The sequence below is a fragment of the Rana temporaria genome, chromosome 2, assembly GCF_905171775.1.
Source record: "Rana temporaria chromosome 2, aRanTem1.1, whole genome shotgun sequence".
Classification (NCBI taxonomy): Eukaryota; Metazoa; Chordata; class Amphibia; order Anura; family Ranidae; genus Rana; species Rana temporaria.
Genome location: NC_053490.1, coordinates 383872248 through 383944336, shown reverse-complemented (window position 1 = coordinate 383944336; position 72089 = coordinate 383872248). Strand labels below are relative to the sequence as shown.

At 43.5% G+C, this 72089-nt stretch overlaps 1 protein-coding gene across 1 annotated transcript; it reads right to left on the bottom strand.

The window, feature by feature from the left end:
* Positions 1–40530: 40530 nt before the first annotated feature.
* LOC120928323 (mucin-2-like) lies at positions 40531–55039 on the bottom strand. The gene is made up of 4 exons (XM_040339420.1): positions 54932–55039; positions 51822–51890; positions 45341–46051; positions 40531–42030 (listed from the first exon to the last, which is right to left on the bottom strand). Exons 2-4 carry the CDS (start codon positions 51880–51882, stop codon positions 40976–40978), a joined length of 1827 nt encoding a protein of 608 aa, XP_040195354.1. The 5' UTR covers positions 51883–51890; positions 54932–55039; the 3' UTR covers positions 40531–40975.
* Positions 55040–72089: the final 17050 nt, after the last annotated feature.

Genomic DNA, 72089 nt, shown 5'->3' with positions numbered 1-72089 from the left:
TATGGAGCTCGCCAAACTGCTGTAGGTCAACTGTGACAGGAGCTGTGATGCGGGGGTCTTATATAGCCCCCTTTAGACACATGTATTGTCCCAGAATTCATGCTCACTTTTTCATTGTTGAGACTGTTCCAGACCTCCCTTTAGCCACTAAATCCTGCACTCTGTACGTATCACACCACTGAACTCTGCACTCTGTACATAGCGCACCCCTGAACTCTACATTCTGTATGTAACGCACCCCTGAACTCTGCACGTAGGGCACCCCTGAATTCTGCACTCTGCACTTAGTGCACCTCTGAATTTCGCACATAACGCACTCCTGGTATTTATTAGGCCGATACGTATTCTTCTACATATTTTTGGTAAAATAAATCGCAATAAGCGTTTATTGATCGGTTTGCGCAAAAGTTATAGCGTCTACAAAATAGGGGATAATTTTATAGCATTTTTATTAATATTTTTTATTTTATTTTACTAGTAATGGCGGTGATCTGCGATTTCTATATCGTGACTGCAACAGTATGGCGGACACATCGGACACTTTTGAGACATTTTTGGGGCCATTGTCATTTTTAGAGCGATCAGTGCTATAAAAAATGCACTTCTTACTGTCAAAATGACACTGGCAGTGAAGGAGTTAACCACTAGGTGGCGATGTAGGGGTTAAGTGTTCCCTAAGGCATGATTCTTACTGTAGGGGGGCGTGGCTTGCCTTGACATGTCACTGATCGCTGTCCCCGATGACAGGGATCACGATCAATGACAGTGTCACTAGGCAGAACGGGGAGATGTTGGCCTGGATTCACGTAACACTTACATGGCGTATCTACATATACGCCGCGTAAGTGTAAATGTGCGCCGGCGTATCTCTGTGCCGTACCCATAGAACTAGATACGCCTGAAATTAGGCTTCATCCGACCGACGTAAGTTTCCTACGCCGTCGTATCTTGGGTGCATATTTACGCTGTCCGCAAGGGGCGCTCCCATTGATTTACGCGTCAAATATGCAAATTACTGAGATACGCCGATTCACGAAAGTACTTGCGCCCGTCGCAGTAATATACGCCGTTTACGTAAGGCGTACATCCGGCGTAAAGTTAATCCACCTAAAGGAGGCGCATCCCATGCAAAGGTATGGACCACGGAACAGCCGTCGAATTTTACGTAGGACTACGTGAATAGGGCTGGGCATAGGTTACGTCACGTCATAGGCAGTGATTCGACGTATCTTATGGAGTATTTTAGACGTGATTCTGAGCATGCGCGCGCATGCGCCGTTCGTTCGGCCATTCATTTGCATGGGGTCACGGTTCATTTAAATGTATCACGCCCACTTCTAACTACTTTGAATTAGGCCGGCTTACGTCAACGATTTTACGTTACACCGGCGCAACGTTGGGGAGCGAGTGCTTTGTGAATACTGTTCTAGCCTCTCTGTTTTACGTCGGTGTAGCGCATATGAGATGCGCTACGCCAGCAGAAATATGCGCCGCTCTACGTGAATACAGCCCGTTGTGTTTACAAGTGAAAAAAAGGGCGCAACCAAATTGAGCAATGAAAATTGCATGTGAAAAAATTCATATACACAGTGAAAAAAATTAGCAAATAAATGCCTTCAAAATGTCCTTATTGCTGTGCAACAAAAGGTGTGTATTTAACTAGCAAAGTGTCCTCATGAAATCACATCAGTGCAATAATTCAAATGGAGTCTGAATCTTCTATCTGATGGCTGAATGCAGTGGCGTTGCTAGGGGGGTGCGGGGGGTGCGGGCCGCACCGGGTGACACCCACTAGAGGGGTGACACCATCCGGATTTAAAAAAAAAAAAAAAAAAAAAAATTTTTTTTTTTTTTTTTTTTTAGCTGACATGACCAGAGGTGCAGGTGGCTGTGTAATGTAAAAGGGGTGCAGTGATGCAGGGTGTTGTGTAATGTAAAAGGGTCCAGAGGTGCAGGGGGCTATGAGATGTAAAGGGGGCCAGTGATGCAGGTGGCTTTGTAATGTAAAAGGGTCCAGAGGTGCAGGGTGCTGTGTAATGTAAAGGGGTGCAGAGGGCTGTGTAGTGTAAAAGGGTCCAGAGGTGCAGGGGGCTATCTGATGTAAAGGGGTGCAGAGGTGCAGGCGGCTGTGTAATGTAAAAGGGGTGCAGTGATGCAGGGTGCTGTGTAATGTAAAGGGGTCCAGTGATGCAGGGTGCTGTGTAATGTAAAGGGGTCCATAGGTGCAGGTGGCTTTGTAATGTAAAAGGGTCCAGAGGTGCAGGGGGCTATGTGATGTAAAGGGGTGCAGAGGTGCAGGCGGCTGTGTAATGTAAAGGGGTCCAGTGATGCAGGGTGCTGTGTAATGTAAAGGGGTCCATAGGTGCAGGTGGCTTTGTAATGTAAAAGGGTCCAGAGGTGCAGGGTGCTGTGTAATGTAAAGGGGTGCAGAGGGCTGTGTAGTGTGAAAGGGTCCAGAGGTGCAGGGGGCTATGTGATGTAAAGGGGTGCAGAGGTGCAGGCGGCTGTGTAATGTAAAAGGGGTGCAGTGATGCAGGGTGCTGTGTAATGTAAAATGGTCCAGAGGTGCAGGGTGCTGTGTAATGTAAAGGGGTGCAGAGGGCTGTGTAGTGTAAAAGGGTCCAGAGGTGCAGGGGGCTATGTGATGTAAAGGGGTGCAGAGGTGCAGGCGGCTGTGTAATGTAAAGGGGTCCAGTGGTGCAGGGGGCTGTGTAATGTAAAAGGGTCCAGAGGTGAAGGGGGCTGTGAGATGTAAAGGGGTCCAGTGATACAGGGTGCTGTGTAATTTTAAAGGGGTCCAGTGATGCAGGGTACTGTGTAATTTTAAAGGGATCCAGTGATGCAGGGGGCTGTGTAATGTAAAGGGGTCCAGTGATGCAGGGGGCTGTGTAATGTAAAGGGGTCCAGTGATGCAGGGGGCTGTGTAATGTAAAGGGGTCCAGTGATGCAGGGGGCTGTGTAATGTAAAGTGGTCCAGAGGTGCAGGGTGCTGTGTAATGTAAAGGGGTCCAGTGATGCAGGGGGCTGTGTAATGTAAAGGGGTCCAGTGATGCAGGGGGCTGTGTAATGTAAAGGGGTCCAGTGATGCAGGGTGCTGTGCAATGTAAAGTGGTCCAGAGGTGCAGTTGTGGAGAGGGGTACACAGTAGTAACAAAAAGATATTGAAGGATGCAGAGGTATGCAGGGGGCACAGTGGGGTGTTTTTACATTTTAACGTAGGGGGGGCGGTGCCAGATATTGGATCCGCCCCGGGTGCCAAATGCTCTAGGTACGCCCCTGGCCTATAGGCTCCTGAGATGTGAATTCCGGTCCTGGAGAAAGAGAGGTGGGGGGAGGGGACAAAGAAAAATGGAGAGAAAGAAGAAGGGATAGAACGAACAAGAAAGATGGATAGGGAGAGAGAGAAAAGGGGAAGAAAGGAGAACAGAGAGCAAACAGTAGGGTAAAAAATATTTGAAATTTTTTATTGGGGGGGGGGGGGGGTGACACCATATTTTACCGCACCAGGTGACACCAACCCTAGTGACGCCACTGGCTGAATGGATGCAGATAACTTCAAACAAAATTCCCAACGACAAAGGAGATAAGTGACCGCTTACCAGAACGTTGGATCCCTATAGGGATCAGACAGGCTCATAGACACAGATGTCCACGGTTGATTCAAAGCGGTTGCTCCTGGTTCACTCCTCTGTTTTAAATCCTGCACAGCCAGAAGCCACATCATGTGAGGGAACCTCTTGGCCAGTGGAAAGGCAAAGGCCCAGATTCACGTAGATCGGCGCATCTTTGTGCCGGCGTAGCGCATCTCATATGCGCTACGCCGACGTAACTCTGAGGCCCCGTACACACCATAGAATCCATCCGCAGATAAATCCCAGCAAATGGGTTTCAGCGGATAGATCCTATGGTGTGTACACGCCAGCAGATCTTTTTCCGCGGATATATCTCCCCTGGGATGGATTCCAGCAGATCGGATATTTGCTGACATGCAGAACATATCCATCTGCTGGAGTCCATCCCAACAGATGGATCCGCTGGTCTGTACAGACTCACCGGATCCATCCATCCGAAGGGATCCCCCGCATGCGTCGTAATGATTCGACGCATTCGTGGAATTCCTTATATGACAGCGTCGCACACGTCGCCGCGTCATAATCGCGGCGACGGCGCAACACGTCATCGCCAGAGGATTTCGGCGCGGATTTCAATGCGATGGTGAGTACACTCCATCGCAGAGAAATCTGCTGAAATCCTCGAGAGGATTTATCTGCGGAAACGGTCCGCTGGACCGTATCCGCGGATAAATCCTCCCGTGTGTATGGGGCCTTAGAGGCAAGAGCAGTATTCACAAAGCACTCGCTCCCAAACTTGCGCCAGCGTAACGTAAATTGACCGGCGTAAGCCCGCCTAATTCAAAGTAGGTTGAAGGAGGGCGTGATACATGTAAATGAACCATGACCCCATGCAAATGAATGGCCGAACGAACGGCGCATGCGCGCGCATGCTCACAATCACGTCGCATATACTCCCTAAGATACGACTGCTCAATGCCTACGACGTGAATGTAACCTACGCCCAGCCCCATTCACATACGACTTACGTAAACGACGTAAAACACGACGGCTGTTCCCTGGTCCATACCCTAACATGACTTACCCCTGCTTTAGGTGGAATAACTTTACGCCGGACATACGCCTTACGTAAACGGCGTAGACTACTGCGACGGGCGTAAGTACGTTCGTGAATCGGCGTATCTAGGTCATTTACATATTCGACGCGTAAATCAATGGAAGCGCCCCTTGCGGGCAGCGTAAATATGCGCCCAAGATACGACGGCGTGGAGACTTACTTTGGTCGTATGAAGCCAAAATTCAGGCGTATCTTGTTTGCTGAATAAGGCGCATAGATACGACGGCGCATCCGTGGACTTACGCGGCGTATCAGAAGATACGTCAGCGTAAGTCATTTCTGATTCCGGGCCAAAGTAACTTACTACTGTGTTTTTTTTTTTACCAGCCTGGAATAAGTTATACAAGATCACGGAATCTTTTCCCCTTGGATTTAAAACAGAGGAGTGAACCAGGAGCAACCGCTTTGAATCAACCATTCTGCATCCATTCAGCCATCAGATAGAAGATTTCAGACTCTTAGGTAGATTCAGGTACGTTGGCGTAACTTTGCGGCGGCGTAGCTTAAGGAATTTAAGCTACGCCGCCGTAAGGTAGCGAGGCAAGTACATGATTCACAATGTACTTGCCTGCTAAGTTACGTTGGCGTAGCCTGAATCGGCGGACGTAAGGGCGCCTAATTCAAATGTGTTGCTGCGTCGGCCGGGCGTACGTTCGTGAATCGGCGTATCTCCTCATTTACATATTCTACGCCAACCGCAATGGAAGCGCCACCTAGCGGCCATCCAAAATATTGCAATCTAAGATAGGACGGCGCAAGCCGTCGTATCTTAGATATGTTTAAGCGTATCTCTGTTTGAGCATACGCTTAAACATAAGTCGGCGTAGATTCTGAGTTAGGTCGGCTTATCTACTGATAAGTCGGCCTAACTCTTACTGAATCTACCTATCTGTTTGAATTATTACACTGATGTGATTTCATGAGGACACATTGCTAGTTAAATACACACCTTTTGTTGCACAGCAATAAGGACATTTTGAAGGCATTTATTTGCTAATTTTTTTCACTGTGTATATGATTTTTTTCACATGCAATTTTCATTGCTCAATTTGGTTGCGCCCTTTTTTTCACTTGTACACATATGTTTCAAGCCTGGTATTAGTTTTTTTTGATCAGGTGCAGCACCTTCATTTATTGTTATTTATTTAATTTCAGAAAGAATGGCTTAAAGTGGAAGTTGACCTAAAAATAAACTTTTAACATTGCATTTATGAGATTAATGACAATTAGAATCGGCTGTTTTTTTTTTAAAAAATACGTCCGTACATACCGTTTCCTATATGTGTTCTCACCGCCGCTTCCAGGTATGATGGTCGGGGCTGGGCGTTCCTATCTGATTGACAGGCATCCGACCGACGCATACATCGCGTCACGAGAAGCCAAAAGAAGCCAAACGTCGGTGCCCAGGCGCCGTATAGAGCCGCACCGACGTTCGGCTTCTTTCGGCATCTCGTGACGCGATGTATGCATCGGTCGGATGCCTGTCAATCAGATAGGAACGCCCAGCCCCGACCATCATACCTGGAAGCGGCGGTGAGAACACATATAGGAAACGGTATGTACGGACGTATTTTTAAAAAAAAAAACAGCCGATTCTAATTGTCATTAATCTCATAAATGCAATGTTAAAAGTTTATTTTTAGGTGAACTTCCACTTTAAGTTTAGGTGTAGCGTACCTCATATATGCTACGCCGCCGTAACTTAGAGAGGCGAGTACCGTATTTACAAATAACTTGCGCCCTAAGTTACGGCGGCGTAGCGTAAATGGGCCGGCGTAAGCCCGCGTAATTCAAAGTAGGCTGGTAGGGGGCGTGTTGTATGGAAATTAATCATGACCCCACGTAAATGACACGCCTAACGAATGGCGCATGCGCGCGCATGCTCAGTATCACGTCGAATTTTCTCCCTAAGTTACGCCGGCTCAATGCTTAGTCGACGTGAACGTAACCTACGCCCATCCCCATTCACGTACGACTTACGCAAACAATGTAAAATACGACGCTGTTCCGACGTTTCCGACGTCCATACCTTAACATGACTTACCCCTGCTTTATGAGGGGTAAAGTTATGCCGGTCGTTCGCCTTACGGAAACAGCGTATTTTAATATGCCGGGCGCAAGTACGTTCGTGAATCGGCGTATCTAGCTCATTTGCATAGTCAACGCGGAAATATACGGAAGCGCCCCTAGCGGCCAGTGTAAATATGCACCTAAGATACGCCGTCGTAAGAGACTTACGTCAGTCATATCTTAGACAAATTCTGGCGTATCTGATTCTTTGAATCAGGCGCCGAGATACGACGCCTCACATTCGGACTTACGACGGCGTATCTGGAGATACACCGTCGTAAATCCTTTGTGAATCTGGCCCGTTGTGTTTACACTAACATCTCCCCGGTCTGTCTCTCCGTGAGACAATCGTGGGTATGCCCGCGGCGATCGAGTTTGCGGGCCCCGCTGGCGCGCTCACGGAGATTGCGTCCTTTTGCCTGCCCGTGCCATGCTGCAGACGTATATCTGCGTGCGGCAGGCAGCAGGTGGTTAAATTCTTGTTTTTTTTAAATAACAAATATGTAAGTTGACATGTCCGCTTACACCCGATCAGCCCTGTTCCGATCCTCTCCGCTAAAATGTGACGGATGCAAACCCTATTTTGCATCGGTCTGGTGGATCGGATCGGATGAAAACAAACAGACGGTTCGTTTTCATCCGATCCCCCATAGAGGAGAGCGGAGATCTGACAGTGTGCAGAGACAGACCTGTCATCTGCCGGCTCAAAGGGGATCAACGGAGCGATGCCCGCTGAGCAAGCGGATGTTTATAAACGGATTCTCACGGGATCCGCATGTGTGAAAGGGGCCTTATACTTACCTCCTCTGTGCAGTTGGTTTTGCACAGAGCAGCCTGGGTCCTCCTCTTCTCAGGTCCCTGCTCCTGGCCCCTCCCCTTCTTTAAATGCCCCTCAGCCAGCAGCTTGCTACAGAGGGCACCCAAGCCGAGTCAGAGCTTCGTATATCCTTTCAGACACAAACCCCTGACTTGGCCCCAACTCCTCTCTCCAATGATTGGCTGACTGACTTTGATTGACAGCTGTGAGAGCCTCCATAGTAGAGGCACATGCATAACAATGGATTTTCAGAGCCCACCCCTCCTTTAAAGCACAGGGGCGCATTGGACACCCAGCATATAGCACAATGGCAGAAAAGGTGTCCAGTGCGTCCCCTCACAAATATTCCAACAGTACAAACAAATGACCACTGCCCCCCTATAACTGGCCTTCGCAGCAAGGAGCACATAGATTGGCAACGTCAGCCATTTCACAGCTGCCCCAAGGTGGGGGCAATGGCCATTTGTTTGCTTTTAAATTTAAATATTGTCCACCTTGTTTTCTTTAAAAAAAAATAGTATTCATAAGAGAATCTATGGTTCTGTTTGTGGAGAATCTTTTGCTCTTCTGTTTCTGTTTCTATGGTTCTGTTCTGTGGAGAAATTGTTCACTTTCAAAAAAAAGAAAATGAAGGTTGTGCTAAATGTTTTCTAACAAGCTGATATCTATTACCATAGTGCACTAGTGCAACCCTAACTATTGCGCAAAGGTCAGACTTTCTGAAGTTCAGTGTTCATCTGCAGGAGATGGAGAAGCAGGAAGACAAGGTCACTTGGTCCTGGCGATCAGGCAACACTAACACCACATGAGGTTTGCCCTGGGCTGAATTGGAAGTAGACAAATGGCATCTCTTTGCCCCATCTCTTCAGTGCCGGCCGATCCACCGATTGCTAATTGACAAACCAGCAGGCACTAAAAGAGGAGCCAAGATCCACTGATCAGTCCGCCTGCTGATGTTAGAGTGCAAACCAGTGTGCAGCATCCTAGACATTCTTATTTTACTTCTGCCACTTATTTTTTTTTTCTTCGCATCCTTTAACTCCTTACTTTATTTTTACGTCCCTCTTCTTTTTTTACATATTTTTCTTTCTGCATTTCCCCTTTCCATCTTCTCTCATCCCCTGATCTTGAACAATTAGCAAAACCCTGATCTCTCTAGACTTTTGGATTGTAATTGGCCAAAATTTCCGTGGAGAGTAGCTCTTGTAAGCACCCTTTCCCAAGATCCCCTAATAGTGAAGGTCAAAATACCATTTGTACATGGTGTCTTTCCAGTATGAAGTAGTGTTCCTATTAATATGGCTACTCAGTCTCCAATTTCACAATAACTTTTATATCTTTATTTTGTAATATTCCCCAACATATAGATTAAGCCAGCCGATATCTTTATTCTACATTAAGAAGTTGAAGACAAAACTAGTTAAAATTACAGTTACGTTATCCAGGGTGTTGTCCTGGCTGTATAATCCAGAAAAATTGCATACGCATTTCGTGGGGTAACCAGCTTCATCAGGGCCTTGGATTCTAGTACAAATTGTATATATACTGTAATGATATACACAAAAATGTATATAGAGATTGAAAACAAAATTCATTGGATAGTCCAACAGTGTTAAAGCGGAGTTCCCCTGACATGTTATTTATTTATTTATTTTTAAACATTTGATAAGTTCAAAACATTAACATATAACACTCACGTCTTTTTAAAATTTCATCCCCCGATGTCCGGTTTATTATTATTTTTTTTTTTATATCATTGCTTCCTGGCCGTTCCCATATTGCTTGTGGGCATGTGAAGCTCACAAGCATAATGTTCTGGGATACGGTGCAGCTGAGTGACCAGCATGCACCGCCCATTCTCACGCATGTGCATTACGATCGTATCAAATAAACGCCTCACGTTGCGGTGGAAGTGCCGGCCTTGTTGCGATGGCAACAAAGCCCTTAGCGCTGCCCACTGACTCCTGGGAAATGATGACACACATCTCCCAGCAGCACTAGCAAGCACGGGCATCGAGGGAAATTACGTTAGGTGCCAGTAAGAGGAAGAGGCAGATTACAAGGCACCCCTTAGCAACAGACAGAAAGGAGTATGTAAAAAAAAGATATGTTTTTTCCAAATGTTTTTGCTTATGTTTATTGCTGATGAATACTGCAAAGTTAATATTATGGGTGGAACTCCGCTTTAACTAACAATGTCACATTTTCATCTTTTTTAATTATAATTTAATATAATAAATTTACCAATTAGATTATGATAAACCTTTGTTATATACATCATGACAAGCAGTAAGGTGGAGCGTTTGCTCAACTCTTGTGATCTGATCGATATCTGGTGGGAGTGTAATCCCTCAGTGAGAGATTTCACTTATTACTCTCAGGTGCATCATTCCTATTCTAGGATTGATCATCTCTTAGTCCATACTCCGCTGCTCCCATATATAACATCTGCTAAAATATTAGTTACCCCTTGGTCAGATCATTCACCAATTAAACTTACTACTAAAGGGTTGTGGACTAAAGCAGCCCCCCCCCCCTGTGGCGACTCAATACAAGCATATAAATGACCCCATGCTCAATGAAGAGATTGAACGGGAGATTCAGGCTTACTTTGAAAACAATAAGTCTACCGACAAGTCCCCTGCTGTTAATTGGGTGGCCCACAAGGCGGCGATATGGGGTAAATTGCTACAAATCGCGAGTAGATTAAAACGGACGCGGGAACATATGATTAAACAATTAGAGAACAATCTGGAGGCTCTGTTGGCGCAGCAGCATAGAAATCCCCGGACGGATTTGAGTTTTAAAATAGACGAGGCGGGCTTAGCACTGAATCTTAGTCTGACTACACAAGCTGAGAAACACATTAGCTGGTCCAAACACAGGTTTTACACAATGGGGGACAAACCAACTACGTTATTGGCAAGGAGGCTGGTGCCCCGGCCTTACACATCCACGCTACCAAAGTTGCGTTTTCTCAAAATCCTAAGCGAATGGTTAGAGAATTTCATAAATTCTATGCGTCGTTATACAGTCAGCATGGTAGATCAAACCCATCCACAGTTGAAGCATTCTTTCGTGGCATTAATTTGCCAAGATTGGCTCAGGACCATGTTGATCTTATGGAAGGGGCAATAACGGATACTGAGGTTAGGGCAGCCATAAAGTCCCTGCACCCTACGAAGGCTCCGGGGCCGGATGGTTTCTCTGGCCACTATTACAGGAAGTATTAAGACATTCTCATTCCTCACCTGTGTGCTTATTTTAATGATTTACGTCGAGGTGGCAGGCTCCCCCCACATGAAAATGCCGCTTTTATTCATGTTATACCGAAACCGGGAAAGGACCATGGGGACTGCGCGAACTATCGTCCAATTTCGTTAATTAAACACAGACTTAAAAAATTCTGACTAAAGTTATCGCTCTTAGGTTAAATACCTTCCTCCCACATTACATTCACCCGGACCAGGCGGGCTTTGTTCCTAATAGGCAGGCGTCGGGCCAGACCCGTAGAATTATAGATTTGATTTCGGCCATTCAATCAGATTGGGATGGTGAGAGACCTAGAAGGTGTATGATACTCTCATTAGATATCCAGAAGGCGTTAAACTCCATTTCTTGGGACTATCTGTTCGATGTGTTGCATTGTTATGGATTCGGCAAATGCTTTCTGGCCCTTCTCCGAACGTTATACGCCGCTCCTACGGCCTCCTTGGTGCTTAGAGCATACTCCTCTCAACCCCTCACTATTAGGAGGGGAACTAGGCAGGGATGCCCGCTTTCTTCGCTATTGTTTGTCCTGGCAATAGAACCGCTGGCTATAAAAATTTGGGAATGCCAGGATGTACGGGGGATAGTTGGTGGCGGATACGAACACAAGTGTTTGCTTTTTGCAGACGACTTGTTGCTGACTTTAACTTCACTGATAACGTCTTTTACTAATCTATATGCAATACTTAATCCATTTTCGGAAATATCGGGATTACGAATTAATCATAGCAAATCTAGGGCACTTAATATCTCACTGCCAAGCTCCACCCAGAAAGTGCTTGAACAAACACATTGTTTCAGTGGGAACCTGAAGCGCTTCCCTACTTGGGTATCAACTTAACTTCATCTCTTCAAACATTGTATAGGAGAAATTACCCAGCTCTTTATAAGACGTTGTAGTAAACAAAAAATGTAGCGCTAAAAACCAAAAACTGTGCATATACATGAACCACTAACATAAAAATATAAGTAGCTCAAACAGTGCTTGATGCAAAGAAAAAAGTCTATATTTCAAAGTAGAAAAAACATCAATTGAGTGATGGGTGCAGGGAAAACAGATGAGCTGCTATCCGTTGATTGGGATACAACAGGTGTACAAGTTGTCTGTAGCACTCTATGAGGATCACAATCACATCAAGGTAGGTAGTAGATGAAATACGCTTACCGGATGGGTTGGACTCTACTACTATACAGCAAAGAGTCAGCCAGACATAGTGGTCTTTGGAAACCGGGACCACTCAAACCGGAATGGGACCATAAGCGAGACTGGAACTCCAAATTGACATGGACGGCAGGAACCAGCAGAGCTTGAATGGTGTGTTGGATTAATACCACGAGCTTTGAATATAATCCTTAGACCATCAGTCAGGAGATGCAGGGCAAGATGTTGCTAAAGCTCTCAGAAAACCATGGAGTGGATGATATAAAATAGAAAAAGGAACTCCAATAGTGCAGGTCAATTAAAACCAATGAGGTTTATTTGTAAAAAGTCATAGGTGAATATGACAAGGATAAAAAGTGATCACGTACAGAAAATGGCAATGTGGGGTGCTCAATAGCAATACCCGACGCGTTTCGGCTAAGTAAGCCTTCAACAGGGGCATAAGGATGCACCCCCACATTGCTCGCTTAAATACACAGAATGGTTATAAGGCCCTCCCCCAACAGGGTGGTGCCCTAAAACAGGATATGATGTAATAGATGTGCATTGTGACAGACATGATATAAAAGGAAATAATTCTTTAAACAAGTATACATCACATACTAACATTACCTCAATCACATAGAAATGCAACAAATACCACCATATTATACATATCATATCAATGAGAGGCAATCATCTGCAACATTCTATGATAAAAAGAAAAATGAAAATATAAAAATATAAATAACAAAGCTGTTGCTGTGTCACCAGATGAGGAACCTCTCATGATTCTATGAGCGGGGACACTGCGCCGTCATGTTGTGTTTTTACAGACATTGCTTTAACAAGTATTCCCACTGAGCATCTACAGACTGCTTCCTTGTAAGGGCGCCCATCCTTAGGGCTAAAAAACCCCACTGTGCTCATAGATTAAACACGATCGCCCCAAATTGTCACCGATCGGTACAGCGCTGCTACCAACAGTCCGCGCGTGTACCAATCAGGTGTGGTGGGGGCGTGGCATAGAGCCAAGGCGGCGAATCAGCGATCACCTATAGCTGACCTCCACACCCATCATGTGTGCGGCGATGCTCACACCAATGGGATATGGAGAGGCGTGGCTTCTGACCGCACCATCCAACCAGCGGCCAGACGTTCCCCAGACCAATCAGGAGGTGGGCACGGATCACATGGACGCGGCTTCCAATAGGCTAGCGCCGTGAACCTGACAGCGCATCTCGCATCGGAGCCCCGTCCCCCGAACGGAGAGGGTACTCGGAGCTACAAGACATGACAGCCCGAGACATGACAGTACCCCTGGCCGGTGGAATGGCCCCAAGCATGGTCACAAATATCAAGTGCTCCAACTACACGAGCACTGCAGTACACGAGCAATTCACTTAGATATGGCAATAACCAACAAGGCATGTGGGGGACTCCTCGGCACCTTTACACATACAGACTGTATGCATTGTGAGAAAGGCCCCAATTGGCCCGCCCAGACTGGGACAACGGGGACCACCCACAATGCAGAACTGTGCTGTGAGAGGAATTTAAATAAATCAAAATTATAATGGAGAGTCAGCATGAATAACAGAGTCACCATATTGAATCTACATCTGCAGCTGATGGAGAGATGAATAGACATAGAACATGAAGGTATAATAATAAGGATAAACGAGCTCAGGATGCTCACCCCTGGTTAATGAAACAGTTGATGTCCCAGTCAACGTTCATACCATAAGGGGTGTAGCACCTGAGCTTGTGTATCCAAAAAGTCTCCAGTCTCGAGACGCCCCTTAATTTGGAGTCTCCTCTCCAGTGAGGGACGAATCTATCGATCACCTGAAACAATGATCCCTTGGGGTCGGAGTTGTGGTGTTCGAGATAGTGTCGTGAGACTGTATGTTTGGGACAACCCTTTCGGATTTTAGCTATATGCTCGTTGACTCTGATGGAAAAGTTTCTTATAGTCCGTCCCACATATTGAGATTTGCATGGACATGTTATAAGATATACGATAAAGCTAGTGAAACATGTGGTGAACTGCTTCATAGTGTATATCCGACCTGTCACTGTAGAGGAAAACGAGTCTATTTTACGTCTGACTATGGTGTTGGTGACACAAACATTACAGGAGCGACATGGATAGAATCCATTAGCCTCTGGGAAGAAGGATATCTTCTTTGGGGGGTCGATAGTATTAGGAGCTATGTCGCTTTGAACAGAGCGGGCACCCCTGAAAATGATGCCGGCTCTATCTGGTAGTGACGGCCCCAAAATCCTATCGTTGAGAAGGATTTTCCAATGTCTATTTAGGATTTTACTAATCTCACTGTGTTGGATGGAGTAACTGGTGAAAAAGGACCACTTGAAGCTATCATGTTTAGCCATCTTGGGTTTAACCTGTAGGAGGGAAGTCCTATCCGTTGCAGACACCAAATTGATAGCATTGTCAACCAGTGCGGGCTCATACCCTTTATCAAGGAATCTAGTTTTTAACATATCACTTTGAAGGTGGAAGTCACTGTCCCTAGTACAGTTCCTCCTAAGACGGAGGAACTGACTCCGAGGGACAGATTCTAACCACCTACGGTGGTGACAGCTATCGACCGGAATGTAACCATTCCGGTCGGTGGGTTTGAAATACGTTTTAAATTCCAATTTGTCATGGGTAGTGGATATCTCCAGATCGAGGAAGTGTATTGAGGTAGGGCTGGCCTCATAAGACAGAACAATCCCCCGATTGTTGTCGTTCAACTGAATCATGAAAGCATCTAGAGATTCCATATCACCCTTCCAGAGGAAGAGGACGTCATCTATGTACCTGGCCCATAAAAGAAGCTCAGGTCTCCTAAGAGCATAGACGACGTCCTCTTCCCACTGGGCCATGAACAAATTTGCTAGGCTGGGGGCATATTTAGCCCCCATTGCCACACCCCTAATTTGGGAATAGAAGACCCCTTGGAACCAGAAATAATTATGCTTGGTGGCAAATACTAGAAGTTCCATTATAAAATTTCTCTGTATAATGGGGAGCAATGAGTTTTTAGTCAGAAAAGTCTCGACAGCAGCCAGCCCAAGATGGTGCGGTATACACGTATAAAGTGCCGCCACATCGCCTGTGACCAGTAGGATGTCTCCCTGGTGTCGAATCTTTTCCAACAATCTAATCGTGTCTCCTGTATCTTTAAGATATGAGGGCACTAACTTGACCAAAGGTTGGAGATAATGGTCTATATATTTCCCTACCCGCGAAGTCACCGAATCGATCCCGCTGACGATGGGTCGTCCAGGGGGATTAGTCAGATTCTTGTGAACTTTCGGCAGGTAGTATATAATGGGGACTCTCGGGGCCAATGGTACCAAAAAGTCTAGTTCTTTTTTATTTAGAATTTGTAAAGAGGAACCCTCCTTCACAATATCTACCAACAATTTCTTATATTTGGTGGTAGGGTCATTAGGTAAGATGGCATATGTGGTCCGATCTTCAAGTAGTCTATTCATTTCTGAAATATATGCAACTTTGTCAAGTATAACGATCCCGCCCCCCTTATCGGCGGGGCGGATAACAAGATCCTTCCTGAGGCATAATGCTTTTAAACCTGCCTCAATGGATGGATCCTGATAGAACTTTTTTGGAGATAATTTGTCTAAGTCCTCTAATACTAAACTCCTGAACACATTAATAGATGAAGATGTACTTGGAGGATTGTATAAAGATGGATTTGACAATCCAGAATGGGTAACATTATCAGTAGAACTGATGGCGCAACTCTCAGTTGATCCAGTGGGCACAGAGCCTATTTGGCCCGAACCAACCGGATCCTGACTAGGTGTCCCCAAAAAATGTCGTTGAATATTCAATTTCCTTACAAATTTTTGTATATCGATAAAGGTGGTGAACTTGTTTAATTTCCTGGGCGGAACAAATTTTAACCCCTTGCCTAATACTTGTTGTTCATGTTCGGAAAGTTTGACTGAGCTTAAATTAAAAATTCCTGCATCTATTTTGTCCTTTTTCTTTTTGCGCTGTAAGCGCCTCCCCCCTCTGCACCCTCGTTTTGTCTTAAATTTCTGGGTGTGTGAGGGGTGGGTCCGTGAAAACCCTGATCATATGACTGGTCAGGGCCATCAGGATGGTAGTTATAAGGTATTCTATGATACTCGTCAGAATCATTCCTATTTGAATGGGAATATGGTTCATACTGTGTATCATAGGTCCTATCAGTATTGGAATAAGTAGGATAGCCTTGTTTCCTTATGGGAGTATGATGGGAGGGGCCTTCCCCATTAGGTCTTCCCCAACCATCATACCACCCATTTTGTGGACCACTAGGATAGGTATGACTCCTATCCCCATAATTTTGACCACCTCCTCGGTGGGAAGGGGCTCTCCCTCTATTGGGGTTTCTACCACGTCCTCCCTCACGATTAGGTGGAACAAAATTCTTTCTGTTGCCATTGGTGTCAGAATGGTGTACAGTAGATGTCTGCAGAGGGGTAGAGGGAGGTGGTTGGTAAAATAATCTCCTGTCGGGAATAGCACCTGCAATAGGCGGTACCTCCATAGCAAGAGAATTCTCTGCAGAATTGCCATTACTGGCCATCTTTTTTTGCCAGTTAAAAACCAATTGGGTAGTATAATCAGATACATCCCGATTGTATTTTTTTTGTTTTTTATTTCTCTGGTCTTTTTCTTCTTTTTCAAGATGTGTTTTTAGGCCAGTAGACAAGGTGGTATATTCAGGATTTGTAATGGACGGTACAAGCTTATCTCTGATCTCTCTAATCTCCTTGTCCAACAGAGAGAGCCTTGCCTGCTTTCTCTCTATCAGAAAGGCGATCAATTTCAAGCCTGCATCATTGAAGTATTTGTACCATAGATCAATGTCAAGTTCACCCTGTTGTGGAAATAAATCCCATCTCAGGCCTCTAGGGACCATCTGTTCCTTAATGTATTGGTCTAGGAAGGCAACATCCCATTGGAGATGCAACTCCGAGACCATCACATTTTTAAGGCGGATGAACAAACCACTTATCTCACTGTCTCCAGTACTGGAGGTAAACACCCCTTGAGGGTTAAAGGACCTTGATGCCCTATATTCAAAAACATCCATTGTAATCACAAAGGAAATGAAAAGCAGCAGTGATAATGTGTCAGAACAAAGAAAAATAAAGAAAAAACTGCGCTAGTTCAGAAACGAAATGTCTAGCTGCTACATACAAACAAACAAAGCCAGCAAGAATAGTAAACAAAAAATGTAGCGCTAAAAAACAAAAACTCCAGAATATGTGATACCATGTAAGGTGACAAGATTCGTATAGAAGTGCATATACATGAACCACTAACATAAAAATATAAGTAGCTCAAACAGTGCTTGATGCAAAGAAAAAAGTCTATATTTCAAAGTAGAAAAAACATCAATTGAGTGATGGGTGCAGGGAAAACAGATGAGCTGCTATCCGTTGATTGGGATACAACAGGTGTACAAGTTGTCTGTAGCACTCTATGAGGATCACAATCACATCAAGGTAGGTAGTAGATGAAATACGCTTACCGGATGGGTTGGACTCTACTACTATACAGCAAAGAGTCAGCCAGACATAGTGGTCTTTGGAAACCGGGACCACTCAAACCGGAATGGGACCATAAGCGAGACTGGAACTCCAAATTGACATGGACGGCAGGAACCAGCAGAGCTTGAATGGTGTGTTGGATTAATACCACGAGCTTTGAATATAATCCTTAGACCATCAGTCAGGAGATGCAGGGCAAGATGTTGCTAAAGCTCTCAGAAAACCATGGAGTGGATGATATAAAATAGAAAAAGGAACTCCAATAGTGCAGGTCAATTAAAACCAATGAGGTTTATTTGTAAAAAGTCATAGGTGAATATGACAAGGATAAAAAGTGATCACGTACAGAAAATGGCAATGTGGGGTGCTCAATAGCAATACCCGACGCGTTTCGGCTAAGTAAGCCTTCAACAGGGGCATAAGGATGCACCCCCACATTGCTCGCTTAAATACACAGAATGGTTATAAAGCCCTCCCCCAACAGGGTGGTGCCCTAAAACAGGATATGATGTAATAGATGTGCATTGTGACAGACATGATATAAAAGGAAATAATTCTTTAAACAAGTATACATCACATACTAACATTACCTCAATCACATAGAAATGCAACAAATACCACCATATTATACATATCATATCAATGAGAGGCAATCATCTGCAACATTCTATGATAAAAATAAAAATGAAAATATAAAAATATAAATAACAAAGCTGTTGCTGTGTCACCAGATGAGGAACCTCTCATGATTCTATGAGCGGGGACACTGCGTCGTCATGTTGTGTTTTTACAGACATTACTTTAACAAGTATTCCCACTGAGCATCTACAGACTGCTTCCTTGTAAGGGCGCCCATCCTTAGGGCTAAAAAAACCCACTGTGCTCATAGATTAAACACGATTGCCCCAAATTGTCACCGATCGGTACAGCGCTGCTACCAACAGTCCGCGCGTGTACCAATCAGGTGTGGTGGGGGCGTGACATAGAGCCAAGGCGGCCAATCAGCGATCACCTATAGCTGACCTCCACACCCATCATGTGTGCGGCGATGCTCACACCAATGGGATATGGAGAGGCGTGGCTTCTGACCGCACCATCCAACCAGCGGCCAGACGTTCCCCAGACCAATCAGGAGGTGGGCACGGATCACATGGACGCGGCTTCCAATAGGCTAGCGCCGTGAACCTGACAGCGCATCTCGCATCGGAGCCCCGCCCCCCGAACGGAGAGGGTACTTGGAGCTACAAGCTACTTCCTCGATCTGGAGATATCCACTACCCATGACAAATTGGAATTTAAAACGTATTTCAAACCCACCGACCGGAATGGCTACTTATATTTTTATGTTAGTGGTTCATGTATATGCACTTCTATACGAATCTTGTCACCTTACATGGTATCACATATTCTGGAGTTTTTGGTTTTTAGCGCTACATTTTTTGTTTACTATTCTTGCTGGCTTTGTTTGTTTGTATGTAGCAGCTAGACATTTCGTTTCTGAACTAGCGCAGTTTTTTCTTTATTTTTCTTTATAAGACGTTAACTGAGGATCTGGTTAAGTGGCAAATTCACCCCCCATCGTGGTTTGGCAGACTTCACTCTATAAAAATGAATGTCCTACCAAGGATATTGTATTTTTTTTGTACGATACCGGTAGCCTTGGTGCACAGTGATTTGAAAATGTTGCAAAAGAAAATTCTTCAGTTTATTTGGGGGGGGGGGGGGTAAAAGGCCTAGGGTGAACAAGTGCACTATGTTTACTCTTAAACGTAAGGGGGGATTGGGCCTACCCGATCTGCGGAAATACTTTTATGCGGCCCAGCTAGCCCATCTTTCCAGATTTCATTCTAAGCGACCACAAGCGATATGGATGATCATGGAATCACACTCCTGTCGTCCACATCAAATATCCCATATTATGTGGCTTCCGTTTAAAGATAGACCCACTATATTATGTCCATATTTGTCTTTCTCTTTGGATATTTGGGATAAAGTCTCTAGAACTCAGAAATTTAAGTCGCCTCATTCTCCATTGGCAGTGCTGAATAGTACTTTCACCCCGGGCCTCGATCCACTTGCTTTCAAATGGTGGACGAATAAGGGCTTACTGCGTATAGCAGACATTTGTGACAGAGGGGGTGTGCTAACTGAGAAATCTATGCGGGAAAAATACCAAATGCCATTAGCGGAATGTTATAGATATGCCCAATTACGTCATTATGTGCAGACTCTGGCTCGTCGGGGTGATCTGGCGGCTTCCACTCCTATGGAGCACCTTTGTACTCACTATGATAGACTCAAAGGCCATATTTCTGAGATATATGCGATGTTGATGAGTTCATCGACTAAATTTAACTATATGCTCCGTTGGGAGGAAGATTTGCAAGAATCCCTCGGCTTGGAGGAGTGGCACAGGATGTCAGACACAGCGTCTAGATCGCTTATCAATACATCTATAATAGAAGCTAATTATAAAGTGTTGCTTAGATGGTATATGGTGCCGGCTAGGCTTGCCACCTTTGTACATGGAGTTACCCCTAAGTGTTTTAGAGGCTGTGGCCAGACTGGAACCACCTACCATATTTGATGGACTTGTCCTAAGGTTAGGAGGTTCTGGATCAGGGTCTATAATTTTATATACTCTTTGACTCAGTTGAATTTGGTTAAATCAGCAAAACAGGCTATTTTGGGTGACAGGGTAGCGGAGGCCACTAAGGCCCAAAGGCGGCCGCCTACTTTTATTTTTATATCAGCTAAGATTACAATCGCTAGAAATTGGCGGTCCGCTGCCCTGCCATTCGATCAGCTTAAGAGGAAAATGTCCTGGCTGATGTTGAATGAACGACTGACAGCACTGGTCCAGGACAAAATGAAGTTATTCCATAAGGTCTGGGATCTATGGCTTGGATATCTTACTAATGACTGGAGAACGCTGGCGTTGTAGTTATGGTCCTACTTTGTGGATTTTAGGGTTCTGGACAGCAGCTCTCTTTTTTTTTTTTTCCTTTTTCTTTCTTCTTTACTACTCTCCTTTCTCTTTCTATTTCTCTTTCGAGAGTTCTCAAACACTGGGCCCTATGTTTAGGTATCTGAACTAGCAGTAAGATGGGCTTACGATTTTGTGCCCAAGGTCCCTTGTCCTGAGGGACTGGAAGTGCCTGAGAGATGTACTGACAGTTTTGTTATTTCTAATGGGTTACACTTTGGGTGGTTCTGGGCTATTTCTATTTTTGTAGATCACTGTATAGCTTCTTTGATTTATGTGTGAGTATGCGTTTGCTAACGCTTGTGGAAGTGTTGAGATGCTTTTGTACAGTTTTTTTTTATCTTTTCAATAAACATAATTGAATAATAATAATAATATACATCATGCCAAAGTGTGAGAGAAAAGGAGAGAGCGAGGCAAAATGCACATGTAACCTATATTGTAAAAAATGCCTAAATTCAAAGCATAAAATAAGCATGAACAATTATACCTGAATATTCTAAACTTTACCTGTAAAATGTAGGTGACTGGTAAAGCCTGGGGCACCCGTGAGGAATACCTCCACATCCGTCTAAAGGTGAGGGGTATTCCTATATATTGATGGCAATTTGGATAGTCATGGTAAGATTAGTAATTATAAAAAATAATGAATAAATTAATTAGGAATCTCCTGTCAAGGAGAAGGAGGGGAAGCATGTAAGTTGATTTACTACGGTTAACATATTGTGTTCTGTTCATCATTTTCAGAAGCAATGATAGTTCAGCAGTTACACACTGGCCCGGATTCACGTAGCACTTACGCCGACATATCTCTATATACGCTGCGTAAGTGTAAATGTGTGCCGTCGTATCTGTGCGCCGTGCCCATAGAACTAGATACGCCTGAAATTAGGTTTCATCCGACCGACGTAAGTTTCCTACGCCGTCGTATCGTGGGCGCATATTTACGCTGGCCGCAAGGGGCGCTTCCATTGATTTACGATTTGAATATGCAAATGAGGGAGATACGCCGATTCACGAACGTACTTGTGCCCGTCGCATTAAGATACGCGGTTTACGTAAGGCTTACGTCCCGCGTATAGTTATTCCCCATCTATGAGGCGCAGCTCATGCAAAGGTATGGACCAGGGAACAGCCGTCGTATTTTACGTCATTTACGTAGTGGTATGTGAATAGGGATGGGCGTAGGTTACGTTCACATCGTAGACAGTGATTCGATGTATCTTAGGGAGTATTTCCGACGGGATTCAGAGCATGCGCACTGGGTTGCGTCCACGGGACGGCGCATGCGCCGTTCGTTCGGCCCTTCATTTGCATGGGGTCACGCTTCATTTAAATGGATCACGCCCACTTCCACCCACTTTGAATTAGCATGGGATGAAAGAAAAATCCTGGATCGTCGCACTCCTCAAAAAAACGATGTCTTTATTCAAAACATGAAAAAACAACAAAAATTCATATGGGAAAAACAGCCAAAATTCATGCAGTCAAACAAGAAGTGGACTAGGAAAAAAGAGCTGACATGTTTCGCATCATGTGATGCTTACTCGTAGCTAGTAAAAAAATGACCAAAATGTGCTTAAATAGAGGAGGGAAAGAGGTGAATGGGGTGTTTCACCAAAACACTCCCAGGTAATCATTAGTCAAAGAAACACTATTTTCCATTAGGCCGGCTTACGCCGACGACTTTACGTTACGCCGGCGCAACATTGGGAGCAAGTGCTTTGTGAATACTATGCTCGCCGCTCTGCGCTACGTTGGCATAGCGTATATTCGATACGCTACACCGGCATAACTATGCGCCGCTCTCTCTGAATCCGGGCCACTGCGTTTGTCAGCCCAAATAATGTTTGGATGGATTTTATGTGTTTTTAATGCACAAAAAAATAAGACACTGCAAGGGATTATTTTCAAGTCTATCAGAGTTGGGCTTTATATCTGTTAAAGTGTTAAAATGTTTTCCTAACAAGCTGGCTATTATAATACTAATAACTAAACTTCAAGATTGCAGTGCTGTTCTGAAGAAAAATATAGGTTTAAAAAGTGTAGAGATACCCGATTCTTTTCTGAACTGGGAAATACTGCCCCCTACTGTAAACCTACATGGTCCTACATCACCTTGCATGCATTCAATAACAAAGAAGCCTTGCAGAGAGAGATTAGTGAAGTGATATTCGTGTGAACTGAGATCTATGCTAAATCAGACCAGTTTTTTTGCAATACAAATACAAAGCTTTGATAGATCCAGACAGGTAAATTTTATGACCTTTGGTGAAAATTCTATTGCTACCTTGCAGGTCTTTCTATCCTTACCTGACTCCTGAAATTTAGGCTAGATTTACATTACTGTATTACTACATGTAGCATGCATTTCTGTGTTTTAGTGCTATTTAAAGAAATGTATGTTGTTGTTTTTTGTAAGAATCATGCTTACCTAGGTGGATGCATCATCTGTTCCCAGGCGCCTCTAACACTGAGAACCGAGTGATCGAACACCGCTGATTGCTTGGTTTTCACAGCTCCCTGAGCAGAGAGCTGCTGACTGTCAGTCACATGCACTCTGCCCCTGCTCGCTCACTGACATCACGGGATAACGGCTGGCTCAGGCTTTTAGAGGCAGTCTAGGCATGTAGTCGAATCACGACTTCATTGTCATGATCTTGCCCGAGCCTGGACTGGGTCTGTGACGTCAGATAACAACAGGCTTCAGCCCACTGTCTGCTGAAAACGGGTCACAGGAAGGCAGAAGGAACTGCACTTCTGTAATCCACAGGAGAAAGACAGCCAAACAAGCCTATAGAGAAAAGTGTAGTGATTGTCACCGGCGCAAACAAATCTATTATAAATTATTTTAACCTGCTGCAATACTGTATAAACCTCCGAAGGGGTTTTAGATATGGAAACAGAAAAGTATTGTTACTGCGCTGGTTTGAATATGCGATGACACAAAATAATTATTTACCCCTTAAACTCAATTAAAAAATACTTATATGTGATACAATAAAGTGCTGAATCCTATACAGTGATGTACGTGATAAACCACTATATATAAAATATAATAACAATATCCCGCTCTCGTGGGCGTATACAATTGCTTAATGCTATGTGCATCTGCTATGCCAACAAACAAAATTCAAATAAATTAATAAGTGACAATGTCAAAATCTCTAAAAAATTGGAATATATAAAGGAAAATTTTTCATATCCAGCTCTCTTGTATGTAAATTGTGCGTGATGCTATAAGCAACTATTTTTCCAGCAAACAAATATACATATAAGTGTAATTATATATATATATATATATATATATATATATATATATATATATATATATATATATATATATATATATATATATATATAAAAAATATAAAAATAAATAAATAAATATATATAAAGTGCAACATAATGACGTATGTGCAAAAAAATTGGTATATCAAAGTTCATGTGCATTCATGTTATAACATATCCCAAATGGCATGGGAAAACACAACTACACAGTTAGAGTCCAATCAGGGAATAGTGTGGTGATTAATCCTGGTGCTCTGTCTCATGCATATAGGGTGCTGCTATTTCTTCCACCCTACAGAAATAAGTGCTACCACCACCAACTGCTGAAATGCACACTCACCAGACCCCAGCTGGTAATAGGCCAAAAACTTAATCCACTTTAATCGATGGGTATGTCCTCCCTTTTCTCACAAGATTTTCCTCAATGCCTCAAAAAACAAGGGGCTCATCATGGTATAGTACATATAAAAGGTTTTATTTATTTAAAAAATATAAAATCAAACTACTCACAAAAGAGGTGCTTTAAGACCAGCACCTGGTGTCTTTGGCAGTTTCGGGCTTAGACAGCCGCTCACCAGCTTGAGGAAAATCTTGTGAGAAAAGGGAGGACATACCCATCGATTAAAGTGGATTACGTTTTTGGCCTATTACCAGCTGGGGTCTTGGTGGTGGTAGCACTTATTTCTGTCGGATGAAAGAAATAGCAGCACCCTATATGCATGAGACAGAGCACCAGGATTAATCACCACACTATTCCCTGATTGGACTCTAACTGTGTAGTTGTGTTTTCCTTGCCATTTGGGATATGTTATAACATGAATGCACATGAACTTTGATATACCAATTTTTTTGCACATACGTCATTATTTTGCACTTTATATATATTTATTTTATATTTTTTTATATATATATATATATAATTACACTTATATGTATATTTGTTTGCTGGAAAAATAGTTGCTTATAGCATCACGCACAATTTACATGCTCAAGAGAGCTGGATATGAAAAATGTTCCTTTATATATTCAAATTTTTGAGAGATTTTGACATTGTCACTTATTTATTTATTTGAATTTTGTTTGTTGGCATAGCAGATGCACATAGCATTACGCAATTGTATACGCCCACGAGAGCGGGATATTGTTATTATATTTTACTTATAGTGGTTTATCACGTACATCACTGTATAGGATTCAGCACTTTATTGTATCACATATAAGTAATTTTTAATTGAGTTTAAGGGGTAAATAATTATTTTGTGTCATCGCATATTCAAACCAGCGCAGTAACAAAAGCCAAACAAGCCTGCATTATAGCATGCCAAAATGCACATCAAAATGCTTTAGTATATTGCCTTAGGCCCCATACACACGATAGAATTTATCCGCGAATACGGTCCAGCGGACCGTTTCCGCGGATAAATCCTCTCGTGGATTTCGGCGGATTTTCATACGATGGTGTGTACTCACCATCGCATTGAAATCCGCGCCGAAATCCTCTTGCGATGACGTGTCGCGCCGTCGCCGCGATTATGACGCAGCGACGTGCGCGACGCTGTCATATAAGGAATTCCACGCATGCGTCAAATCATTACGACGCATGCGGGGGATCCCTTCGGACGGATGGATTCGGTGAGTCTGTACAGACCAGCGGATCCATCCGTTGGGATGGATTCCAGCAGATAGATTTGTTGTGCATGTCAGCGAATATCCGATCTGCTGGAATCCATCCCAGGGGAGATATATCCGCGGATAAAGATCCGCTGGCGTGTACACACCATAGGATCTATCCGCTGAAACCCATTTGCTGGGATTTATCTGCGGATGGATTCTATGGTGTGTATGGGGCCTTAGAAATAAAGACTTATGACAGTACTGCATACCTCCCAACAGTCCCAGATGGTGCTGCCCTTCATTTTCACCCTACTCCTGCTGTGGCACGTACAGGGGCGCTGTCCCTGTATACTATTCCCACAGCTTATTTACATGCAAATTGCCATAGAATTTGCATATAAATGACCCATTTGCAGGATTTGCATATAAATGAGCTTTACCAGCTCGTTCATATGCAAAAAACAAAGAAAACTGTACCAAAGGGCTCTATACTAGAGGGGGGCAGGGCAGGATTAACATAGGGGCTATTGGAGTTGCAGCTCCAGGCCTCTTCCTCAAGATAGGCCCATTTGCCCAAAAAAAGGATTGACTTTGAGGATTGTAGCGCGGTGACCAGGGGTCACTTTTAGACCCTTCACATTCCTCTCCATCAACTGCACATACTTCCCAGTTTTAAAACCGTCCATACTCCTCCCCTACGCCTCTTACCCACAAAAACAGTTCTTTAAAATTATACTGAATATCCTAATTATTACTAGCTTTAGAATGGGCACACTTTTGTTAGTTCAACTAAAGGATGTCTTCTCAGTCCTCATATTTTTTCTGTCCCATTATTAGTACTTATTTCATTTTGTGATTACTACTACTATAGAGGAACATAGGGGATCTCAGCTACTCTAAATATAGCACTTGTAAAAAAAGTGTCCCTTAAAAATATTTTTGAAATGTTGGCAACTTTGCACTTAGGCACTGCCCAAGGGCCACCGGGTCAATAGGGGGCCCAATGAGAGGCTCCGGGGATCCTGTGAAAATAAAGCGGTAGTAAACTTCGCTAACATTACTACTTATTAGAGGCCCTGAGGTAGGTTATGCCATTGTGTACAAATATGCACAGCATATAAGCATATTAGGGTACACTTAAATTGACAGACTGAGCCCTCCAGTGCTGCAATCTGCGATCTGTCCGGGGGGTCCCGGTCTTCCTTCTGGGCTCTGTGCCTTTGGTCACTTGCCTTGGCTGGGCTGCGTTAATGTCATTCCCATGCATGCTCATGCGCATCCTCTCTCATTCTCCCTCCCTTACCCCTCACCCCTCTCTCTCTCTTTAATTTAATTTGTTTTCACAAAAAATTGTTTGTATATTTATTTATTTATTATAAAAGGCCCACCAAAATCCTCAGCACCAGGCCCATGATGTTCTTAATCTGGCCCTGGAGGGGGGAGGGTGTGTGCTGATGAAGAGGGCGGGGGTCTGTACTGGAAAGTCTATACTGAGAAGGGGTTTGAAGAGAGGGGTTGTGCTGGGACGGGTTTAGGGCTGTGGGATGGGTTTAAGGATGTGGGGGAAAATCTGTACCAGGTGGGGAATACATACTTCTGATGGCTGCACTCTGCATTGTGTACTTCTGACCCCTGTACTCTGTTCAGTAACCACTCCTGACCCCTGCTCTCTGTGCATTACGCACCCCTGACCTGACTCCTCCACTCTATATATCATGGGTGCTCAACCTGTGGCTCTCCAGCTGTTGAGGAACTACAATTCCCATGAGGCATTGCAAGCCGCTGACAGGTACAAGCATGTCTCCCAAAGGCTGAGGCATTATGGGAATTGTAGTTTTGCAACAGCTGGAGAGCCACAGGTTGAGCACCCATGCTATATATTATGCTTTCCTGGCCCCTGAACTCTATTTGACACCCACGCCCAATCCTGCTCCTGGTATTTTGTGCATTACAAAAGAAAATTAATAAGCTATAGCGCTGACTGGAACCCAACTGACATATGACAGGCCCATAAGAGGGCCAGGAGAATGGTAGGGACACCAGATGAAGTGGATACAGCTTCTCTCAGATTAAATCTTGAGATCCTAATGCACATATAAAAAATAAACACAATCACTCTTGGTTTGATAAAGAGGCGCTCCCGACTGCCCTGAAACATGTAGCCACATCCCCTCCACTTAGTGTAAAAAAACAATTACACGCTGCCCTTCAAAGTAGCAGCTAACACAACAATTAGATAATAGCAAAACCAATATAGGAACAAATAGTGTAGCGCTTCATGAAATTAAATAAAACTTGAAATAATGTGATACAAGTGAATATAAATGATAAATCCAAACGCTCAGTTGATAAAAAATGGGTAAAAACCATAAACAATAGTGATAATCCGTATATTCAAACAATTAAATGTCCATAATGTGTGTAGCGCCCACCCCAAATCTAGGGGGTGCGATTTTAAATTTATGGAAAGTCTGGGCCAATACTTGGGCCCAGGCCTATTCGATTAACACAAATTTGCCTCTGTTCTGACTATGGTACTGCCTGGTAGTATCCCTTGTTGCCTGCAGGTGATGTTGCCATCCCGGCCTTATGTTGGAACACAGGTGTACCATGAAAAAAACTAAAAACCGCGCTGCTACACAGGTGAACCAAAGGCAGCAGCTAACGTGCGATACACACAATAGGCAATGGAAAACAAAAAAGCCGCGCCAAAATTTAAAACATTAGAACATTGAAAAAAAAAACAATCAGCGAGTGTGGTATTATATAAAGCTGGAATAAACCAGGGAGTCCACATAAACCATATAGTGACACTAAGTGAAGGGTAAAGATGGAAAAAAGTTCAAATAAAGTTCTTTAAACAGCAAGGTAACTCCTTAGAAGTTGGTAAACTGAAATGACACTTCTCCAAATCACCAGGTGACATGTATGCATTCAGTGCGAACCCTCCACCGTAATAATAAGCAGCTTACCAGAAGGCAAGCAATGCGAGCGGTTGGCTAAAACCCAGCCACGGCCTTTAGCTCCCCAGGGATGTTGGATGGGGCAATGTCGTCCTAGATAGCCGATAGGGCCACTCCAAAGATCAGATGGCAAGCAATGCAGGCAGTTGATTAAAGCCCGACCAGGGCTTTGGCTCCCCAGGGATGGTGGATGGAGCAAAATCGTCTCAAAATAACCGATAAAGCCACTCCAGGGATATGTAAGTGAATGGAAAGAAGGACGCAATCGCGTAATTCCACAAGATAACACATTTAAATTAAAAGTAGTGTACTTACACATAATGTAGTTTAAAACAGCATGTTTGGTAAAATCTGTAAATGCCGGCCGGCATGAAGGAGCTCTCCTCCTTAGCGTGGTGACGTCACTGACGTAGCCTCCCAGATGCATTTCGTCACTAGTAGGATGTTCTCAATGGGGGTAGGGTGTACCATGGTGGATTGGGTGTCCTTTCTCAGCAGCAGTACAGAGGGAGTGGTAACCCCGCTGTGCATTCTGGGGAGGAATACCTAAGGGGCAGACGCCATTTTCTGGGGTCCTTCGCTTCGTGGCCCTCCTGGTGTGAGGTGTGCGTGTGTGCCCAACTTGGGGGCAGGGGCGTAACTAGAAATCACAGGGCCCCATAGCAAAATGTTGTATGGGCCCCCCCCAGAAAAAAAAATCACGCCCACCAAAAGGCCCCACATCCTTTATTTGATTGTATTTGATATCATTATAACTAAAGGGGACCTGTCATGGCTCTATACATGTATGTAGGAGTATAAAGAGGACCTGTCATGGCTCTATCCTAGTGATTAGGAACAGAGATCTCTCTCCTCCTCCAGTCAGTCCCACCCCCCCCCCCAGTTAGAAACACCTCCCAGGGAACACATTTAATCCCTTCCCTGACAGTGATATTTACACATTAATCAGTGCATTTTAATAGCACAGATCGCTGTATAAATGTGAATGGTCCCAAAAATGTGTCAAAAGTTTCTGACCTGTCCACCGCAATGTCGCAGTCTCACAAAAAAAAAAAAAAAAAAAAAAAAACAGATCACTGCCATTACTAGTAAAAAAAATAATAATAATAAAAATGCTTGAAGTGCATAATTTCTATTATTACATTGTTATATAAAATAGTTCAACTCACCATATTACAGAATCAGTAGGAGCCCCGAGCGTGTCACTTGCCAACGTCACCTGCCTTCAGATGCGGATTGTCACTTGCCGCATCACCAGATGCGGGTTGTCACCTGCCACACATTGCAGATTGTCACTTGCCACGACGCCACCTGTCACACATTGTCACTTGCCACAACGTCACCTGCCACACGTAGCAGATTGTCACTTGCCACATCACCTGCCACACATTGCGGACGGGGAGGATGGAGATGACAGGGGTGGGCAGTAGGGAGGTGACGGGGAGGATGGAGATGACAGGGGTGGGCAGTAGGGAGGTGACGGGGAGGATGGAGATGACAGGGGTGGGCGGTAGGGAGGTGACCGGGAGGATGGAGATGACAGGGGTGGGTGGTAGGGAGGTGACGGGGAGGATGGAGATGACAGGGGTGGGCGGTAGGGAGGTGACGGGGAGGATGGAGATGACAAGGGTGGGCGGTAGGGAGGTGACGGGGAGGATGGAGATGACAGGGGTGGGTGGTAGGGAGGTGACGGGGAGGATGGAGATGACAGGGGTGGGCAGTAGGGAGGTGACGGGGAGGATGGAGATGACAGGGGTGGGCGGTAGGGAGGTGACGGGGAGGATGGAGATGACAGGGGTGGGTGGTAGGGAGGTGACGGGGAGGATGGAGATGACAGGGGTGGGCGGTAGGGAGGTGACGGGGAGGATGGAGATGACAAGGGTGGGCGGTAGGGAGGTGACGGGGAGGATGGAGATGACAGGGGTGGGCGGTAGGGAGGTGACGGGGAGGATGGAGATGACAGGGGTGGGCGGTAGGGAGGTGACGGGGAGGATGGAGATGACAGGGGTGGGTGGTAGGGAGGTGACGGGGAGGATGGAGATGACAGGGGTGGGCGGTAGGGAGGTGACGGGGAGGATGGAGATGACAGGGGTGGGCGGTAGGGAGGTGACGGGGAGGATGGAGATGACAGGGGTGGGTGGTAGGGAGGTGACGGGGAGGATGGAGATGACAGGGGTGGGTGGTAGGGAGGTGACGGGGAGGATGGAGATGACAGGGGTGGGCGATAGGGAGGTGACGGGGAGGATGGAGATGACAGGGGGTGATAATATGTATGACAGGCCTCAGAAGTAGGATGGTGGGATCATCGTGCTTCTCGTCATCCCCCTTGTCCTGGCATCCCACTGGGTAGTAGGCCCAGCTATGCTGGCTGGGGCCTGCAATCCTAAAAGGGGATCCCAAGCTGTCTGTCCACAAGAAGGAAGCTCCTCCAGGACCTGCCCTGGATGAGAGAGGCAAAGTGCTAGTGTCTCGGGTGAGGCCTGGTGACCGAATTTAGGAGGGATCCACTATATTAAAAGCCCTGCAGTCTGCCGGTATCCGCTTAAAGGCTCTTCTTCTGCACAGCAGGAGGTATGTGACTTTAAAAATCCTGTGGCAGAGGATTCCTGGACATTCACGTACATTCAAAGTTCTGTGGCAGAGACCAAGCACATTCAAAGGTCTGTGGCAGAGACCATCTGGACATTAGTTTGTGCATCATCCCGGCTGCTAGGCCATGTGAGAGGGGACTATCCGGGTGAGCAATTCCCACTCAATATTTTGAACATTCTGTACCATGTGCCTGAACCTTCCCCTGCTCTTCTCATCCCTTCTACTTTCTCTATTTAAAGTTACCCTGCAGTAAAAATAAAGCCTGACTGTTGAAGGTTTTACATCTGTCTGGACATTTTTTTATGGACTTTCCCACCCTGACAACGAAGCTATAAAAGGTAAAATGCAAAGTGCTAAGCCCACTTACTGCAACAAAGTACACCGAATTAATGGGTCCTAACCTGTTAATAGAATGGAAGAACCTAGTTGTGAAGGATGCTTCAGTTTAAATTCTCCCTGCTAAGTAATATTGTGTGTGTGTTAAGTGTAACAGGCTTTTGAAATGTTAATGACCCTTCCTCAGCCAGTCCTATTTCAAAGGGTAAGTGTGTGTGTGAAGGAGCCCTGTGTTTACTGTTTACTGTGATTAGAAGTGACTCATGTTAATTATTCTGATTGCTTCATTGTTGTAATTATCCCTTCTATATGCGGGGCCAAGCTGTCTAGATAATGTATTCTGTACAACTAGTAATTACCTTCACTGATGTCATTATCTAAAGAAAATGTGTTTTCAGGTCGGCTCCGAAATGTCTGCCTATGATCTGTATGAGAGCCCCCACTGTGTGTGAGAAGGGGGTGGAGATTTCATTGTTCCTTGATTGAGGATTTAGCTTGAAAACTGTATATATACCAGCAGCAAGCTGCCATTAAAGTGTCTCTTGTTCCAGCAGTAACCTTGGCTCATGTGTGGATTATTGGGCCATCCCAGGGAGTTCTACTCAGGGAATACTGGGTGATTTGCTTTTATTGGAAGAAGGGAATCTTTGACGGGGATATCATTCTAATACCGTCACAAATGGTTGGCAGCAGCGGGATTTTCCCTTCTACTCTCCTTTGCACCCGGATTCCAAGCAGACACTGGGAACAGTGAATGGAAGCCTGGTACACCCTGCTTAAAAGAAATACACTGAAAGAACTACTGGAAGTTCGTGGAAGGATTGCTAGCAACAAAACCAAGCGGGTCATCATAGCAGTATTAATGGAGCTAGACCAGGAGAACGTGATTGCAGCAACGCCAGCAGTACAAGAGATGGAGACACCAGTGATTCAGGAGGAGGAATCACCAGCCAACAAAGTAATGAGAGAGAAGCTAGCATGGTTCGGTCCGAACCCAACGGCAGATGTAGTGCTGAGAGTGATGGAGCTACAGGAGGCTAAAGAAATAAGAGACGCAGAACTACAGTTAAAACTGGCAGCAGTCCAACAAGCAGCCGCACATTCTCCAAACAGTGAGTACAGCACAGCAGACACAAGGAAGATTCCGTTTAGCGCTTTTAAAGCTTTTGATGAAAAAGTGTCTCTTGTTCCAGCAGTAACCTTGGCTCATGTGTGGATTATTGGGCCATCCCAGGGAGTTCTACTCAGGGAATACTGGGTGATTTGCTTTTATTGGAAGAAGGGAATCTTTGACGGGGATATCATTCTAATACCGTCACAAATGGTTGGCAGCAGCGGGATTTTCCCTTCTACTCTCTTTTGCACCCGGATTCCAAGCAGACACTGGGAACAGTGAATGGAAGCCTGGTACACCCTGCTTAAAAGAAATACACTGAAAGAACTACTGGAAGTTCGTGGAAGGATTGCTAGCAACAAAACCAAGCGGGTCATCATAGCAGTATTAATGGAGCTAGACCAGGAGAACGTGATTGCAGCAACGCCAGCAGTACAAGAGATGGAGACACCAGTGATTCAGGAGGAGGAATCACCAGCCAACAAAGTAATGAGAGAGAAGCTAGCATGGTTCGGTCCGAACCCAACGGCGGATGTAGTGCTGAGAGTGATGGAGCTACAGGAGGCTAAAGAAATAAGAGACGCAGAACTACAGTTAAAACTGGCAGCAGTCCAACAAGCAGTCGCACATTCTCCAAACAGTGAGTACAGCACAGCAGACACAAGGAAGATTCCGTTTAGCGCTTTTAAAGCTTTTGATGAAAAAGACTGTGAAATTGATAACTACCTGGCAGATTTTGAGCGACAATGTAACCTGCACCGAATAGCTAGAGGAGAGTGGGTTGCAATATTGTCAGGCAAACTGTCAGGCAAAGCTTCTGATGCTTTCCGAACCGTGCCAGATCAAGATATCCATAGCTACGCCAGGGTTAAAGAAGTGCTCCTGGCTCGTTATGCAGTAACCCCAGAGTCCCACCGACAGAAGTTCAGGGACTCACGCAAAACCACGAAAGACTCTTACGCGGAATGGGCATGCCAGTTATCCCTGTTGGCCTCTAATTGGGTTAACAGCAGCCAGGCCACCACCGCAGAGGACATTTTGCAACTAATGCTCCTGGAGCAATTTTACAATCACATCCAGACGGACGTCAAAGACTGGGTGAGAGATCGCAGGCCCATGACTCTACCAGAGGCCGCGAAGTTGGCGGATGAATATGCGGATACTCGCAAGACAAACCAGGTCACACCACGGGTACAACCTCCACGACCAACGGCGCCCTCACACCCACCAGCCGCTAGATACCAACCTCCTAACAGACCGATGACATCTAGCCCTTGCTATCCACGCCAGGAGGACAACGAACAATGCTGCTTCCGGTGCAAACAGCTGGGTCACTTCAAGCAGAATTGCCCCATGAATGACAACACCAGGTCAAATTGGTCTCAACCTGGGTACTGCCCACCAGCAGCAGCCCATTGTGTAGACTCGGCTTGGGATCCCCAGGAGCTGGGTCCGGAAGAACCATTGGGCACCCCTTACGAAGCCCTCATGGTACAATCTGTTATTACGGACAACAGGGAACACCATTGTCAGCTGGTCATGGGTGACAGCCATGAGCCGGAGGGGCCCTGGAGGAAGCTGGGCAGAAAGAGGCACCGCCGGCCACCCTCCAAGAAGAAGAGGTCCTGGAAGCCGTATAACAAGCTAACCTGGGAGGAGAAGAAGCAACTGGAGGAGAGGGAGTCGCAGCGGGCGTCCCAGATGCGGGCCGAGATGTTCGCCAAGGGCCCACCGGTGGCCCCTTACACCACCACCCAGTTCCTGATGATGAAGGACCACGTGGAGAGCCTGCAGGACATGAGCAAGCAGGAGCTGATCCGTGAGTACATAGAGCTGGAGGAGTGCATAAGCCGCATGGAGGAGGAGAACAACCACCTGAGGTCACAGCAGGCTGACCCCCCCAGGCTCCATGAACTGGAGATGGAGCTGTAGAAGCTCAAAGAGGAGAACCGGCAGCTGCGGAGGGAGCAGGGGGTGGCTGACCCTATGGGGCACTGATCCCCCCCCCCCGGACTCTGAGCACCAGTGCTACAGCATTTCAACAAATATAACTTTTTCTTTTTATGAATCTCCTGTGATTGTCACTTCGGAGCCATAACCTGCCCCCTCCCATAGCGGGACACCTAGACGGCGGCGCACAGACCCATCCGCAGTCTTCACACTGACTTCTGGTGACTCTGCAGATCGCACAAAAACTTGGGGACTGACCGACGTGTGATCCGACGACCCGGTGGCATACCTGAGTCGGAAGCTGTTGCCAAGGGAGGTCAGTTACGCCACCATTAAAAAGAGTGTTTGGCCTTGGTATGGGCACTCAAAAAGCTCACACCTTACCGTTATGGCCGGGCTTTCACTCTCATTACTGATCACAAACCCTTGGTGTGGCTTAACCGGGTTCCAGGGGACAACGCCCGTTTGCTATGCTGGAGCTTGGCCTTACAGCCCTATGACTTTACGATTCATTATCGCCCAGGCAAGCAAAACGGGAATGCCGATGGATTGTCACGCCAAACGGAGTTAACCTCGGACTAAAAGCTCTGAACCCGTCAACCCTACTCGACCAGGCAAGGTCCAACCGGGTTGCTGGAGCAGGGAGAAAAAGGGGGGCCATTGTGAAGGATGCTTCAGTTTAAATTCTCCCTGCTAAGTAATATTGTGTGTGTGTTAAGTGTAACAGGCTTTTGAAATGTTAATGACCCTTCCTCAGCCAGTCCTATTTCAAAGGGTAATTGTGTGTGTGAAGGAGCCCTGTGTTTACTGTTTACTGTGATTAGAAGTGACTCATGTTAATTATTCTGATTGCTTCATTGTGGTAATTATCCCTTCTATATGCGGGGCCAAGCTGTCTAGATAATGTATTCTGTACAACTAGTAATTACCTTCACTGATGTCATTATCTAAAGAAAATGTGTTTTCTGGTCGGCTCCAAAATGTCTGCCTATGATCTGTATGAGAGCCCCCACTGTGTGTGAGAAGGGGGTGGAGATTTCATTGTTCCTTGATTGAGGATTTAGCTTGAAAACTGTATATATACCAGCAGCAAGCTGCCATTAAAGTGTCTCTTGTTCCAGCAGTAACCTTGGCTCATGTGTGGATTATTGGGCCATCCCAGGGAGTTCTACTCATGGAATACTGGGTGATTTGCTTTTATGGGAAGAAGGGAATCTTTGACGGGGATATCATTCTAATACCGTCACACTAGTGTCTAAACCTTGGGAGATAAACTCCTCTATATGGGAGAACTGAAGGGATCCTTCCTATACACTGGTGGCCACTAATGTGAGGTAATGAAGAGGGGGAGGGGTGCTCCAGCCCAAGAGACCTTGTCAGAGTCTATACAAAATACAAAAACATACTTGGGGGGCACACCCAAAAAAATGCTATACATCTAAGATGGTGCTGCTATAAGACCAAAGACAGTACAAAACAGATTATAGCGCACACATGCAAAAATGACATTTATCCTGCAAGGCTAGTTAAAAACACCTGAACATATTCAAAAATACGGGGGTTTGGTCACACTATATGGTCATATAGTGCTAAACCCACTTACTGTGACAAAGTACCCCGAATTAGTGGGTCCTAACCTGTTAATAGAATGGAAGAACCCGTGTCTCAACCTTGGGAGATAAACTCCTCTATATGGGAGAACTGAAGGGATCCTTCCTATACACTTGTGGCCACTAATGTGAGGTAATGAAGAGGGGGAGAGGTGCTCCAGCCCAAGAGACCTGGTCAGAGTCTATACAAAATACAAAAACATACTTGGGGGACCCACTAATTCGGGGTACTTTGTCGCAGTAAGTGGGCTTAGCACTATATGACCATATAGTGTGACCAAACCCCCGTATTTTTGAATATGTTCAGGTGTTTTTAACTAGCCTTGCAGGATAAATGTCATTTTTGCATGTGTGCGCTATAATCTGTTTTGTACTGTCTTTGGTCTTATAGCAGCACCATCTTAGATGTATAGCATTTTTTTGGGTGTGCCCCCCAAGTATGTTTTTGTTTTTTGTTTAATGTAGTTAGAACACTTACATTTAGAAGATATGACAAGTGCTTTAAAAGTCTCCTAGGACATCGTCCTCCGCTTCCTGTCATGACCAAGCCAAGATAGGTGCTGTTTGGGGCCGCAGTCATCTTGCCACCTCTGGAAGCTGCTGAATGCGCATGTTCCAGCCTTAAGCCTGACAGCTGTACTTCCATCAAGAACTGCTTCAAACACATGGCTGCAGAGCTTTTCTGCCACACAGTGATCCTATGGAGGTCTATATGGGTTTATGACAAGACTTGATTCACTTTTATCTAGTGAGTGCATTTTTATTGTCTTTTATACTTTTTTAAATAAATCGCTACACCTAGATGGAGGCAGCCCCTTGTGTAAGGTATATTTTGGGAGTAAGAAGACTGTGGCACGTGTATGCTGTGTGTAGCATTACCGTCCTGCAAGGACCACTGGTTTGTGTCCCAGGTTCATTTCCCTTTGTGTAATGGCAGCCAAGCAAACAGCACCCTTAACTTCTCTGGCACAGTAAACAGTCTAGGGCAGGGATAGACAACCTTAAAGAGGTGGAGATCTACATGAACAACATGGGAGAAGTCAAAGATCACCGGACTCAGGCTAAGTGTAGCTGTCAGGAAAGGTTCCACTCGCTGGTAATACCATCTGATATTTGGCGTGCAGTACTGATGTCCACCAGCAGGTGTCTCCTGGCAGTTTGGAACTGTCAGGAGAGCCTTTCCCTGCTGGTGTTATGTGAGCTTTGGGCCGCAGTACTGGCGTCCACCAGTGGGTGGATCCTGGCAGGATGGAGCAGATATCTCCTCCTGCAATTAGGAATCACTTGAACCTGATAGCAGGTAATGGTATAAAAACCTGGCAAGTTCAACATACTTTGCCTTGGCTTTGTCTTGTGCCCTGATTTGAACTTTGATCCTGAACCTGTTATCTGATCCTGATTCCAAACCTATTTGTACCTGTTACTATCAGTCCTGTATCCCTGGATCCCTGCCCTGCTATCTGATCTCTTCCACCCTCTCCCTGTCCATTGCTCCTTGTCCCCCTTTTTGCTGATCTCCTGTTATGACCCTGGCTTAGCTAGACTACGATTCCGGTATTCCCTTTTGGCTATATTTATTTGTCTGATTGTTGTTATTTTGGGGTCTTGTCTAATATTGGTTTGTTGTGCACTGTGTATTATTGGAGGTGGTTGCGTTACATATTCACATTTCATTAATAAATGTATTACTTTCTTCACCTGTATACGTCTGGTTCACTTGTGCAGTCCACACAGTTCTGATCGCATCTGATTCATGACAGTAGCAAACCCACAGGAAAGCTGCAAGTTTACTACACCCGCGGTGTGGGTAAACCTCAGTGCATTCGTGTGAAAGCAGCCCTATACTAATATGCCCAGTGTATTGCTTCACACTGACCTGAAGATCTCTTCTTTCCTGCTGATAGCACCATGCTGGAGACCGTTAGCTGGAATAAGAGGTGAAGTGCAGTTGGTATCACTCAACATGGGACAGGCGCCAGCACTACAGAGGATACATTGGCTTATGCAGCTCTCTGTATTGCACTCTGATGCTCTGGGATGGAGTGTCAGCAAGCCCAGACTGTGATCTACCAGTCATCTGGCTGTGATCTACAAGTTGCTGACCCCCGGTCTAGGGGTTGCCTTTTTAAAGTTTATTGCAGAGTAACTTGGATGAGGCTTAAGGAAGTTGTGGGATACTCTAGAACACTGAATATGAATGTGAGGACACTCTTTCTTTTGCAATTACTTCTCAGAACAGTCCCTTAAGCAGTAGGAACTGAATTGGACAGCACTGGGGCACTATAAACAATGTTCCAGGCCAGGCAAGCCTTGATACTAGTGCAGGGGTTAACAGCAGCAACAGTCACTAGGGTTAACAGCAGCAACAGTCACTAGGATCCCTCGCTCGGGTCTGTAAACTGCCTGTCTCCTCAGTGAGACCTCCAGACCAGATCCTCAATGAAACCCCTCTTTTAGCTCCCAAAGGATTTTCAGCAGAATAGGCACCCCAGCTATGCACAGCTGAAACCTCAATGAGACAGGCAAAATCTTCAGCTGGACTTCCTGGAAGGACAGCAGCCCTTCTGGCTGGAGACCAATCCTCCTGGGGTAAAACACTTCTCTCTTAGGCTTTGAACTATTTATGCACTCCGCAGCCACCATTTGGGTACACTCCCCCAGGGATTTGATGATGCTGCATAAATATTCAGGTTGCTCATTTAGCTCTTCCACCCACTACATTCTGAAAGCCTTCAGAAGACAGGGAAAACAATCAAGCTTGCAGAGCTCAGAGCAGCCCAAAGCAATCACATGCTGCTGCTGCTCTGATTTTTACCAAAAATATGTAGAAGAATACGTATCGGCCTAAACTGAGGAAAAACATTTTTATATATATATATATATATATATATATATATATATATATATATATATATATATATATATATATAGATTTTTGGGGGATATTTATTATAGCAAAAAGTAGAAAATATTTATTTTTTTTCAAAATTGTCGCTCTATTTTTGTTTATAGAGCAAAAAATAAAAAGCGCAAAGGTGATCAAATACCACCAAAAGAAAGCCCTATTTGTGGGAAAAAAGGATGCCAATTTTGTTTGGGAGCAACGTTGCATGACTGCGCATTGGCAGTTAAAGCAACGCAGTGCCGAATCCCAAAAAGGGGCCAGGTCCTTTACCTCCATGATAATTGTTTTGGCAGCAGCTATCTACCATAACCCTGGTATCCACTTCTTCAGCAGACGGTCCGCTTTAAGATAAAACTGGTATCAGCGGCAGAATTGCCACAAGATCACTTTTATTGGTGGCAGGTTAGGGCCCCCCTCCGATGCCTTCTGCCGCTTACCCCAGCTTTTCACTTTCCTCTCTCTATGCCTACACAAGACACCCCAGTACACTGTCCCCTACACTTTCCCCTATTTCTGCTCTCACTACCCCCCTTGCCACTGGGCCTTTTTTTTTTCCACCAGTGTGTCTTTACTAAGACCACCTCGTCTGTAGGCCTACCATTCACCCAATGCCTGCACCCCCCCCCCCAACACTGCACCTGCACATACAGATGCTTACTATCACAGCTGCATACCCCCTTTTCATCACTGCACCTGTGCTCCCTCTCTCTCCTCACATACTAAGCCTGTGCACAATTGTCCCCCTACTTTTACTCCATACCCACCAGCTGTTACTCTGTCTGCTGGACCCTTTAAAAATCTTTGCATTCTGGATGTTTATTTTCCAGTAAAGTGTATAAAGCCTACATTTTTTTTCATGTGTAAGGGAAGATTATCAACACTGCTTTTTTTTTGCTGTCTGTGTCCCCACTGAGAAGATGTATTATCTCTATTTGTCTTAGTAACCATTGTCAATCCGTTGTTAGAATCCATAATTTGCAGTTATTAGCAGAATAGAAATAAGGTTCGGTTCACATTGATGTGATGCGAGAACCCTGCAAATCCACTGTGGGTTCCTGCATTGCACCTGACTTGCCAGGCAGTTCACACTGCCCTATGCGAACAGCTGGGAGTGTCAATACAAAGTTAATGACACCCCCAGATTAATTTGCATATAGCGGTGCGAACTGTCAATTCGGACCAAAAAAAAAAAAAGGGGGTCCTGTACCACTTTGGTCCAAATGCGATGCAAATTCAGCCATACAATCTGTATGGCTGAGTTCACATCACACAGACATCGCATGTGATTTGCACTGCAGTGCGGTAGGAATCACATGCAATGTCACACAGCGCACCAATGTGAACTAAACCTAAATCTTCCAATGGGAATGCCTGTTGCAGACATTTCTAAGCAGGTTTTTCTATAAAAAATATTTTCTTTCACTTCTTAATTTGTCTAGATGATGGGAAATGAAGAAAAATGTTACTAATAGTACACAGACCGCTGAAAAAAATATATTCTTTTTTTAACCATTCCCAACTCTATCCAAAATGTTTTTTTTTTTTGCTTTAGATTTGCCATTTTTTTCACAAAAAGAACCATGTACAAGACCATAACACTGCATTTTAGTTCCATTGCTTTTTTATTACATTTGATTACATACATAATTAACAAATGAGGTTGAATAGTTCCTATGATAATAATAAAGTATATATCATATATTTCACATTGTAACCAAATATTGATCCTCATCAATCCCATAAAATGATTCCTTTACAAATTGGCTACAAACTGTTGCATGATCCTTCTAACAAGCTCAATGCAACCTTCTGATTAATAAATAAAGATTATGGTTGAAACAGCATATCAAACATGTCTATGATCACTAGTATGGAAACTAGATTTACATTAGGTGTTAGGTAGATAAGGCACCTGTGTAATAATTGCGGTTGCTGTGGCAAACATATAATCATGGGTGACGTTTGATAATGCTGGCCTCTCCTGTTTTCCATTTTATATTTCTTAAATAATTTTAAAAGATATTGACAGAAGGGGAGGAGATGTTCAGATAAGGCGTTGGGCTACAATGACCTCCCGTGTTGTAATGGTGGTTGTTGTAGTAGTTTTGGTAAGGTTACCCTCATTGATGGTAATTGTCTCAGTAAGTGTTCTGGTTTGTGGTGGTGTGCCTAAATAAAGTTTAGGTTGGAAAGGTTGCTGATTAGGAACAACTGTTGCATTGTTTGAAATCTGGGGACCAGGATTGTTAGTAAATGTAAGAGGATTATCATTCACAGTGGTAATCTTGGTATAATATGGTGTGACTGAATTGTTACTATTGATGTTAATAGAGAAGTTGCTAATGGTCTTTACTTCAGTGTAAACCGAATTAGTTTCATTAACCTCTAAGTATGACACATCTGTACCATTCACTGTGTCAACAGTGGAAGTGACACTTATTACAATAGTGCTTATTATTGTGGTCATGGTGATATTTATCTCAGGCTGAGTGGTAGTTGGCAATAGAGTTGTTGGAGTAGTTGTTGGGGGTGTGGTGGTGCTAGCTGTTGTAGTAGCAGGTTGAGTGGTAGTTGGAGTTGTTGTTGGAGTTGTGGTGGTTGTGGCTGGAGTGGTAGTGGTTGGGGTTGTGGTGGTAGTTGGAGTTGTTGTAGGAGTTGTGGTTGGGGTGGTAGTGGTTGGGGTTGTGGTGGTAGCTGGAGTTGTTGTTGGAGTTGTGGTTGGGGTGGTAGTGGTCGGGGTTGTGGTGGTAGTTGGAGTTGTTGTGGTTGGGGTGGTAGTTGTCGGGGTTGTAGTAGTTGGGGTTGGGGTGGTAGTGGTTGGGGTGGTGGTTGGGGTTGTGGTAGTGGTTGGGGTGGTGGTTGGGGTTGTGGTAGTGGTTGGGGTGGTAGTAGTAGATGGAGTTGTAGTGGTTGGGGTTGTAGTTGGGGTGGTAGTAGTAGTTGGAGTTGTAGTGGTTGGGGTTGTAGTTGGGGTGGTAGTAGTAGTTGGAGCTGTAGTGGTTGGGGTTGTAGTTGGGGTGGTAGTAGTAGTTGGAGTTGTAGTTGTTGTTGTAGTAGTTGTGGTTGGAGGCGGGGTTGTAGCAATAATTCCTAAGGGTTCTGAAATAAAATAAAAAACTGTATTACTGAATAGTCTTTTCAAAGTTACAATAACATATATTAGAAAAGAACAGAAATGTCATAGAGTTTGCTATAATTCTGAATAAAATGCAATGCGACAAGCTCTGCCCTGAAATAGCAATAAACACTAGATATGTGCATTCCCGTTCGTACGAATGTTATTTTCGTACCCGCAGAATAATGTGTACATACAAAAAAAAGAAAGCACCAAAATACGAAAACGACAGGATTACGAATGAGCCGCATAACGAACAACCGCAAATACGAACGAACGATCTGACGAAAATACGACAAAACGAAAACGGCAAAAGAACAAAAATTACATCTATAACAAAAGATTTGCATTCTGTATCCTGTTTGAATCCCCTCTGTGCTCGTATCCTCAGCCGTATGTACACACGACATCCACAACAAAAGATTTGCATTCTGTATCCTGTTTGAATCCCTTCTCTGTTCGCACCCTCAGTCGTATGCTCATATGACATCCACAACAAAAGACCCGCACCCTGTATTTTGAATTCCTTTTTTCTGTTTGTATTTTGGATTCAACAGAATGCAAATCTTTTGCCACAGATGTTACACGAACACACGACCGAAAACACCAAAAGAAAAAGGACCCAAAATACAGAATAGAAATCTTTTATTATAGATGTCATTTTCGTTTTTTTGAATGGGCAGTGAGTGTAGTTAGTAAAGCAGCTTCTCTTTTGTGCTGAGTAGTACAGTAAAGCCAAATAAACTTTTGTGTGGATTTTCATCTGAAGGGAGATCAGTTGGCCAGACTTTTGAACCCAAAAATGGTTTTCTGATGGAGTTTAAAAACGAACACATTTTCTGACAACGAACGGAAAACGATCGTTTTTATGTTTGTTGTTAAAAAAGTCTGACCAAGTGTATGGGGCTTAACAATAGTTAATATGGATGAGCCGCGTGTTGAAAGTGCCGCGAATCCCCACGATATATTTACGAAAGTACAAAATGACGAAAATCCTTTTTCTGTTCGTATCTTCAGTCGCATGCCCACATGACATCCACAACAAATTGTCATAGATGTCACACGAACACACGACCGAAAACACAAACAGAAAAAGGAATCCAAAACACAGAATGCAAATCATTGACGAAAATTCACAAAAATTATTGTCTAACAAGTAACGAACATGAATTAAACAGAATAACGAACCATCCTGCATGTACGAAAATAAAACGGTAACGAAAATATGAAACGATCGGAATACGAAAAACGAACGGGAACGAACAGGAAAACGGGCGTCTTACGAAAAACGAACAGAAACGAACCTACGGAACAATACGAAACAGAACAAAAAAAAACGAAAACATTTTCTGTGCACATGTCTAATAAACACTTAGGGAACTAGCGGTGTATTATATTTATTGCATTTACAGCTCTCTAATGTTTAAACCACTTGATTTTAGTAACAATATCCCTACATAATAAACCATGTAAAGCAGAGCTATGCCCACTGATTTAACTGTTTCCTAAAAGAAAGCTCAAGTTCAAAAGGTTAAAAAAATGCTAAATCCCTAACCCCTTCCAGTCAAGTGTACACATATATGTGGCCTCATGGAAGTAGGTCTTCTGTGGGGCCACATATGTGCGTATGTGTGTCTGTGACTATTGAGCATGCGCTGCACAGCACACTCCTAGCACAGAGACGAAGCTGTTAGTGACAGCTTGTACAAATGATAGGATATGGTGGTCTGTCATCACATGTTTACTGTGATAGCCTGTAATTGGTCATCAGAGTGACCAGTCACTCTATAGCCTGCCCCTGTTTTGCTACTCCTCTTGAATGGAGAAAAAGTTACATTGTATCTTTTTCTCTCCTTACCAGAGGAGAAGATTGAAAAAAAACGTATGTAAAATAATTAATTAAAATAAAGATAAACTAGCTAGATCAGGGCTTCATCTAGGTCAGTGTCATGGCTAGGGTCCAGGTTAGGGTCAAAGGTCATGACCAGAGTTATTGGTCAGAGTCAGTATGTTTTAGTGTGCTAGGATTAAAATAAGGGAAATGCGCACTTTTGTTTCGGGGCTCTACTACAGGTACAAACAACAAATAACACACACATATGTGGTATTGATGCATTTGTCAAGAGCAGGGGAAATTATTTTGGTGTGTTCCTTGGTTGTAGACTATGAAAAAGCAAAAAAACATTTTTTTTTACTCTTAGGCCAGTTTTCCTTTGATAATAAAAATTCAAGAGCTATCCATTACCATGAAAGCCTAATCAGTCCTGAAAAAAACAAGGCATGATTCACTTGGATACAACAAATAGTTGTGATCATAATGACCATTTTACTAACACATTCTAAGTTGCAACAATTTTTTTTTTTTTAGAAGCATGTGATTAGAGCCAGAGGCTCTAATTGCCTTAAAAAAAGGGTGGGCTTGGAGCACACCCAGTTGTGTCACACTAGTGAATTAATATTCGCTATTGTATTCCTGATTCTCCTCCCGACCAATCAGGAAGCGGGTGGGACCAGATTGACCGAGAGAAGAAGCGATCATATCGGCCTCCATGCCGAGGGAAAGAGGAGGGAAGCCGCCAAGAAGGAAGCCGCCATAAAGCCCGAGACGCAGAGCAGGAGGAGATGCAGGAAGGAGCCATAGCTGCCTGCGATCTAGATGGGGTAAGTGCTGGGCCCACCAATTGGGGGGGGGTGGCGGTGTAAATGTTTTGTTTGCCGAGGGAAGGAGGAGGGAAGCCTCCAAGGAGGAAGCCGCCATGAAGTCTGAGATGCAGAGAAGGAAGAGATGAAGGAAGGAGCCAAAGCTGCCTGCGACCTAGATGGGGTAAGTGCTGGGCCCACCGACTGGAAGGGGTGGCGATGTAAATGTCTTGTTTGCCGAGGGAAGGAAGAGGGAAGCCACCAAGGAGGAAGCTGCCATGAAGCCTGAGATGTAGAGGAGAAGGAGATGCAGGAAGGAGCCGAAGCTGCCTGTGACCTAGAAGGAGTAAGTGCGGCAAGGCTGGCCAACCGCATCAGCCGCCACTGCTTCTCACAGTTAGTATGGCAACACTGGGTACCTGAAGACCAGCAAAGAACCCTGGACAGGTAAATGTCTTATTTTTATTGGGGAGGAGGGGGCTAAAGAACCTATTTAAGTCAGTTTTTAATGAAATATTGTGGCTTAAAGAATCAATAGAAGAGTTTAACAATAAGCATCTACTGTGCATACTCCTTGCAAGCTGATGAATGCATTTTTTCCATATTCTTATTATCTCTTTTTTTAACAGCTAATGCAAAGATTTTCTTACTTACCTGTACAATAAGCTTCATATTTCAAACTTCCAGAGAACTTGTAGACATAGTACCCTCCAGAGCAGGCTTTGACTGGGATGGTTCCTGCAGCTACACATCCGCTTACTGTGTTAGCAAGAAGGGGCATCATCACTACTCCGGCACCAATAGCTGGATGGGTGCCATTAATGCTAAATGGTTCAGCTGATCCACATTTTACAGGACCAACACAACTCTCCTTCATCTTCAAACCTACACTGCCATTGTAGCGAAACCAACCAAAGTTCCATCTATCAGTGACGAAGGCTCCAGTGGAATTGATTGTAGACAATCTGCTGTCTCCATTCAGTAGCTGGTAGTTCATGCATGGGTCTAAACACTGATTAGTACCTCCAACCTTCAGGCAGTCTTGGTCATTAGCACATGCAACACTGGGGCAGAGAGCACTTCTGGTACTGGCACATAAATACATACCGACCTTGTTTGTACAGGTGGAGGCACACGTGTTTAGTGTTGCATCTGTACATTCATTTATATCTGTGCAAAGTTTATAACCTGCTCTGTTATCCCAGGTGTAGCCTGAGGAACAGCAGGTTTCTGTAGTGCAGGAGGCTATGGCAGTGCAGTTTATTCCATTTCCCACATAGCCAGACGTACAGCTGCATGTCACATAGCCTGTGTTCTGGGAACATATGCCGGCAGTAGCATGGCAGGAAGAACATGTCAGGGCATCTGTGATGAAAACAAATTAACATAAAGTTATTATGTGCTTCTAAGGAACATACCTTCTCTCTAAAAGAAAATTATCTCTCAGTACTGCACAGTATCCAATGTGGACTTAGTGGAGTGCCAGGGGTATTGAGTCTACTAAAAATGCACAATCCGTTGCTAATATAACATACTTGGGACAAAGGTAGTTGGATACGTTTTAAGAATGCAGGATAGTATGTAAGGTATTACCATTAATACACACAGTGCTACTGGCTCAGCCGAACAAGATCATACAGGATACTGTGTAATATATGCACCCTCTGATCAGGACCTGGGTTTACATTTCCTGCCCTCCTAGGCCAACTGTCTATTGTTACCCCCAGGGCCGCTGTTAGAAATCATGGGGCCCCGTACAGCCTACCTGACTGGGCCCCCCCCCCCCCCCCCACACACACACACACACACACACCTGACGGTATTCTATACAAAATCATTTAAAATTATTAATGGACACAAATGCCACCCCAATTCCCCCTCCTAGTACAAATCTTCCCTGCCTGCACAATTCCCCCAATCCCTCCTATTCGCCCCCAATTCCCTCATCGGCTCCTGGTACACAATCAGCCGCATCTCCCCTCCCAGCACAAATCTTCTTTCTTCAATCCCTCTCCTAGGACACATTCCCACAAATCCCTCCTCCTAGCACAACCCCCTCTTGGGGCAGGGGAAGGAGCTCAGCGGCGGTTGGCCAGGTTCATTATCCCTCTTAAAAAGCTGGCGGGAGGGAGAGGGAGAGAAACCTGGGTGAGAGACATGGGGGGCATTGTTCTCCACCAACCCTCCTGCTGTCTGGGCCCCTCTGAGTTCCGGGGCCCCCTACATGAGGGCTGGTGGCCCCCCCTATCAGCGGCCCTGGTTACACCCTCCTCCTCCAGTAAACTGGCTAGCCTTAGAGTTTCACTAAACTCACATCTTAAAAACTATTAATAAATGCTGTTCATACTCACTCAGTCACTATGAAATGTGTTTTCTGTATTCTACAAAAAAACTTGTTGATCCTACTGTTCTCTATCTCCACCTTCTGTCTATGTCCCCAATTCAGCTAGGGATTTTTCAGCTGTGGTGTTAACTCTGCACATGCTCAATTTTCAGTCAGTTTCTATGCTGAGCATTTCCTCCCTATCACAACTGAGCAGCCCATCTGACTATGGAGTCACACATGTCGGCATATATACACAGCAAATAAAAGCCCACTCCCTCCCTCCTTCTCCATGTCCACTAACCAGCTAAACACTATTGGGGGATTACTACATGTAGATTAATGGAGGCTTCACCTCCCTCTTACTCTAAGGCCCCATACACACGATATAATTTATCCGCGAATACGGTCCAGCGGACCGTTTTCGCGGATAAATCCTCTCGTGGATTTCGGCGGATTTTCATGCGATGGTGTGTACACACCATCGCATTGAAATCCGCGCCGAAATCCTCTTGCGATGACGTGTCGCGCCGTCGCCGCGATTTTGACGCGGCGACGTGCGCGACGCTGTCATATAAGGAATTCCACGCATGCGTCAAATCATTACGACGCATGCGGGGGATCCCTTCGGACGGATGGATTCGGTGAGTCTGTACAGACCAGCGGATCCATCCGTTGGGATGGACTCCAGCAGATGGATATGTTCTGCATGTCAGCAAATATCCGATCTGCTGGAATCCATCCCAGGGGAGATATATCCGCGGAAAAAGATCCGCTGGCGTGTACACACCATAGGATCTATCCGCTGAAACCCATTTGCTGGGATTTATCTGCGGATGGATTCTATGGTGTGTACGGGGCCTTAGACACAGGCTGGAGGGGAATGACACAGCCTGTGACTGGCAGGAATCCACCCAAAATATGTTATTTACACAAAATAATAAAGATTTAATTTCAAATATATATTTATATATATATATGGACTTCTGATAATAGTCTTCTGGACTTCTGGATAATGGACTTCTGGACGGCATCCTGCGATTCCAGAATCATGGCAAAACTCGGGATGCGTTTTGAAATGTCATTATTTCTTAATGGCACCCCAAACGTGGTGCGATTTTGCCGCAATTGTCGAGAGACAAAACATGCTAAAATCACGTGAAAAATCAGATTTGGTGCATGAGCTTCTTTGGAGCATTTTTGGAGCGGAGGGAGGCCCACTCCAAAATTGTGCCACAAAAAACACAAGAAAGCTAAAAGAAAAACACGATGCGGCAGCTGTCGCTCGGTTCACACTATTGCTGCATCCATTGCACAGCAGGGGTCCGATGTGTGCTGGTTCATCGTTTCAGGCCCGATTTCAGCCCGAATTATGGGCTGAATGTGGACCTTAACCACTTAACGATCGCCCACTGTAAATATACGTCCTGTTTTTAAAGATGGATATCTCGGTAACGGCAGCAGCTGCTGCCACAACCGAGATATCCATCTCTTCAGTGAGCGGTCCTGTCAACGATAACGGTGGTCTCCGCGGCAGATTCGCCGCGAGATCGCCGATATCGGTGGCGGGAGAGGGCCCCCCCCACTCCCGCCGCTTACCGGAGCCGTCGGTAGCGGCGGAGGCGATCGGGTCCTGCTGCCTGCTGTGTGGGGATGCGAGTGAGGGCAAGATGGCCCCCACCCGTCCCTATAGCATTGCTGGGCGGAAGTGACGTCAAAACGTCAGTCCCGCCCAGCGTCTTAAAGAGACATTTTTTTGTTGTCATTTTTTCAAATGACAAAATTTTAATTTTTTTTGCATTTAAGTCTAAATATGGGATCTGAGGTCTTTTTGACCCCAGATCTCATATTTAAGAGGACCTGTCATGCTTTTTTCTATTACAAGGGATGTTTACATTCCTTGTAATAGGAATAAAAGTGATCATTTTTTTTTTTAATTTCAGTGTAAAAAATTATAAATTAATAATAAGAAAACCAAAAAAATGTTTTTTTAAAGCTCCCCGTCCCGACTAACTCGCGCGCAGAAGCGAACGCATACGCGAGTAGCGCCCACATATGAAAACGGTGTTCAAACCACACAAGTGAGGTATCGCCGCGATCGTTAGAGCGAGAGCAATAATTTTTAAGGGTAAAAGTTTGACGCCATGCCACGAGCGGGCGCAATTTTTAAGCGTGACATGTTGGATATCATTTTACTCGGCGCAATATTATCTTTCACAATATATAAAAAAATTGGGCCAAATTTATTGTTGTCTTATTTTTTAATTCAAAAAAGTGATTTTTTTTTACAAAAAAAGTGCGCTTGTAAGACCGCTGCGCAAATACGGTGTGACAAAAAGTATTGCAATGACCGCCATTTTATTCTCTAGGGTGTTAGAAAAAAATATATATAATGTTTGTGGGTTTTAAGTAATTTTCTAGCAAAAAAAACTGTTTTAGTCTTGTAAACACCAAATCTGAAAAACACCTTCTGTCCTTAAGTGGTTAAACGCACCAAAAAAAGCACAAGTTTTTCCAGAAATTCGCACCGCACCTGCTGTGGACATATGTGAACCGCCTCCATAGAGAGACAGTCACATTCTCCTGCTATGCAAATTGGATGTGGGGAAACCCTCATCCAATTGGCATAGGTGTGAACCGAGCCTTAGGTGTGAATGGAGCCTTATACTTTTATTTACATTTATATTGCACAAATCTGATTGTGGGAGATATTCTTAATATCCAGGTATACTTCTTTTTCACTTATTGGTAAAACCCAACTATGTCATTATATGAACAAGAGTCAAAAGGTAGCCTAACTATCCAAAATATAGGTTATACCTTACAAATATAGAATCCCTACTTTTTTAACCACTTGCCTACAGGCCACTTTCACCCCCTTCCAGCCCAGGCCATTTTTCAGCTTTCAGCGCTGTCACATTTTGAATGACAATTGCGCAGTCATGCAACGCTGTACTTAAATGAAATGTTTATCATTTTTTCTCCACAAATAGAGCTTTCTTTTGGTGGTATTTGATCACCTCTGTGGTTTTTATTTATTGCGCTATAAACAAAAGAAGAGGGGCAAGTTTAAAAAAAAACACAATGGGGCAGATCCACAAAGAGAGTACGCCGGCGTATCTAGTGATACGCTGCCGTACTTTCTAATTCGCCGGCGTATCTTTGTTTTGAATCCTTAAAACAAGATACGACGGCATCTGGGTTAGATCCGACAGGCGTACGTCTTCGTACGATTTCGGATCTTAGATGCAATTCTTCGGCGTCCGCTGGGTGGCGTTCCCGTCGTATTCCGCGTCGAGTATGCAAATTAGCTATTTCCGACGATCCAGGAACGTACGAGCGGCCGTCGCATTCTTTTACGTCGTTTCCGTTCGGCATTTTTCGGCATATAGTTAAAGCTGCTATTTGGTGGCGTACGCAATGTTAAGTATGGCCGTCGTTCCCACGTCAAATTTGAAAATATTTTATTTTGTTTGCGTAAGTCGTTCGTGAATGCGGCTGGACGTAATTTACGTCCACGTCAAAGCAATGACGTCCTTGCGACGTCATTTAGCGCAATGCACGGCGGGAAATTTAGGAACGGCGCATGCGCAGTTCGTTCGGCGCGGGGACGCGCTTCATTTAAATGAAGCACGCCCCCTACTCGCCGATTTGAATTACGCGCCATTACGCCGCGAGAGATACACTACGCCGCCGTAACTTACAAATTGTGGATTCAAAGATAAAAAAAGTAAGTTACAGCGGCATAGCGTATCTCACATATTATATTATTATGGTAAAAAAAATTGCAATAAGCGTATATTGATTGGTTTGCGCAAAAGTTATAGCGTCTACAAAATAGGGGATAGATCTATAGCATTTTTATTATTATTTTTTTTTATTAGTAATGTCAGCGATATTGCGGCGGACACATCGGACACTTTTGACTAATTTTTGGGACCATTCACATTTATACAGGGATCAGTGCTATAAAAATGCATTGATTGCTATACAGTATATATACCACTTAGTGTGAAGGGGTTAACACTGGGGGGCGATCAAGGGGTTAATGTGTTCCCTAGGGAGTGATTCTTAATGTAGGGGGACGGGACTGACTGGGGGAGGTGACCGATCGGTGTCTCTATGTACAAGGGACACAGCATCGGCCTCCTCTCCCTGACAGGACGTGGATCTTTGTGTTTACACACAGAGATCTACCGTCCTGCTCAGTTACTGGGCAATCGCGGGTGCCCGGCGGACATCGCGTCCGCCGGACACGTGCATTGGGTTCCCAGTAACGCAGAGGGCGCCCGTACACACCCTAGTGGCTTGGGAAGACGAGGACGTCATATGACGTCCTCCCAGAATGAGAGAGTCAGAATGAGAGAGTCTTCGTCCCGCCGTCATATGACGGCGGGCGGTAGACAAGTGGTTAAAGTTATAATGTAAGGGCATGAAGTCACAAGACAATGACTCCAATTATCCTAAATTCATAATATACTGAGAAAATGCATCTCTTTATCTGTAATATTTATTTTGTTATCCAAACTTTTTTTTTACCAACTCCAATGGGTCAAACAAAAGAACACTGTGCAAAGTGCAGTATTTCACAGCAACCAGTCAGAAATATTATTACATTTTTCCATGCACTATTGTCTAGGTCTAATGTCAAAGACAAATACATCCATTCCTCTGGCAGCTTTCTCAATACTACAAAATTCTTTAAAGACCACATTTTCACCCTGTGCCTGAAATACTACAATATGAATTTTGCACTGATAGTGTATATTCTTAACATGATACTAGATTGTATATATTTTTTTCTTTACTTACTTTGAGAATGAGCTGTTCCTAAAAACAGGGCCAAGAAGGACAACAAAGTCAAGGTCTTCATGGTGTATCCTAAAGAGAAACAAATTGTCATCATGCTATGCATTTAGTAAAAATTCAACTAGGCTTATATGTAACATAGGGGTAGATCCACATACAATTAGATGGGTGCAGCGTATGTGAGATACGCTACGCCGCTTTAACTTACTTTTGGCAGCTTTGAATCCACAAAGAATTTGCGCCGTAAGTTACGGCGGCGTAGTGTATCTCTCGCGGCGTAACGGCGCCTAATTCAAATTAGCGAGTAGGGGGCCGTGTTTCATTTAAATGAAGCGCGTCCCCGCGCCGAATGAACTGCGCATGCGCCGTCCCTAAATTTCCCGCCGTGCATTGCGCTAAATGACGTCGCAAGGACGTCATTTTTTTTAACATACGTCATTTTTTTTAACATAGACGTGAATTACGTCCATCCCGATTCACAAACGACTTGAAAAAATTCAAATTAAACGCGGGAACGACGGCCATACTTAACATGGCAGGTTTAACTATACGCGACAAAATAGCAGCTTTAACTATACGCCGGAAAAAGCCGACTACAGACGACGTAAAAAAATTCGACGGCCGCTCATACGTTCGTGGATCGTCGGAAATAGCTAATTTGCATACCCGACACGGAAAACAACGTGAACGCCACCCAGCGGACGCCGAAGAATTGCATCTTAGATCCGAAGGCGTACGAAGACGTACACCTGTCGGATCTAACCCAGAAGCCGTCGTATCTTGTTTTGAGGATTCAAAACAACGATACGACGCGGGGAAATTTGAAAGTACGCCGGCGTATCAGTAGATACACCGGCGTACTCGCTCTGTGGATCTGCCCCATATTTATTTTATTTTTTTCGCAGCTTTAAAAAATAGCTACAGCTAACAGAGCTATAAACTAGAGCTGTTCCAGCAATTGTGTTTGCAATCTAATGAGCAACTCATCTTTTGCAGTGCTTACAACTGTTTTCAAAATCACTCGATTCTGTCCAGCATAACTGATAATGTTCATCTTAAATGAGTAAATTGGAACTGAAGAGTTTATTTGCTAAATGAAAACTGAATACTGAACCATGTGCAAAGCAAATTAAAATTTTTGTTATTTTTGCTTACACATGATTGATGATGGGAAGATACCACAGATTTACCTTCAGCAAGTTAAGTGAACATTCACTTTGCTAAAGAAAACTGAGTACTGTCCGTGATACTTTTTTTATTTGCACTAACATACAATTTTTCAGGACAAGCTTTCGGGGTATAGGTTAGTGCAAATAAAAAAAGTATCATGGACAGTACTCAATTTTCTCTATCACAATTGCACTAATACGGCTACAATCACCTAAAGACAACTCAATTCCTTATAATCCCATAACTTCTTTATGTGTGAGGAAATTGACATTGCAAATTTGTATAGAACAGTTTATAGCTAATGGAGTGTATTTTTTTACACCACATTCCAACAATAACAGGTTTTATATTTCATATATACTTTATATATACTTCATATATGTAGAGAGGGATTATAAAGGTGTTGCGCCATTTTCATATACACATAACCAATATTAGAAAAACACAAATTGTATTTACAACTTCATATAAAAGTGTATTTACAATGCATAAAAATTAGATGAGGTACGTGTAAAAAGCCGCACTAACACTGTATTTATGTGATGGTAGATATTTCCCATGTAATCTCAAGAAGCAGACTATGGGGGTTATTTACGAAAGGCAACTCCACTTTGCACTACAAGTGTAAACTACAAGTGCAAAGTGCACTTGAAATTGCACTGAAAGTACACATGGAAGTGCAGTCGCTGTAGATCTGAGGGGTAGATCTGAAATGAGCTCTGCTGATTTTATTATCCAATCAAGTGAAAACTAAAATGCTGTTTTTTATTTTCCTTACATGTCCCCCTCGGATCTACAGCGACTGCACTTCCAAGTGCACTTTCAGTGCAATTTTTAAGTGCACTTTGCCCTTGTAGTTTGCACTTGTAGTGCTAAGTGGATTTGCCTTTCGTAAATAACCCCCTATGTTCTGACAAATGTGTAGCATAGCCACCATTTTACAATCAAATATTCTTGCATTGCATATATATATATATATATATATATATATATATATATATATATATATATATATATATAATTGTGGATAATAACGGGTAAGTGTATAGGAATATTTTTAAGTTCTAAATATGATTGTGGTATTTACTTCTGAGTAAAATAAGTTTTATGTATATTATGTTCTTCACTTTAATATGAAGTTGGAAATTAAAATGTAATTTTTTTATAATGTTTGGTATGTGTACGGTATATGAAAATGGGGCGACACTCTAAAAATTCCCTTCAATATACTTACAAAAACTACCTGACGTTACAAATTGTCATAAAGGTAACAAGGAGAATTTATATATGCAACAAAACAACAACAAAAAAATCCCCATCTGATGCAGTCTTTGAAGTACATTTTTGTACGTCATTTTGTGTGTCAAATGCCTTTAGAAAAATGTTTGCTAAATGATGACAAGACATCCCTAGCCAATAGGTATTGTTTCTACTGGTGCTGGGCATGATTATTTAAATACATTTTTTTTATATAGAGACGCATGCCCACTGCCAGTGTTGCTATTATTGTTATTATCATCACAATATGATACTTATATTTTTGTGACATTTCGATTCAAATATTTTTTGTCAAATATATTACCAATGCCTATAAATATTACATAATGGGGGTTATTTACTAAAGGCAAATCCACTTTGCACTACAAGTGCAAATTACAAGTGCACTTTAAATTGCACTGAAAGTGTACTTGGAAGTGCAGTCGCTGTAGATCTGAGGGGGACATGCAAGGAAAATGAAAAACAGTATTTTAGCTTGCACATGATTGGTTAATAAAATCAGCAAAGCTTCCCCTAATATCATATTTACAACGACTGCACTTCCAAGTGCACTTTCAGTGCAATTTCAAGTGCACTTTGCACTTGTAGTTTGCACTTGTAGTGCAAAGTGGATTTGCCTTTCGGAAACAAACCTTAATACAATGCTTCAGTAGGGCAGCTCTTACCTTTTGTATCCAGTTGTAGTCAATCACCTTTGTGTGTGAGAGACTTTGCACAGTCAGGCAGTTTGGAGTTATACCCTTCTGATTAAAACAGGCACGACCATTTAACAAATCGCCAAAAGGGGGCTGGTTTTACCAAACAAAAAAGTAATTGTTTAAAACTGATGGCATATGCGTGAAAAAAAATATATTATGATTTTGGAACAATACAATAATCCTATTTTGTTTGCTTTCACATAGTTTTCTTTGTTATCTAAGTTGACCATGACAGGTTAACTCACACCCATCTTTCAACATGGCTTTATGTCTGAATCCACGACTCTCCTAGAGTTCTCCATAGACTGAGGTCACAAGTAGCATTTATCTTTTTAGTCTTAATCATCAAAGAATGTCTTTTGTGTGTTTATTCCTGGTACAATGGAGTGCCACTCAAAGGATTGACATTTGTGGGAGTCAGTATTTTATGTATGGCCTCTTTGCCCGTAAGAATAGCTACAATGGCTAATATAAAGAACAAAAGAGCAGTTTTTATTTCATAGGTATTTTAAATTACCTGCGGGCATGGACAGCAATAAGAACCCTAATGAAGGTTTGAATTATTCCCCAATTTCTCCAAAACTTTAACTGGAATCCAACTTTAACCTCCCTGGCGGTATGATTCTTTCTGGTTTTAGGTGCTGAAAGCAGTACAATTATTTTGCATAGAAATTTGGCGTTTTATATTGTAGGCCTGTAATTCTAAGGCCCCATACACACGGGAGGATTTATCCTCTCGAGGATTTCAGCAGATTTCTCTGCGATGGAGTGTACTCACCATCGCATTGAAATCCGCGCCAAAATCCTCTGGCGATGACGTGTCGCGCCGTCGCCGCTATTGTGACGCGGCGACGTGCGCGACGCTGTCATATAAGGAATTCCACGCATGCGTCGAATCATTACGACGCATGCGGGGGATCCCTTCGGACGGATGGATCCGGTGAGTTTGTACAGACCAGCGGATCCATCTGTTGGGATGGACTCCAGCAGATGGATATGTTCTGCATGTCAGCAAATATCCGATCTGCTGGAATCCATCCCAGGGGAGATATATCCGCGGAAAAAGATCCGCTGGCGTGTACACACCATAGGATCTATCCGCTGAAACCCATTTGCTGGGATTTATCTGCGGATGGATTCTATGGTGTGTACGGGGCCTTAGGAATAACTCGCTTAAATCTGTCCAAACAAGAGTCTAGTAGACATCTCGGGTATGATAAAGTTTGAAAACCAAAATCATAAATTATAATATAATAAATAACTATAAATAATTATAACAAATAATAATGTAATTATAATAAAAATGATTCAATAATGTAATCAAATCAAAAACACTGAAATTTGCTCAGTTGCAGAATTGTCGCTGTCATTACTTTTATTTTTTTATGACGAATTTCCCCACAAATCGCTATCGCACAATTCTGCAAGTGATTATAATTTATTATCGCTGTTTTCAACCTGCTCTAAAAACACTTTTGACATAAAGGGACACTTTTGGTTGCTATGGACAATCTACAGTTTGCAGGCAGAAAGAACAGTTTTTATTATACAAAAGTACATGTAGGGCACTGGGCAGACCACTAGGGACAAGGGGTGTGTGTATTTTTTACATACAGTACTGTAATCTATAAGATTACAGTATACTGTATGTAATGTGTTTATTTACTTTTTTGAATTCGGCGCCGTTCTCTGCCCCCGTGCGTCGTAACGTCGCAGGGAACGGCGGCACACAGGGACACTGTGTGAATCGAGCGAGGACGCCGCTCGCTCACACAGCGGGGAGGCATCGCAGGATCCAGGGACAAGGTAAGTAACTTTGCCCGTGGCGGCTGTGAGGCGATCCCGAGTCTGGCTCGGGGATACCGCTTTTGGTCCTGAAATCTTACCCCGAGTCAGACTCGGGAATACCGCCAGGGGGGTTAAAGGGGTTGTAAAGGTTTGTTTTATATTTTCTAAATAGGTTCCCTTAAGCTAGTGTGCATTGTTGGTTCACTTACCTTTTCCTTTGATTTCCCTTCTAAATGTTTTTTCTCCTTTGTCTGAATTTCTCACTTCCTGTTTCTCCTCAGTAAACTTGTCCCCATCATCCGAGCGGTGGAAAGTCAGTCAGAACAGCTTACTGAACAGCTTACTGAGGAGGAAAAGGAAGTGAGAAATTCAGACAAAGAAAACAAAGAAAAAAAACATTTAGAAGGGAAATGGAAGGAAAAGGGTAAGTGAACCAACAATGCACTAGCTTAAAGGAACCTATTTAGAAAATAAAAAACAAACCTTTAAAACCCCTTTAAGCTTTGACACCTATGGGTAGATATGTACACAAAAGGCGCGGAATTGTGAAACAATCATGCGCCACAAAATTGATTCTTTCGGTAAAATTAACTAATAATGTTTAGGTATTCATTAAAGTCAAATACATTTTATCTCAAAAATGATTTTACGTAAACGTGATATAACAGTATTTTTTGCTATTTTTAAATCTGCAGTTTTCAATAAAATAATACCTGGTGACCCTGACAGAAAGATCCTTGTTCAGGCTTTTCCTGTTATAGGGTGACAATGTTCTGTGTTGTCACTCTATTGCATGACTTTGTGAGTGGGCATTTCAACACACACTCTACTTTATTATGTACTGTTGCCACCATTGGGGAAACCACCCAGAGAAATGCCATAAAGCCTTCTCCAGAAGTGGCAGCAAAGGAATTGCAGAAAATAAGCAGCACTGAGGTGCAACAAAAGCCCTGTACACACGGCCGGGATTCCCGGTGGTATAAAGTCCGCTGGGAATTCCGACGGGAAAATAGAGAGTAGGTTCTCTATTTTTCCCACCGGTATTCCCGGCAGTTTTCCTGGCGAGGGGGCATACACACGCCCGGTTTTCACGGCAAAAAACTCTCCCAGCAGTTTTTTTGCCGGGAAAACCGGTCGTGTGTATGAGGCTAGATAAGGGTGAAAAAATTAGGAAAACCAATCTCAGTGAAAATAGGCACTGAGGTGCAACGAAGATTGAAGGGATGGTGGGTTGGCAAGCACAGATCGCAGGTTGCCATCCCAGAGCATCAGTGTTGTGAATAATGCCAGCAGTAGAATAAACTAGCGGCTGCGGAGAAGAGCCACATAAGCCGATGCTGCCTGTATAGCGCCAGCTCCTGTCACAGGTAGAGTGATACCAAATGCACTTTGCCTGGGACAGCAAGAGCTGGCAATACCTAAATGGAAGACTATTATTAAAGGTAAGTTTATTACTAAGTGTATATTTGGACATATCAGTTCTGCAGTGGTTACCCGGCTGCTTTCAAACTGATCCCCATGTGCACCTGCGGGTTACCTTCACTGAGCCAAAGTTCTGTTATTATCTAAGGGTGTGGTGCACTCAGAAAGTTCACTACATCTGCAGGATATAATAGAAGTCTATGGCAAAGTGCAGCTAACCCACAAGAAAGCCATGGGTGCACTGCACTGTACCCGTGGTGTGGGTAAACTGCAGCAGATCCATATGAAAGCAGCCCTAAGCTCCTTTCACACAATAAGTCCGACCCAATCAGACCCTTCAATCACCTCAGTGAAGCGGCAGATATAAACGGACTTGTGAACATTTACATCCACCTATCTCCAATTGAGCCGCTAAAAAAAACAAAAAAAAAAACAGAAGGGGATCTTCTCCTTCCATCTAGGCTGACGGGAGGGCCCATAGAGTAGAGTGGGTTGTGTCTGCTCTGCACAGAGTGGACATGAACCCGTCATCCGCCCGCTCCACTCATTGTGGCCCGCGACCAGTTACCAAGTCGCTTAAAGCGGTGGTTCACCCTAATAATTTTTTTTTTTCTATCATTAAATTAGGCATAGTAGCGCGAGCTACAGTATGCCTGTATTTATTTTTTTAGTCCGGTACTCACTGTGCAAGCCTAGCGAGACGATTCCGACTCCTGGGCGTTCCTATCCAGAGGCAGCATGATTGACGGCCGGCTATGGCACGTCACGCTTCTCCGGAAATAGCCGAAATAGGACTTGGCGCTTCACGGCGCCTGCGCATAGTCTGTGCGCAGGCGCCGTGAAGAGCCGAGACCTACTCCGGCTATCTTCGGGGAGCGTGACGTCAATCATGCTCCCTCTGGATAGGAACGCCCATTCCCCGCGGGGAGTCGGAATCATCTCGCTAGGATTGCACAGTGAGTACCGGACTAAAAAAATAAATACAGGCATACTGTAGCTCGCGCTACTATGCCTAATTTAATGATGGAAAGTTGTCAATAAGGGTGAACCACTGCTTTAAGTGGCCCTCGCTCTTCAAAAGGTTTGGCACCCCTGTTTTAGGGTTTACATCTTTAGGGACATGAGAAAAACATTGAGTGGAAGTGTTATAATAACGTATTAGTAAATGAGAAGTGATAACTAGGCATTTTACATATTACATTTTTTTTTTATGCTGTTATTCAGAGACTGTGTGTGAATATCTTACACACCACCAATCTGGTTTCCAGCCAATATATAACAAGGGAAAAACTCTGTAAGCACAAAGGTATGATAAAACATAAAAAAATGTCATTAGTCCATTAAGAAAAAAAAAATACATTTTTGGATGCCTTCAAAGTGTTGTTGCTAGGCAGAATAGTTACTCTTCCCTCTTCCTGCACCTAGGTGCTTAAGCTTCCTAACCTACACCGCACAGACTCTTGGGAATGTAGTGGGTGTAACTTTCCAGGAGTCTGTGCACTCCCCAGTCTCGAAGAATCATGTCACTTGGACAGTACAGGTGCTGAAACCTGATCTGAAACCTATTACACTGCTTGTGCAGCACTGAGCATGTGCGAGATCTGCAAGGCTAAAATCCAGGAAGTCATACAGTCTGGCTTCATGATGCCCACACTTAAGATGGCCCCAGTCAATTTCTATTTTATAAAGTGTCTAAATGCTGTAACAACCTAACAAAACGGACCTTAGTTTACAGACTAACTTTACTAGAATACATTAGGCTTGTGTATTACAGGGGTATTTATATTTAAAAAGTGAAATTGTGGCCGGAACTCCGCTTTAATGTACCATTTTGAAAAAAAAAGCATGCCAAGCACATTAAGACCCCTTTCACACTGGGGCGGTTTTCAGGTGCTTTGGTGCTGGAAATAGCTTCTGCTAAGCGCCTGAAAACCACCTCACATTCATTCCAGTGTGATTTTTCACACGCAGGCGGTGCGCTTGCGGGACGTTCCGAAAAGTCCTGTAAGCAGCATCTTTGGGGGCGGGTTGGGAGCACTGTATTTAGTTCTCCCAAAACTCCCTGCCAGTTGGAATGAATTGTCAGTGCTTTAAAAGTGGCTGAAAAGCGCTTTCAAATCGCCATAAAATGGGGGTTAAAAGCATTCCGCTAGCGGCCTAAAAGTGAAAGAAAACGAGCGGTGCTTTAGCGCTAATGGCCCGTGTTTTCAGTGTAAAAGCAGTCTTAACGGAACCTGGGGTTTGCCTGTCCATGGCATGTTCTGTATAGCAGCCCCCAAGTGCTTGTACTCCAAGGGCCAGATTCACAAAGGAGATACGACGGAGTATCTCAGATACGCCGTCGTATCTCTCAGAGTATCTATGTGACTGATTCATAGAACCAGTTACGCATAGATAGCCAGAAGATCCGACAGGTGTAATGGACTTACACTGTCGGATCTTAGGATGCAATACCGCGGCCGCCGCTGGGGGGAGTTTGCGTCGTAAACCAGCGTTGGGTATGCAAATTAGGAGTTACGGCGATCCAGGAAGATTTTTCCCGTCGTTACGTCGTCGCAAGTGTTAGATTTCCGTCGCAAAGATAGGGCACCTTTAATATGGTGGAAAAGTACTCCACCATGTTAAAGTATGTCCGTCTTTCCCGCGTTGCTTTTGAATAATTAAAAAAAAAAAAAAAATTCCCGGCGTAAGTGCTTTGTTGACGTCGCGATTCTCAAAATGTCGGCGCGTCGTAATTTCACGCAAAGCACGTCGGGAAATTTGTGACGGGAGCATGCGCAGTACGTCCGGCGCGGGAGCGCGCCTAATTTAAATGGTACCCGCCCCATTTGAATTGGACTGCCTTGCGCCGGACGTGTTTACGATACACCGCGGCAAATTTCCAGGTAAGTGCTTTGTGGATCGGGCACTTAGACTGAAAACTTGCGGCGGTGTAATGTAAACGGTTTACGTTACGCTTCGCCGCGGGTATGTGAAGTGTGAGCCTGTCGGCAAGTGGCTAAATACTCACATCAGCCTGATCGCAATTCACCGATGTGCCCCAGAGAAACGACTGTCTCTCCTCATTGGACAGATAAGCAAGAGCCATTGGCTCCTGTTGCTTTCAATCACAGCCAGTGAGGAGAGAGCGGTGCTGTGTGTGTCAATGGACACACAGAGTGAAAAATGTGTATAAATCTCGCGCCTGATAAATGAAAAATTTTAAATTTAAATAAAAGTTGCTATGCCCAACTGACCAAACTGGAAAGACGTAGTGAAAAAAAATTATATATAGTAATATATTAATGGGGGCGCTCAAAAAATTTATAATAAAAAAATTAATTGATTACTAATATAAACACCAGCCTGCCCACACCATCTGAATTTCTAAAAAATTGTGTGTGAACCTATAAGAAAAAATTAAAACAAATAAATTAGTTTTAAATGATAAAGTGCACTAGTAAAATGTAAACCACGGGTATTGTTGTGAAACAAATATGAACACCACTGTGTAAACCCGATTAATATATTGACTCTAAACCCAACTGAATGGGACCAGAAGCATAAAGTGATACTGCTTGCAATGCAATTGCCAAAACAAAACAGAACTGAACCAGTCCTAATAAACTCCTTTAAAATAAATGTGTGCAAGAACACAATAGTGACAATCTCTGATCTCGTCTGCATCAAATCCCTCTATCTGCCATCATCCATTATAACAACAAGCACATTAGACCTCTTTTTTAATTAAAAGGGTCAATGTGCCCTGGTAAGCTGCCATCCTTACCTTGAGCACTTTTGGGTGTTGTTTATTGTTTGCAACTGTGGTGAAGGTGAATGTAGCAAGTCACTTTAAGTTTTGGATTGGTTCCTTCAATGGATGTTTTTCAAGAAAACCACGATCAAGATTGTCACTATTGTGTTCTTGCACAAATTTATTTTCAAGGACTTTATTAGGACTGGTTCAGTTCTGTTTTGTTTTGGCAATTGCATTGCAAGCAGTATCACTTTATGGTTCTGGTCCCATTCAGTTGGGTTTAGAGTCAATATATTAATCGGGTTTACACAGTGGTGTTTATATTTGTTTCACAACAATACCCGTGGTTTACATTTTACTAGTGCACTTTATCATTTAAAACTAATTTATTTGTTCTAATTTTTTATTATAGGTTCACACACAATGTTTTAGCAATTCAGATGGTGTGGGCAGGCTGGTGTTTATATTAGTAATCAATAAAAAAATGTATTATTTGCGGCGATAGAGGAGCTGATATGCACTGCACAGGATAGAATTCCCAACTTCACTTCTGTTTGGAATGAGTGGTTCGAGTTCCGAAACACTGCGGAGTACCAAACTCTTGTACAGAATACGGGCTAATTGAGAACCTATGAGGTTATGCCCGACTGATGACTGGTCTTTGACATCGTTAGTCTGTATTTTTTTTTCTTTTTTTGCTCAAGGTGGTGTAGACGGCGGGGGTAGTGGGCCCTCCCACTTACCTCCTTAAGTATATGTTTATGAGAAACGAGGCTCCCCTTCTCCCCCCCCCCCTTTTTTTTTCTTTCTCTCTTTCTCTCATTCTTCTCTTTCTTTCCATCTCTTTTTCTTTTCTTTTTTCCTCATATCAATGTTGGGCGGCTTGGGTGGACGGGACGGTTTTGGACCAACCTCCTCATCCATCCTTTATGGAACAAGAGGACCTGGGTGACGACTTGGTTAAGCGGATAAGGGATTTAGGTTGGTCGTTGTCTCTGGAAGGATATAGAGGCCATTGAATACGACCATGAAATGTTACTTCTAGACCACTTTGACATGCATCTCCCGTGGGCAGTATGTAAGGAATGTGATTGATGTTACTGAATATGTAACTGCTACCTGATGTGTGCCTTACATGTTTTGTTCGTACTTATGTCCCCAGTATTAACATTGGGGTAGATTCAGAGAGCAATTACGCCGGCGTATCCATAGATATGCCGCGTAATTGCTAAGTTGCGCCGGCGTATCTACTTTCTGTATTCAGAAAGCTAGATACGCCGAATTTAGCCTAAGATACGACTGGCATAAGTCTCTTACGCCGTCGTATCTTAGGGTGCATTCTGACGCTGGCCGCTAGGTGGCGCTCCCATAGTTTTCAGCGTAGAGTATGCAAATTGCCGATTCATAAACGTACGCGCGCCCGGCGTTCGTTTTTTACGTCATTTGCGTTAAGGCTTTTCCGGCGTAACATTGTTCCTGCTATTAGGAGGCGCAGCCAATCTTAAGTATGGACGTCGTTCCCGCTTCGAAATTTTAATTTTTTACATCGTTTGCGTAAGTCGTTCGCGAATAGGGCTGGACGTAAATTACGTTCACGCCGAAACCAATACGTCGTTGCGCCGTACTTGGAAGCAATGCACACTGGAATATGTACACGGACGGCGCATGCGCCTTTCGTAAATCACGTCAATCACGTCAGGTCATCACATATTAACAAAAAACACATATTTGAATTACGCGCGCTTACGCCGGCCCCATTTACGCTACACCGCCGCGACTTACGGAGCAAGTGCTTTGTGAATACAGCACTTGCTCCTGTAAGTTGCGGAGGCGTAGCGTAAATACTACGCTGCGCCGCCGTAACTTCAGGCGGAGATACCTGAATCTACCCCAGTGTGTTGTAGATCCTCTTGTGGTTGCTTGTATAAGGGCTCTTTCACACGTCCGCTCCGCCTGTCCGTTCATTACAAGTCCGTTAACGGACTTGTAATGAATCCCTATGGGAACTCGTCCGTTAGCGGATGGAGACTCCGCTAGCGTCCGCATCCGTCGGGATCCGGTTTTCGGACGGAAGAAAACCCTATTTTTCTTCCGTCCGGCGGAACGGAACTGATGCAGACTGCATCCAGTTCCCCATAGGGCAGAGCGGAGCTGAGACAGGGCGGTCCCTGCACAGTGTGCGGGGACCGCCCTATCCGCCGAGAGCTCAGCGGGGATCCCCGCTGAGCCGACGGAGCGGACACAAAAACTGAAAGGACGTGTGAAAGAGCCCTTACTTGTCGAGATTGCAGTTTTATCTGTGACATTGTTCCTTTCTTTTTTCTTAATAAATCTTTATGGATAAAAAAAATAAATAATGTATTATACATTTTTTGGGCGCCCCCATTAATATATTACTATATATTATTTTTTTTCACAATGGACACACAGAGCCGGCTCGGAAGTGAGCACGCACGAATGCACCAAGAGCTAGCAACTTGTTATGTGTTATGGGACACTCTGCAGAGAGGGGAGCCAGAAGCGCTGGCGGGGGAACCCGAGATGAGGAGGATTGGGGCTGCTCTGTGCAAAACCATTGCACAGAACAGGTAAGTATAAAATTGTTGTTGTTTTAAATAAATCATGCCTTTATAATCCCTTTGAGTGTCCAATAACTGGACCTGTTAACTGTCATGTGAGGGTGAGTGGTGGGGGGGGGGTGCTTTGGGGGTTCCTTAGCTCTATGTAAACTCTAACTCAACCTGGAACTTACAGAATGATTTTTAGTGGATGAACAGGGGCATAGAGTAGCAAGTAAAAGACGAGTACTAGCAATGGAGGGAGAAGGATAGGCTCACTGATAGTGGAATGTTATGTTTTATTATATCCCTTTTATATCCAACAGACTGATCCACTGTACAAATATGAGAATTTAAAAAGAAAGTTTTTGCCCATAGTGACCCCTTCTCTATTCACAGTCAGTGACTGCTCAGTGATCTGCTTGTTGACAGGTGCATTGAATACAAACTGACGTGGACTGGTGACATTTAGAAGCCACAACCACACCAAGCCTATACTGGTGTGAGCTTGACACAACTATTTTTGTCACATTTCTTTAGGTCTTTATTGAAACCTAGCCTTACTTAAGTGCATAGCATTAAGCAGAGATTTATCTGCGCCACCATGTCAGCAAATAACATTTTATTTTCTTGCTACACCCTTCCTGTGCACTCCAAATATTCGAGCAATGCTTAGATTCAAGCACAAAATGTCATCTTAGATCTTTTGTTCTCTTGCAAAATGTACTGACTCCGGCAGCTATTAATTAATCTTAGTAAATAGCAAGCTCATTGTTGTATACAAACATGCTTTGAAAAATGCACATTTCAGCATATGACGTTGGTTTCAGCCTTTGCTTGCAGCTACCTTTCATGAAGGTATCTCAACATTGTAGCTTGTGAAATCGCAACAGAATGTCTCTTTGGCTGTGGTCCATCTATGATGACCACCCTTTTCGCCCCTCCCTGTATATATTTAGCAGAATATTTAGTAATTAGTATGACGATATGTCTCCTTGAAAAAGATCAAAGATGTTTTTATCTATTAATCACTTTGATGTGTTTTTTTTTTTTTTTTTTTCAAATGATGGGAAAAGACAAAGTTCAGTTTTATGACATAGAAGACATTATTTGAAGAATGACAGAAATTAGTTAATATTTAGCAACCATTTAATGTATGTATTAAAATGACCACTCATGTCTGCCACTAGAATTATTTTAAACTGAATATACAGGTGGTTCTCAAAAAATTAGCATATTGTGATAAAGTTCATTATTTTCTGTAATGTACTGATAAACATTAGACTTTCATATATTTTAGATTCATTACACAAAACTGAAGTAGTTCAAGCCTTTTATTGTTTTAATATTGATGATTTTGGCATACAGCTCATGAAAACCCCAAATTCCTATTTCAAAAAATTAGCATATTTCATTCGACCAATAAAAGAAAAGTGTTTTTAATAAAAAAAAAAAGTCAACCTTCAAATAATTATGTTCAGTTATGCACTCAATACTTGATCGGGAATCCTTTTGCAGAAATGACTGCTTCAATGCGGCGTGGCATGGAGGCAATCAGCCTGTGGCACTGCTGAGGTGTTATGGAGGCCCAGGATGCTTCGGTAGTGGCCTTAAGCTCATCCAGAGTGTTGGGTCTTGCGTCTCTCAACTTTCTCTTCCCAATATCCCACAGATTCTCTATGGGGTTCAGGTCAGGAGAGTTGGCAGGCCAATTGAGCAGAGTAATACCATGGTCAGTAAACCATTTACCAGTGGTTTTGGCACTGTGAGCAGGTGCCAGGTCGTGCTGAAAAATGAAATCTTCATCTCCATAAAGCTTTTCAGCAGATGGAAGCATGAAGTGTTCCAAAATCTCCTGATAGCTAGCTGCATTCACCCTGCCCTTGATAAAACACAGCGGACCAACACCAGCAGCTGACATGGCACCCCAGACCATCACTGACTGTGGGTACTTGACACTGGACTTCAGGCATTTTGGCATTTCCCTCTCCCCAGTCTTCCTCCAGACTCTGGCACCTTGATTACCGAATGACATGCAACATTTGCTTTCATCCGAAAAAAGTACTTTGGACCACTGAGCAACAGTCCAGTGTTGCTTCTCTGTAGCCCAGGTCAGGCGCTTCTGCCGCTGTTTCTGGTTCAAAAGTGGCTTGACCTGGGGAATGCGGCACCTGTAGCCCATTTCCTGCACACGCCTGTACACGGTGGCTCTGGATGTTTCTACTCCAGACTCAGTCCACTGCTTCCGCAGGTCCCCCAAGGTCTGGAATCGGTCCTTCTCCACAATCTTCCTCAGGGTCCGGTCACCTCTTCTCGTTGTGCAGCGTTTTCTGCCACACTTTTTCCTTCCCACAGACTTCCCACTGAGGTGCCTTGATACAGCACTCTGGGAACAGCCTATTCGTTCAGAAATTTCTTTCTGTGTCTTACCCTCTTGCTTGAGGGTGTCGATGATGGCCTTCTGGACAGCAGTCAGGTCGGCAGTCTTACCCATGATTGCGGTTTGGAGTAATGAACCAGGCTGGGAGTTTTTAAAAGCCTCAGGAATCTTTTGCAGGTGTTTAGAGTTAATTAGTTGATTAAGATGATTAGGTTAAGAGCTCGTTTAGAGAACCTTTTCATGATATGCTAATTTTTTGAGATAGGAATTTGGGGTTTTCATGAGCTGTATGCCAAAATCATCAATATTAAAAAAATAAACGGCTTGAACTACTTCAGTTGTGTGTAATGAATCTAAAATATATGAAAGTCTAATGTTTATCAGTACATTACAGAAAATAATGAACTTTATCACAATATGCTAATTTTTTGAGAACCACCTGTATATATATATATATATATATATATATATATATATATATACTAACACACACAGTATATATACAGGTGCATCGCATAAAATTAGAATATAATCAAAAAGTTCATTTATTTAAAAAATAAAAAAATTGTCGATTTTTTTTTTCAAAAAGTGAAACTCATATATTTTATATACTGTAGATGCATTACACATAGAGTGGTATCGTTAGTCAATGAGGAAACTTGGCTCGCCGAGATCCTCGGCGGCTTCACAAGGAACTTGACGAGCAAAACGATGTGTTTTGCCCGTCGAGTTCCTCGGACGTGTGTACGGGGCCTATGTTTTTCAGCGAGAAAACTGTCGAGGAACTTGATGAGAAAAAAAAGAGAACAAGTTCCCTTTTTCCTCGTCGGGAGTCTCAATTTCCTCGTCGTGTTCCTCGTCGGGCTGGTTTTCAACGAGAAACACATTTGTGTGTATGCTTAGAAACCCGCACATGCTCAGAAGGGTGGCGCCAGTGGAATCAAACTTCCCCTTTATAGTGCTATCGTACGTGTTTTACGTCACCGCATTTGAGAACGACAAGATTTTGTCTTGACAGTGTGTACGCAAAGAAAGCTTGACAAGTTTCTCGACAAGCCTAACAAGGAACTCGTCGAGGAAAACGATGTTTCATTTACGACGAGTTCCTCGGTCATGTGTACGAGGCCTAACAGCTAGTGAAAACCTAAAATTCAGTATCTCAGAAAATTTGAATATTACATAAGACCAATAAAAAAAATGGATTTTTAATACAGAAATGTTGACTTACTGAAAAGTATGTTCATGTATAGTATAGTATGCACTCAAAACTTGGTTGGGGTTCCTTTTGCATGAATTACTGCATCAATGCGGTTTGGCATGGATGCAATCAGCCTGTGGCACTGCTGAAATGTTATGGAAACCCAGGTTGCTTTGATAGCGGCTTTTAGCTCTTCTGCATTGTTGGGTCTGGTGTCTCTCATCTTTCTCTTAAAAATACCCCACAGATTCTCTTTGGGGTTTGGGTCAGGTGAGTTTTCTAATATCATAAATATTAAGCCAGGTATTTGTACTTTTGGCAGTGTGGGCAGGTGCCAAGTCCTGCTGGAAAATGAATTCTGCATCTCCATAAAGCTGGTCAGCAGAGGGAAGCATGAAGGTAGAGGGCTTCGCTGACTGTGGACTTGATAAAACACAGTGGACCAGCAGATGATATGGCTCCCCAAATCATCACTGACTGTGGAAACTTCACACTGGACTTCATGGTCCCAGAGTCTGGTGTCTTTTTTTCAGCCTGACACTAACTATGTATAAAACAAATATAGCCGAGAGATTTACAGACATTCAGTTTTTCAGGTAAGTTTCACCACTTGCTAAGTAATACAAAAAATTATCAGAAAAAATCCTAAGATAACTCTGATCCTAGCGCTCTATGGTGTAAAAGAATAGTTAAGCAGTATAGCGGCTATTATATAATGATAAAAAATTAATAAAGGAAAATATGTCTCATTAAAGTTAATAATAAAACATTAACAGTGCTTGAGAAATTAGTGATTCCCCTGAACTTGTGTGTTCATAATCTGCAGTGAAAGATAATAATAAATATCATATAATCAGGGGTGGACTGACCATTGGGGCTCTCGGGCACTGCTGAGGGCCCCATGCCACTAGGGGGCCCCATCAGGGTTGCCAGGCTCAATAAAACCAGGGACAGTATGTAAAAATCTGTGTTTTTTCTTACATCTGTCCCTGGTATGTCTGAAACCGACATGCTTTTGATGTGAAAATCCTAAGATTTTAGCTGCCCTGCCTCTGCACTGCCTCCTGATGTGGTGGCCATCTGTAAGCCCGGGGGCCCCATAATCTTCTATTGCCCGGGGGCCCCATGAGTGGTCAGTCTACCCCTGCATATAATGAAAAAAGACCAAACACAGTCTTAATGTCCCCTATAGGGTGAACACATAAACATATGTGAGTCCCAGGAAGCAACAAAATGTCCAGATAATTAGCACCTGTGTTACTATGGGTGACAGCTCAAACTCTTCACATCGCTGATGTAAATACAGGTAACCTTTGGGTAATCTACTCACCGGACTGCAGACTCATACATCCTCTCAGGAAACAACACCGGCAGCTCTCCCCCCAGGTGTGTAGTGGTTCCAATCAATGGGTATATGCATGTGGCAAAGCAGACATGGAAGTAAGCAAAGGAAACTCCATATAGTGTAAAACCCTTTATTGTAAAGATAAACACCCCCGCATACCACACATGCTTACAGAATAAAATTAGATAAAAACGTGTCACTATAGAGATGCATCTGCTCACTCAGTTAGAAGCTCCTTCGAATTATCTAGCTGCTGGGTGAGTCCCGGGTGGATGGAACCCTGTCAGCCTTAGACTTTACATACTCCTGCTCCGCTTACCATTCTGCATAGTACATGGTTGGAAATGACACCAAAAAAACATCTGTGACACCAAAAAAACATCAGGGTCAAACATAGAGCCTATGCATACATAGACCTAGTTTGATACATTACTATCTGGAATAAGTAATAAACAGTATTAAATCACTACTTTACACTGTTATGTAAATTGATTGTAATATTTAAATAGATAGAGTCTACTTAAAAAAAAAAATTATATTAAAAATTAATAATACGTTTTTAACCTCCCTGGCGGTATGATTCTGTCTGGAATTACGTACCAAAAGCGGTACAATTATTTTGCAAGGAAATTTGGCATTTATACTGTAGGCCTGCAATTCTTAGGAATAACTAATTTAAATCTGACCAAACAAGAGTCTAGTAGGCATCCCAGGTATGATTTTTTTTTTAAAACAAAATTATAAATTATAATATAATAAAGAATTATAAGTAATTATAACAAATAATAATATAATTATAATAAACATTATTCAATAATGTAATCAAATCCAAATCACTGAAATTTGCTCAGTTGCAGAATTGTCGCTGTCATTACTTTTATTTTTTTATGACGAATTTCCCCACAAATCGCTATCGCTCAATTCTGCAAGTGATTATAATTTATTATCGCTGTTTTCTAGCTGCTCTAAAACCATTTTTGACATAAAGGGACACTTTTGGTTGCTATGGACAATCTACAATTTGCAGGCAGAAAGAACAGTTTTTATTATATAAAAGAACATGTAGGACACTGGGCAGACCACTAGGGACAAGGGGGGTGTGTATTTTTTACATACAGTACTGTAATTTATAAGATTACAGTATACTGTATGTATTGTGTTTGTTTACTTTTTTTAATTTGGCGCCGTTCTCTGCCCCCGTGCGTCGTAACGTCGCAGGGAACGGAGATCGGCGGCACACAGGGACACTGTGAATCGAGCGAGGTCCCGCTCGCTCACACAGCAGGGATGCATCGCAGGATCCAGGGACAAGGTGAGTAACTTGTCTGTGGATTCAGCGAGCAGGTAAGCCGCGCCGCTGCACGCTCTGCACATCTACCCTGAGCGTGACTCAGGGATACCGATCTTAGCATAGAAAAACAACCCCGAGTCACGCTCGGGGATACCGCTAAACAGGTTAATATATATATTTTTTAAGTAGACTCTATCTATTTAAATATTACAATCAATATTAGTGGCCTGCGCGAGAGCCGACATTATATGACGTGCTCTCGCGCAGGGGAGCCGACCTGCTGCCGTAAAATGACGGCGGCTGGTCGGGAAGTGGCTAATGTTTTATTATTAATTTTAATGAGACATATTTTCCTTTATTCACTTGCTAAGTAATACAGCAGTGGTTGCTCAGAACACTGTTCAGAAGTGTGGTTCAGAGGTACAATGTAACAGTATTATTAAATTGTGTTTACTTTGTTTCATATATATGAAGATCAATAGGGGAGCCATGATCTGCATTTGATGTCAGTTAAGGCAACCTTACAAGTAAAAGTTTTTTTTATTTTGTTCCTATTTTTTACATTAACTCTAATCAGTTGAACCTACTCAGCCCTAATTAATTTTCCTTCTCCCCTTGGCTATTATTTTCATTTTTTTTTAACCATTAAACCATCAATATTTTAACTTTTGTTATGTTTTTTTCTTGTTTATTTTGTTAATTTTTAGTACCACATTTAAAAAGGGTTGTTAAATTTAGTCATTTTAAACAGAACAAATTATAGAATAAAATACCTTTTTATTTACACTAAAACGTTTTTTTCATCCAAAGAACAAAAGAAAAAGAGAGCATTCCAGCCCTCGATCTGCATGCCAGACAGTCTCAGCCAGCTTCCTGATAGTGACTTATCATCGGATTCCCCCAGCGTTCCTTTGTCGCAATAGTTGCGATCTTCCCTGGGTTTTTATTATTGATGAACCTTCCCGTTTGTAACACCATGTGAGTTGCTTTACTTGTGAATTTATTAAATAGTGCTACAGTCTACACTTGGATGCCCTTCTCTTGTTTATTTTTGTTTATACATTTTTTCATGACTAACACTGTTCAAATTAGAAAAAATTTGTGTTATTTTGTTTGTATTGTCTATAGACTGCATAAAAAATAAAATAATTTTTGCCAGACAATTACCCTGATTTACTAAATGATGTTAGAATGTTCACTTCCATTCCATTCCATCAAGTAAAAAGAAAAGCCCTGTTTACTTACAACATAGTTCATTTGCACATGGTTGGATAATTGAAGTAAATATTCACACAAATTATTCAGCTCAGTACATACACACAGGTAAACAAGCGATGTGTATTCTTCAGTAAAAAAATAAATAAATAGAAAAATCTGCATTTTTGGTCAGTAATTTACACCTCACGC

Coding starts and splice junctions, on each gene's coding strand:
- LOC120928323 (XM_040339420.1), bottom strand. CDS start 51,882: ATGAAGACCTTGACTTTGTTGTCCTTCTTGGCCCTGTTTTTAGGAACA. Junction 46,052..51,821: donor AGGAACAGCTCATTCTCAAA/GTAAGTAAAGAA, acceptor TTTTCATCACAG/ATGCCCTGACATGTTCTTCC. Junction 42,031..45,340: donor ATATGAAGCTTATTGTACAG/GTAAGTAAGAAA, acceptor ATTTTATTTCAG/AACCCTTAGGAATTATTGCT.